This window comes from the organism of the source record quoted next, unplaced genomic scaffold (genome assembly GCF_019419815.1).
Source record: "Pyrus x bretschneideri cultivar Hongxiangsu unplaced genomic scaffold, Pyrus_bretschneideri_v1 Contig37, whole genome shotgun sequence".
Lineage (NCBI taxonomy): Eukaryota > Viridiplantae > Streptophyta > Magnoliopsida > Rosales > Rosaceae > Pyrus > Pyrus x bretschneideri.
Window position 1 is genome coordinate 4,408,826 of NW_025999690.1, and position 71,253 is coordinate 4,480,078.

The window sequence follows — 71,253 nt, forward strand, 5'->3', positions numbered from 1 at the left end:
ATTGTTAAGTTTCTTCGGAAAATTTTGAAAATTGGCAACTAAATTCATCACCATATATTAAAAACAGCCACCTTCCAAATCAAAGTATTCAAGAGCTTTGGTCTTGGTGGAGTATCTTCTGGTCGTTTCTCCGACATCAAACCCGAAAAATTGGGAGAGGGAGAGAGAGAGAGAGAGAGAGAGAGAGAGGAGTGACGGCGGTGGGGAACGGTGCCTCTATCGTCGGCGCTGACTAGGGAGTGAACTGTTTGAGGTGAGGATGGTGGGTCTATTATGTTGGGAAAACCAAGAAGGTTTAATATTGAATATAGTTGTCACTCATTACTATAGTCTGAAATATTCTTCTTCAATTAGAAGTGAGAGGTCTTACGTTCGAATCTCGTGGATGATGAATTCAATACCAAATTAGGCTGTCCATTGTGTAATTTTGTTGAACTCCCTCTCCCCTCATGTAAAAATATCAATGTACTCAAAATATATAAAAAAATATTGAAAATAGTTTTCAAGTTAAAATCCAAGCAAGATTTTAAGTTTTATAAAGTGTTCTTAAAAGAAGTTAATTAGAGTTATTTTTAAGAATGATCATAATTTTTGGATAGAATACCAAACAGGCCCCAAGTATTTTGATGCTTTAGGTTTTTTGGAAAATTTTGATCGGCTTTAGGGCGTGTTTGGTTGATCGGAAAAGTTTGGGGAACGTATAAACGTGGAAATGGAATGAAAGGGAATGAATTTTATGCCTTGGTTCAAAAGAAAAATTTACCATGTCACCCTTGGATCATAAGTTTTTACTGTTTTTGACTCTTGAGGTCACACCCTTCGAGGACGGGAATGTCGTGGCATTCCAGACCAACGATACATTGTGATTTGAGGAAGTCAACATTACATGAAATGGATTTCCGAAGTCCATCATACACATAAGTATTGTATTACGATATGGATTTCCGAAGGTTGCACACAAGAGTCCCTGAAACGAGAGTGTCAAAGGAGCAGTGTGTCAAACTAGTTATACAATGTCATCAGCTACTTTGAATCCCCGTTTCATGTACTTTTGTGTGCGACCTTAGAAAATCCGTATGACGATGCCTGTGTGTATGACGGAATTTCCTTTCTCATTGGATGCAGCTCAACAAAGAAATTAGAAACAATGGGGAGGGGAAAAGAGAGAGGAACAAATTACTAAACAAAATTTTCATTCAAACCGAGAGGTATAACATGGAAAATATTTCCTTACCTTTATAAACTGGATGTCGCTGTTTTGGTACCATAAGCAATAAAATTTACACTGACATCATCAGATAGAGACCATCTTCCTGTCAAAGGATTGTACTCGATCCCAGCCATCTCTTGGACCTGCACAAAACCAACCAAACAGAAAACAAGCTTTAGCGACAAGTGCATGGATAAAAATAGCTGACATTCCTAGGGTGATAAAAGTTTTTCCGGCTTACTGAAATAGAAGCAAGCTCCAGGATCAGGGCTAGTTCTTCGGGAGTGAGAAAACTGGACCATTGATGTGTACCTTTAGGAAGCTGTAAAACAATCGATTTGGTTCAAGTCAAAATGTTATCAACAGTTGAATAGACTTGAGTAAATATGACTAGATCAAACTATTTTCAAAGCAAAACACTGAAGAATACGGTAGGTGTTCCACATCCATAGCGAATATCTAGAGGTACAACTGAATTGAATAAGAGTTAATTCCCTTTCAATGGTCACAATTGTATTCACAATGATATAATATGAAATATTAGTATCGCTTCAGGATGCGTTTCGGGACATATTAATGCACTTAAAATTTGAAATCTGACATCATTTTGTGAGTCACATTTTCTGAAGTCTTCTATGAGAAATATCGGTTGGATAGTTCTAATAAAACAGGAATCATATTATTCACATATATGAGAATCAGGTTTGTTAGAATGTCTTAAGAGTATGACTTCCACGCCAAAGAGTCAAAACCTATTATTCAACTTGATCTTGTAAATAAAATAAATCTAGAGGCATTCTTCAATTCCCTTAATCATTTTAAATAGACATTGCTATACGATTAATCACATGTCAGTCGCAATTGGCTAACTGTGAGGGTCACCAACTACTCAAACAAAACTGATCTAAATTTATGGGCAACGTTTTAAACGTCTCTTGGGTGTATATTTTATGTAGAAAATAATGCGATGATTATACCGTCATGAAAGACGAGGTAGTAAAAAAGAATTAGAGATAATGAAGCCCTAAAATTTCAAACAAGAATGCAACAAAAATTAGAAAAGATAGCAAAATTTGCAGCAAAACAACAGATGTTGCATGGTAAATCAAAAACACATAATCAACTGCAGGAGGTAATAATGAATTATACCCAGCGGAGGATGTACTCTGCTGCAACAATGGCAGTAGCATATGCTCTCATAGAACGGTTAATAGTTGAAACAACAGTAGCTCCACCGGGGATAGTTAAGGCTGATAGAGATTTGCAGAACTCAGTAGGGTCTGCAACATGCTCAATTACCTTGAGTAAAATCATTAATTTACAACCAAATTAGAATAAACCATAGCAGTTTGTAAACACTGAAGCGAGAGAATCATATAGGCAGTTTGTAGATTCTTAAGACCATACCTCCAAAGCAAACACAGCATCAAAATTCTTCTGTTCCTCAACTAGCTTTTCTGTGTACAAATGGAAGAACACAAGCCTCAAGTTAAAAGAAAACTATATGAGATAAAAGAAATATACAAAAGATATTCAACAATGAATTTATATCACTTACAGAATAAATAAAAAAGTTACAAAACTCATAACAACACAATTGCTACTTCAGGTCGAACAAGCTTTTCAAGATCAACAACATTTACTGATACCAACACAAAATGTAAATTGCACAGAACAGATTTCAAATAGGATTTTTATTACAAGAAGGATACTGAAAAGAATCACAATACAAATTATATCATGAAAGAATGTCTCAGAACGAAAACGGTTTTTAAGTGATTATAATATCAGTTGGGTATTCTTCATCGTATTTGCCAGGTTTTGATTGTAGCGGATGCAATCAAGATCCTAACTTTATACACCATCAATGTTCAAAGTAAGTCATTCAATGTGTTCATTAAGAGTGGAAAGCCACGCATTCTAGAAAGATGCAAGAAAGATTAAATATTAATTGAATGCATTTCCAAAAACTTTACAACACAGAATAGGAAAAAATTTAGCACATACCAGCTGTTGTGCATTGATAGTCAATTCTCGAAGTCACTGGATCTAAATCCTGTGTGAATGAATAAAGTTTAGAAGTATGTCAACACACTTTACAAAACAAAGTACTTGCACATGGACAAATACTCGATCAAATAAAATTTCAAGCCATACAGCGTGAACACGAGCTATGTTGATATTTTTCTCCACTGCATCAACTCCCGTCACAGTAGCTCCCATTCGAGCTAAAGGCTGAAAAAGGCTAAAGATTAGCATGAATCCTTAACCAAAAACAATTGCTAGGTAAAGCTATCAGCCTATTGCTTATATTAAACATATCCGAAAAAAAACGATTCAAAATGCTGTACAAGTAAAATGCAGAACATATTAATAGGGAATCAGCACACCACAGGGAGGAGGTACAGTTATATAAACACGACGGTTCACGTGCAGTGAAGAGGAGTAAATGCTCCTGGGAAGGTGCACGATAACATACCTCAGAAAGAATTCCACCACCGCAGCCAACATCAATAAATTTGAGACCTTCAAATGGCTTAGGGGACAACGGATCCCTCCTGAAGATCAGAAACACGAAAGATGATAAACAGAATCATCATTTAGCTTTCCAAGTCTTGAAAAATGTTAGCAAAGTATCATTCCTTTTACGAATTTCACTTCCGCAGACAATGCCAGGCACCAAAGCAATCTACTTTCTTAATTACTTGGCAGCTACCAATTTGGAGATATTACTAAACACTAAATTCACACCAAGAAAACCTTTAATTTACCCGAAATGTCGGCAAAGCGTGGAGCGAATGAAAGCAAGTCTTGTAGGATTCAGCATATGCAATGGTTTGAACGGCCCTTCAGAATCCCACCTGAAAATTACGATAGCTTTAATCTCATACGTAAATTTCCTTCTCATTGGTCAATAAATCACAATCATACCACAGCTAAATCAAATTCAAGTGCAGAAATTGAGACTTGTGTGCTAAAAAGGGAGAAGCTCTCACCAGGTTTCGGCAACGGCGGCGAACTTGGCGAGCTCGTACTGGTTCAGAGACGACGGGGAAGGAGAACGTGGGTTTAGCGGCGGTGGAGCCGGAAGAGGCTCGGTTTGAGGAGGAGCGTCTGAGAAGAGTCTGGTTGCGCTGTGAATGCTCGAAAGCCGTGGGCTGAGATTGCGGTGGAGGATTGTGGAGGTGGTGTGCGGTGCTCGGAGTTGCTTCAGGAGCTTCAAAGCCACAGCCATGGCGATTTTGCTGAGAGAGAGTGAAATTGAACGAAGAAGAAAGGAAGGGGATCGGTGGATTCCTTTTCAGTTTTTGTACGGGATCCGGGTCTGGTCTGCAAATTGAGTCCGGCAAAGGCATTCTTTGGGTTGGGTTTATGGGTGGGATGGTGAAGGCCCAAAATATGGCCCATCCTCTTTATTGGTAAAAATATTTTGGGATTCTAAAACACTTGAAATGCATTGTGAAAAAAACACCAGTTATCTGTTTTGTCCAAGAAATACTTCAAGTATTTTTTTCAGACATTATTTGTATTTTTACTAAGAATTTAGTTCAAAAGCTCTTTCAAATGCGTAAAAATGACATGTCAAATTATTTTTCAAGAAGCACTTTCAAGTGTTTGTTCATAAAGCAAGCACTTAGAAATTTAATAAAAAATTTAACATGTTTCTAATGAAAGCACTTCTGCTTATAAATGTTTATGAACAAAAGTGTTTCTTAGTATTGGTTTGGTACTGAGGTGCTTTTATAAAAAGTGGGTATAAAAAAGTGCTAAGCTCAAAAAGGTGTTTGGTAAACACTTAAAAACAACTTATTTTCAAAATTTTTGGATAAAAAAAAGCTAGAAATGTGAAACAGCAAAAATGAACTTATTCTCACAGCACAGCAGAAGCAGTTTTTTTTCAAAGTACAACAATACCAAACCAGCCCTTATAGAAGCAATTTCAAACGAGTCATTCTTCTTATGTTTTTCTTCCTTGAGTTTGAATGGGATTATGTGTTTGAAAAGAAAAGTAGAAAACCCTACTTTAAGAATGCCATTCCACTAAGAAAGGACAATTGAATCCTTTCCTAATTTCCCCTTTGTAGATAAAACCAAATCATATACAATAATCTCTTCAATAATCTGATTCTGACCAAAACAAATCAAAGAACAATTGAGTAATTAGTTGAGATATGCATTCGAAATATAACCAAGAAATAATGCTCCTAATTTAACTTGGCAAGTATCATAAAAAAAATAAAAAAAAAGTTAGCCTCGCGACAAACATGTTTCGCTTCAGTTTCAACTATTTTTTTTTTTTTTACTTCAAATCAAAAAGCTGTGCATGACTTGGGGTCAAAATCAAGCGAGGGAAAACCTCTAGTCAGTTACAAAGCAAGTTACCATGCACTTGCTAAAAAATCTTTCAAAAAATAGGACAATGAAACATATCAGTTATGTCTGTAGTCGTACAATCTTGTAGTCGATCAGATTCTGGAATTAAAATATCTTTGTCATGATAAAAGAAGAGAAGAGACGAGAGTCGAAATCAACTTTTCAAGAGGAGAGAGAGAAAGCTTGGATAATCCTTCTTAGCTTGTGCCCCACTTAGTAAGAACTTAATTATAAAATTTATATTATACTAATTACCGTACTTTCTCTTCTATTTAAAAGTCTTCGATTATCGCGAATTTTTCCGAGGTTTTTGGCCAAATTTTCTGCTCGATCTAAATGTTAACAATTTGTAGCATAATGGCAAATAATACCACTTGGACATATACAGCTGATATATTTCAACAGACCAGAGATTAAAATGGCCCCTTTGAGATGATGTGTGCAGAAACTGCATGCCTTGCACGTCAAAGCTCAACTAACACACACAGAGATTCTCATTTTTTTCAAAAAATGAGAATTAGTTGCAGGACCAATAACATATTGAACTTTAACAAAGCGAACTGTCTATTTTTCAAGTTGCACTTCATAAATCGTCTTTGCAAAATATTTGTCAAATAAAAAATATAGATAATTCGAATCGTTGAAGTTTGGATCTCTATATACACATATATCTAGGGACCCAAATTGTGTGTGTGTGTATATATATGTATGTATGTATGTAAAGGGTCACATATATATCAGATGAACGTACATGATTGAATATGACATCTTGAATTTTACCTAAAGGCAATAAGCATCCCGATGTGTTCACAAAATATATAGGTGAAAACTGAAAAGGAAAAAAGATGAGGCTTGAGAAACAATGATACTGTGGTGTAAAAATTGGTACTTGCTCAAAGGACTCCTTTTCCCACGTGAGGTTCTCTGCAACTATTTTCTCCTTATATGAACTTTGGTTAACAAAGAAAGTGACAGACAGCTAGTTCCTGCCCGAGTCCCCCACTACTCTCCTGGCTACATTCACCATCCCCCCTCCTTCTGTATTAATTGTAGTGAAATGTCTTGTATCGGAAGTTTACCAAATTTCAAATCTGCTTTTAAGAAGTATATTTGTTTTTATATGGTCAATTGGTTTTATGCTAAAACCTTAACTTCTTTTACGGTATTAGATCTGGTTGTTATGAGTGTTCGACGTCACTCTTGTGCAGCCCACATGTAAGGTTTAAAAACTCGTCATAGGCAAGGAAAGTGTATGAGGATGTGAAGAAATGTCACACATCGAAAATTAATTTACCAAACTCTACATGTTCTTATAAGATATTGCGTTACTCACTACATTGTTAATTCGGTTGAGGGTGAAAGTATCAACGTCCTTCTTATATTTATTTCTCCTTTATTGCGTTTGGGTCCGGGATGGGCGTGTGATAGTTTGGACTCTACCTGTTCGAACTGTTTCCTAGAACCTGGAAATTGGATTTGATAATAAGGGCTGCATGAGGGCTTTGGTACAACGATATTCACTCTACGATCTAAGGTCCCTCGTACAAATAACATACATGTTATGTCATCAGACTAAATTATAGATGATGGTACGTTTACTTCATTATAATTATTTGATTTGGGTGTATTTTGTAATGTCTTAGCCAAGTATTAATGAGATATATCAACTTTGATCAACATTTTGCTTAGCGCAAAGTCATTGATGAAATTGAACTAGTTAAAATTAGGGTTTTGATATACGCGCATGGGTGTTTGTCAACAATTATTCTTGGCAGAGGGTATTTCAAATTGGAGAAGAGGAGTTTTGCTGCTTAAAACATAATTGAACATCTTCACTCGAAGCTTATTGATTTTGTGTTGCATGATCATATTCTAGTAAATATGCATGCCTTAGAATTACTCACATGCATAGACGTCTGATTGAGCATTTCCCCTCGGATTATCAAGTAAAATACATATAAAAAAAATTATGTGAGGTCCTAATCCATACTGAGGGATTTTCATCATTTTCTGGTATGCTATACACTAGATAATAGTAAAATTTTCGCTTACACGAATTCAAGCTTGTAAATACGAAGCAAGTAAGAACTACTATATGGGATTTAAAATTGATTAGAGTGATTCTCAAGCCAATAAGGCTTTATGCTTTGCAATGAACAGAATGAACATTTACCATACGTAATCTTACTTTTACTTTACAAAATGAATGTTTTCACGACTCGAACGGAGAGGTAGGTAAATCTATAGCTAGGGCACTTTACTAGAACGAAACAATTGAGCATGCGGTAAATGCTGTGCCAAAACACTATATCTTAAAATTGATGGGGTTTTGTTAAATCATTAGACCCGTTGATGTGATTTATTTTTTAAAATTGATTGGTTTTTTTTTTTTTTGGTGATAAAACTAAAATTAATTGTTCTGATAGGATATGACGTACCAAAACACTATTTATAGTGAAGTGATTGATTTTTTTTTTTTTATTATTTTTTTTTTTTTTGCAAATGTCTATGAAGGTGTAATGGGATCCAGCTATTAAGAGGTTCATGTGTCCTTTGCAATTCAGTCCTCCTCTGCACGCAGGTGGTCTTGTTTCATCAACCCGTCCCTCCACAGGGGCAAATGTCCTGCAAAATAATACCCCACCCCACCATTGTCGCTTCTTTTTCCCCTTCATTATTTGACCAAGTTTACAAATTTACCCAAGTTTTGTTCTTTTCTTTTCTTACTGAGCAAACAAACACGTTGAATTGTTGTACATTTGGTTTGGGTGGCTAGCAATATAGAAATTCTGGTTTAAATTGATTTCTACTCTTCAAAGACAAATCTATCTGGTTATGGTCCCCAGCAATTAAACCTTCAATCGAACCAACATGTATACGTATATATTGAAAAAAGTTGGGGTTTCATCATATGGGAGTAGCTCAACTTACTTATAAACTTATGCAAGTCTCTTCTCCTATTAATGTAGGATTTATTCTCAACACATCCCCACGTGTGACGAATTTTTAAATCTAACACGTAAACAACACAACGGGATGATGTAGAGCGCGTGTGGCCATTTGGCTTCACATATGGGACAATCTAGCTATGATACCATGAAAAAAGTTGAGGTTTCACCATAAAACCAATTGACATATGAGGAGTAGTCCAACTTACTTAGCCCATGCAAAGTCTCTCCTCCTATCAACGTGAGACTCATTCTTAATATATACACACACACATATTGTCAGTTGATGCTATCGCCTGCTTGCTAATGGTAATCTCCCCAAAAGTAGGTGTCAAAATCAGGAGCTGCATATTTCCATGGAATTATTGTTTTTGTTTATAGATGATATTGTGTTCGCATATTTGATATGAGCTGGTTAGATAAGTAATTGTCTTCAATTTCAGTGAAATTTTGTAGGCATGATCTTTAGGTGATAACATATCAAATGCTCTGTTTTGATTATGCAAAATATTGTGGAGCAATCCTAGACGACTGACTAATACCATATTAAATTACTAATTGATTAGTACTTCTGCTTATACTTTTCTCTTCTGCTTATACACCGCTTAAAGATAGAGTTTAGCTAAGTATTACAATTATGCACTACGTGACTATAACAAGTTAATGCACCTGTTATAAGTGGCTTATAACTCAGTTGGTTAAGAGTATGTCCTTACACTTGATGTTTATGTTCAAATTCTCTCTCAGTAAATTAATGTAGATTACACTATCATTTGTCAAAAAAAAAAAATTAATACATCCGTCAAGAATTTTGCTTCACAATAAACATCACGGAAGGAAGGCGATGGATTTGAAATCATTTTTTTTTTTTTTAAATTTGGATAATTTGATGTAATATCTTATCATATGTTCAGAAGAAAATCCCCTAAATACACATCAAATCTTGCAAACTCCCATAAAATTCTTACATCCATTAAATAATATTTTACACAATAATCATCAACAAATCAGACTAAATTAAGCACAAATATATTTTGTCACACTAAAAACATCTGATGATGTAATCCCAAAACACACAAAACAGCATACAGAAAAAATGGTTTTATGGAGAGCAGAGATGGAGAAGGAGCTTGAGAATTCTTCAATGGCAGTGCAGGTGAAGCAATCTTATCACTGCTTCCGCAGACATTAACTCCAACTTTCAAACTGTGAGCTTCTGAGGAACTCACACAGAGACCTGGGTTTCCACTGAGGTCCAAGTTCCTCCCCAACCTCTTGAGGAAACTTGCATTGAAAGGCACAACACCCCCCAACATGTTCCTGCTCAGATTCATGTGGTAAATGTGCGAGAGGCTCCCAAACCCGACCGGGATTTCGCCCGTTAGTCGGTTATTCTGCAGCGACAGAGTGCTCAAATTCTTGAGCTGGGAGAAGGATTCCGGGATGGTGCCCGAGTAGCCGGAATTAGCCAGCCTGAGTTCTTGGAGCTTCACCAATTTACCAAACTCCAATGGCAGAGGGATGTGCATTGGATTGCCGTCTAAAATGAAATACTGCAAGCTCTGCAACTTTTCCAACCCTTTCGGAAATTTCCCACTTAATTTGTTGTTGCTTAACGCCATGAAAACCAATAAACCGAGCTTTTCGACGCCATTGGGGATGGAGCCTGTGAGTTGATTGGAGCTGAAGTCAACTTTTTGAAGCAAACCCAGTTGACCAACTGTGTCTGGGATGGAGCCTGTGAGAGAATTGTAGCTTAAATCAAGGCCTTGGAGGTTTCTGAGACTGCCCAGCTGCATAGGGATGGTGCCTGTGAGCACATTGTAACTCAAATCAAGGTGGATTAGTCTCCGGAGGGTGAAAATCTCCGAGGGGATCGGACCGGAGAGGCGGTTTTGTGACAATGTGAGGATCTCAAGGGACTTGAGGTCGGAAATTTGTGGTGGGATTGGGCCGGAGAGTGCCGGGTTGGACCGGAGGCTGAGCTGCTGGAGGGAGGCAGGGGAGGACTGCTCTGTTTTGAGAAACAGAGAGGGTGGTTTTAGTGTGAGTGAAGCAGTTGAAGAAGAAAGCAGATTGGAGAAACGGGAGGGAGAAGATTAGGGAAGGGAATGTGGCTGTTTTTTTGCAGGAGGGGTTTGGTGGGGTGCCAAAATCTAGCCGGGAGACATGGGGGCGGTTGTCTTTTCCGATTTTGCACTCGATTCCTGGCCAGGAGGGGGAGGGCTGGCAAGGGGTAGGATGGGAAATCCTCCAGGGTTGATCAGAGGACATGGATTCCATGATCTTGAACAGGGTTTCTGATTCAGATGGAAGCATGGTTTTGGTGGCGGTGGTGGTGGAAGGAGGGAGAGATAGGAGGAGGAGGAGGAGGAGTGGAGGGAGAGAGAGTGGGAAGGGAAGGCACATTGTCTCAAGGTATAGGGGAGGTTTCGAGAGTAGCAGCATTTTGTTGTCTGGTTTTATAGATGGGGGCTTTCAAGTTTTCACCTCACGTGAGTGCTAGAGAGAGAGAGAGAGAGAGAGAGAGAGAGAGAGAGAGAGAGAGAGAGAAGAGAGGAGAAGTAATTGAAGCTTTGTAGTGATAGGAGTGATAATAAGTGGGAGGGGGAAGCCATGAGTCATGACATTTGAGCGAGAATTTGATAATTTGAAAGCAAAGGTAGGGTCAAGAGACTGAGGGAACTTATAACATTAGGCAGAAAGTTGAGTGTTGTGGAAAATAAGGGCATGTTTCACTTTTCCCAAGCATTGGATTTGGAATTCTATTATTTCATTGGGATTTAAAGACTATTTGTTTGATTTTCTATTATTAACACTCTGTGTGGCTGGAACATGAAATGATACATCATGTATTTCTATACAAATAGTGTGATATGTGTGTCAAAAAGTTAATAACTTAAAAAAATATAATTTCCAACCACTTATAAAAAAACACATGGTGTGCCACCCGTGTTCCGGTCATAGTGAAAATTTTCTCCTAAGATTGTTTGATAATTATTTCGTTTTTATTTTTTTTAAATATAAATCTTATTTGATAACTACCTTTAGTCTTTTATTTTTAATTTTTAATTTTTTGAAAATTGAAAGTAATTATGAAACAATACTTTAGTTTTGAGATTTCAAAAAACTGAAAATGAAATGTTTATCAAACATCTTCTACATTATTTCTCTTAATAATACAGTGAGAAGCTTATCTTTGTAGTAGTGTTGATAACAACACAATTTATTAATATTTTGGGTAAACTGCCATTTGACATCTTGAACTATTACTCCAGTTGAAATTGATTGCATGAACTATTTTTTTGGTAAATTAACCTCCTGAACTATTTGAAATAAGTCAATTGACCCATTGTCGGTAGATTCCATCCACCTATTTCATCAAATTCAATGGAAAATTAGTTTTTCCTTCATCAATTCTTACTTATTAACTATAACCAACAATGTAATTATGACATGCGAAAACAAAATAATGTGTAATGACAATATAAGATGGTCCGTTATGTAAACGTTTGGTTTTTTATGTTTTCTCATTATGCTATATATTTTTGAATTATTTTGTGTCCATGTGTCAATTTTATTAGTATTTATAACTGACAAATAACAATTGCTGATTACATGACTAATTTGCCTTTGAATTTGACGGAATTGATTCTGCAATCTAACGGCAAGGGGTTAATTGACTGATTTTAAATAGTTCAGGGGTTATTTACTAAAAAATAGTTTAGGGGGTCAATTTCAACTGGGATGATAGTTCAGGGGGTAAACCACAATTTACCCTAATATTTTTTACAAAACATTACAAAGGGATGCATGTTCAATTACTCTTTGATTTGATACAAATGATAAAAATAAATAAATAAATAAATAATTTTAGTATTTTAATCTCTACTATTGATATCAAGTTATCAACAAATCTAATGATAAGTGACCATAAACTTTTGGTCACCTGATGATCAAGAGAACATAACTCGCACTACTAGAGCGGCTCCAAAGTGGGCACTTGTGTCAACAAGAGGAAACTAATTGCTACTCTTGCACTCTCCCAACATGAAATTCGGGTGTAAACTATTGAGTTTAATAAACAAAACCCTTCAACTCAAACGGATGAGAATCCTCTTTGAATTCTCTTTGTGAGAATCTTGAGGATCACTTCATCGTGACTATTTATCGTGCATCGTATGGCTAATTTCCATTTAATGTCTAGAACTGTTTGAGACTGTTTTTTGGAACAACTTCAGCCTTTTCAAAAAAGTAATTAGTAACTCATAAATTTAGAAAAGGGTTTGGCCAGTACAAACACAAAAGGGTTGATCCAAAAAAAAATACAAAAGGGTTGATCCAACCAACCAGTTTCTCAGTGTTTTGAATGAATATGCATCTTATTAGAAAAACTAAAATTGAATGCGAGTTGCAAAGTTGTTGTCTTCATCTTATGTAAATTCTAGTGAAAGAAATAGTTGTGCCTCAAAAATCATTTATTACCCTAAGTTAAAACATGATTTACCCTTAACCTAGACAAATACAAGGAAGGATTCAGACTTATGGGCCCATTTGTCCCTTGCATTTTCTTCCAGAATTATAAATATCCAACGGTATGCAAAAAACTTATAGCTCAGTTACTTAGAAGCATTCACCCTTCACCCAGATCCCGAGTTTAATTTCCCCCTTCCCCAGTACACTTGTACACAAAGTAACAAAAATAACGGCAAGAAATGAAACATCAAAATTTTCAAAGGGATCAAACTATACACGAAATTATACTAGTGCGTGGAACATTATCTCCTGTACCTAAACAAATACAAGTTCCGGTAATTTTAACATTTGGAAACAAAAATGAGTAATCGATAAACTAAAGACGTAGTAAATTGTTGCACAGCACAAAAGAGTACAATAATCAACATGAATCCAAGCATAGTCAACTAGCCATATATATGTGGAGCTGTTACTTTTCCAAGACTGCTAATCTAGCTGCATATTCGTAATTCTGTATAGTTAGGATCGCGCTGCCTGTCAAACAATAATAAGGAATTATAGATTCATCTGGTATAGGAGGAATGCAAGCGGAAAACAGTAGAAATAAGACTTAACACTTAATTATCGGACTGAGAGTGAACGTCTTTACTCATGTGTGAAAGGATTACCTCAGAAAATTGCATGATAGTGCCTTTACTTTATACTACAACACTACATTTACTCTGCTGCGCAATATCTTGAGGAGGTTCAAGAGAAGGCTCTGGAACAACCTCTGCTTCAACTTTAGATGGGTGTGGATCACTCTCACTCGAAGCAAGAGGAAGCTCTGAGTCATCAACCTCGTTATGTGCACCATGGAGCTGTGAGTCAATGACCTTAGTTGCATTGCAAATCTGTGGATTGACTACCTTAGTTGAATCAGACCGTTGTGAGTCCTTGACTTCATTTATTGCATCACAAAGCTGTGAGTCGATCTCTTCGGTTGCTTCAAAAAGCTCTGTGTCATCGACCTTCACAACTGCACAGATTAGCTCAGAATTACCTTCCACAGCAGCCGCATGGCTTAGCTGTGAATGATCAAACCCCATGTCGGCACTGCATAGCTGCATATTCTCATGCTCACCATCTCCGCTGATCATATGCAAAGCAGTGACCTCACTGCCAACAGGATATAGTTGTGAATGATCTGCACTATGTGCATCCTGAAAATGTAACTGCTCAACCCTGCCAGCGGCACCACAAAACTGGGATTGATCATCCTCACTAGCAGTAATATATTGTGCTGGATCATCCTTCCGCAAACGTTTTCCCATACCTTTTCTTCTTACCCTCTCCTTTCCTCTTATCCTTTTCCCAAATTCGCTTTGTGGGGTAGGTGATGGTATGTCCGGACCACCTACCTGGTCCCTCAAACATTGATGCGCAATATTCCTGATTTCTACTATTGAATCAGCTTGTTGTTGGTTCAACCCATCTGTTATGAATGTATCTGCTATGCGTGCAATATCCCTCAACCCAGCATTCTGCAAAAGTTAATAAAGTTATCATTTAAAATAATACACCATTTTCTTATCCTTGCATTTGACAATAACCAATTAATTATTTAATTAACAAGCTTACCGTTCTTTGAAACTCAGACGAGAGAGATATAGGCCTCCCTATAAATTTCCGTGTAATTTTCAAGTACCACAGCATATAATCACTTTCATCTGCACCATCATCACCATCCACAATATGATATCGACGTTCCAGCCATTCATTAAGCTCTGACTCCATTTTCCCTGACAAGTCAACCCCACCATCAACTCCGCGACTTTTTCTCTCCCATCGCTGTACATCCTCTGGGATTGACTGAAACTTGCCGTATTGCCGTAAGCAACGATTTGGGAGATGCCTTTCTGCCTTGTCAAAGCATATTAGCATTGTTTTGGACCTCCCTATAATCAGATTGCTCTTGATATCGTCTGGAATCACTGTACTGTCCATATTTCTATACGGAAGCCACTCCACCTATAAGCCAACACCATGTCAAATGTATTCTGAATCCACATTAAAATTAGATATAAACTGAATTAGTTATCAACGGAAAGAGGAAGAGAAACCTTACATCACATGGTTTCAAGGAATCCAGAGCTTTACGGTAAAACACTACATCACGGTTTGTTGTTGGCCCACTTTGCTTTCCCTTCCAGCTAAGCACAAAAGGAAAACGATCATGCATTGAACCAGTATATGAGCTTTGGTCGTCCAATATTTAGGTGAAAGTAACTCCAGCACTGCAAAAATATGATATGATATAAAATATGAGATATCGACAAGAAGCAATTGCAAATAAGATCCAAAGGAACTGCTGAACAAAATAGAAAATAGAAAAGAAGACATGTAGATAACCTGTAGTAGCGTTAAACAGCCACTAATTGTACTTTGAGATCTCAGGGACGCATTGCCCAGTGCCCTGTACAAGAATGCCAATGCTGCTGCCCCCCAAGCATATCTCCCACAATCGTCAAAATTCTCGAACAGTGGAAGGTACATGACAGGGACTTTATTCCCAGTAGTTGTGGAAAATATTGTACTTCCAACAAGGTATAAGAGGTACGCACGGGTATGACATTCAATCACTTCAAGTGGTGCATCTTTGGGACAATGGGAAAAGAACTCCTTCAACCAGCTTAGCTTCACCATTCCACCGCTAGTATAACTAGGCTCTGGTACTTTTCTAAGATACCTGTCACAAACTGAGTTGCAGGTGGTATGTGTTATACCAATTACAGGTTCTCCATCAATTGCTAGTCCGAGCAATAGTGTGACATCCTGAAGAGTTACCGTCATTTCTCCAACATTAAGGTGAAAAGTGTTTGTTTCTCTCCTCCACCTTTCAACTAGTGCAGAAATCAGCGGGTTATCTAGACTAATTGCCGGAATCCATCTTAAATAACCAAATCCAGCCTTCTCTACCAACTCAACCTGTTTTCCGTGAGTGTCCATTGATCAAGCTTTGAAGTGTGTTCGTGGCATCTGAGTGCACCACGCTCCTGTAGGCAAGTTAAAAGTATGTATGTTTATCATCCAGATCAGAAAAAAAATTGGTTCATTAAAAAAGACGGAAGGAAATGGTAAAAAAGCCTTATACGGGTCATTAAATGGTCCACTGCACCTGTCCATCCCAAACTGCTGAAGACACATGCTTGTCCTGATCATAAAGCACTGAGCCATCAATTGGTCCAGGATTCGTCCCATAAGGGTCCACCGGTATCATTTCCATTACTGCCAACTACAGAAAATATCCCCCAGTGTATTAGCTCCATCAAATTTCACAAGGAATCGATTACACTCTATTTTTGCCTCTAACTTCTATACTATAAACGTTGAATTTCAGCTCCAGGAAGCATCACATACATATGTGAATGAGGTCAATTGGAAACTGTGGCAGTAAGAAAGAACCAGCAATAAAAAAACTTCATTTACATTAGAATTGAAACCTTTTCATGCACTCTTAACCCACTCAGATCAAATTAAGAGATCTGTAATTAAGCTCTTAATCCCAGCATTTTCCAATATGTCCAATACTAGAATTTAGAGATCATTACAGAAAGAGCCTCACACCCCGCAGTTTGTTTTCACTCGAGAGATTCTAAGAAAGACGTATCTGTGGAATTTGTCCGCTGTTTCAAATTACAATTCTTCCCATGAACTGTCATTCTTAATTCATGACAAATGAAGGACTCTAATCAAGAAAATATGTTAATCTAAAGGTTATATGAAAGAACAACGAAATATAGGTTTTCGTTGAAAGAACACTTTCGAGCATTTTCCTCTCGCTATCCTAAAACCAAATTGCGAGACTCAACAGAAAACCATCAATGCACCGAAAATTTTCCCAGAGGAACATCACCATGCATCACAATGCATTTCAATTCCTCTTGTACTTTTCGAGGAACCGAGCAAATGGAGCAAGATCCATTTCTCTCAGCTAATACACAAACACTAAGACTTAAAGCTCCACTTATCATCTTCATTTACCTTCACAACACAATTACTACCTGAAGTTGGAGCAACTAAGAAACAGCACCCAAAGCCAAAACCCTAATTAAAACCCCAATTAAGATAATTAATCCAATTCACGGCTAAACCGCCACAGAAACCCTTTATACATTCAAAAGTTCATATTCACAACGCTATAATCTTTGCAAACCATAGCTTACTATTTCATCTTAACACAGAGCTAATCCTCAATCATATAACACAACCAAAATAACAAACCCCTGTTTGGCTTCTGAGAAAATACAAGAAAAGAAAAGGAGATTCTGTGTCAGTTATGTTATAAGCTGGTTTTACTTTCAATTTCTCAGAAATTGAAGTGCCCAAAACGGTGGTGGTGTAATTTGAGAAGAAAATTTCATGAGAAAGTTTGTAAATTAAATTTTCTCAGAAACCAAACAGGGAGCTGATAAGAAAAAGGTGAGAGAGACAAGGGGGAAAGGATTTTATGGGGGGAGAATAGGTGAGGAAATAAACAAACCTGAAATGCAAATCAAGCCAAAACGACGCCGGAGAGCTGCGTCGACGAATGCAAGCAATTGAAACCTCGAAACGACGATGGAAGCTAAGCCAAAACACAAACTAGTGATTTTTCTATTTACTTTTCCTCCTAGGGCTTGATTTTGGGCGGGTTTCACTGCCCTAACCCGGGCCCAATCTTAAAATTGGTCAATTTAAAAATGTGAATTTGATTGGGCCTGTTATTGGGCCCCATAATTTTGATGCCCTGTAATAATGTCATATTATTTTTGCGTAAAACTTTTTCAAATGAGATTTGGAGATAGGAATTTAAATTGCTTCTTTAGTTGCATGGGCGAATGTTTTTCACCAAGTTACAAGTACCTTGCATAGTTCTATTGCAATTTGATTTGATGAAAATTTTACATTACATTACTTTCATCTAAAATGGTTAAATCTAGCCGTTGATTTGAGCAAGGTATTGCATACCAACATTTATACATAGTAGAAAAACTCGACTTTGATACCCTTATTTAATCAAAATTTGCATGTAACGTGTTTCATAACATCTTCAATTTGCATCTCTCATCAATTATTTTTTCCAAAATTAAGAAAAGCACCTACATGAGCCAGTTATAGTATGTCATAAAAATGGTTTGTTTAAACACTCAAAACGATGTCCTAAGCTAAGAAAGAATTTGTTGAACATGGACTCCACATGAAACTTCGTATAATAGCTTGAAAAGTTCAATTGTCTTTGACCTCTCTACTAGTTGACAATTGGTTATGAGTTTGATGTTGACATTCCAGCATGATATTTGTGAAGTCTAGTTTTATTATTTGGATTCCCTTGTCAAATGTTGTAAATTGTACCACACATACTCTAGTTAGTTTTAGAATTTAATTGCTTCTTTGGGATCATGCTACTGGAAACATAACTTTAAGAGCTTAAATTCTCTCATCAAAGGTTTGTTCATACATATGCATTTCATGCCATTATTTCCAGTTCATTTTGTCTAGCCAAAACTTCTCGCTGCTTTCACGCAAGCTAGGCACACACTTTAAGACAATCCACATGGGCTTTCTAACAACTTTTTCACCGAGAGTGTTTTTCAACCTTAGATCTTTTCCGATCGTTTTTGCACATGACATGCGGCCTTTACATCTCATCTCTTTGTCTGAAACAAAGCCCACTATAAAAGCGTCATCTAGGATTTCATTTTCACTCGGCTAGTGGATTTATTTTTAGAGGGATTTTTTCACTCTGAAACAAAGGTAAAGCTGCTCTGTGGATAGGGATCTAGGAATTGAGCTTCTGTGGTCTTTGTAAGAACCTTTTTTTTTTTTTTTTTTTTCACTAGTGGATTTGACTTAGTGGAGAGTCCCCGACTATTTTTTACCCAAATGTGGGTTTTTCTTGCCAAAAACATCCCATGCAATTTATTGCTTTATTAGTTTACTTATCTTCGTTTTGCTTGTGATATATGCTTATCATAATCCACAAATAGATAAGTCATTGCAACTAAGCCTATCAAAGTTAAAATGTGCACTAAACTGGATCTTAGTTAACTAGAAACTTTTGAGTAAACTAAACTTTAATTTAACTTCTTCTGCTATAAGTAAACTAACATATCTGAGCTTAGTTGTTGAGTGTTGCTGACTAGTCAGACAAGCATGTATATAGATTTTAATTGCAGGTCATTCCACTTGGTACCAATTTTTGTATCGAAAATGAGTTATCTACGTGATGTGCTCAACGGCCGCATGACTCCTACGTCACTCAATACTTGCATAATTGCTTAAATGAGGGCCAATCCATTTTGAGTTCATGTTGTTTCAAAAGTCTAGTAGCTATTTCAACCTCTAAGCAGTTGTAAAACAACGGGCAAATGCTTGGTACAATTTGTTTCAACTCTTTTCTCTCTCTTTGCATGGACTATTTGTGACATAACTGGAAATATCATTGGATATCAAAGATGTACCAATTAATCTTATTAAAGATTATTCCAGTTTTTTTTTTTTGGTTAATTATACCACTGTCTTGTTGAGAAGAAGAAATTACTGGTATATACACGTCAAATTCGCATCTAAATCTCACAGAGGAAGTTATGTGACGAAAGAGATGGAGAAACAGGGAGAGGCAAGTATATTTGCTCGGGCCGGATGACTATATTGCCTTTCTAGGCTGTGGGATGACAACTTTATTGCAGGCACTTAAGATATATTTCTAGGTCAAAATCAGGTTGTATACATGTAAATTTCGGTGAAATAAATACACACAAATAAATTAAAATTTCGACATGTTAGGGTATATGTGGCACGAACCGTGAGTCTCATAAGTTGCACACATATCTTGTGACTCGTCAAAACTAGACGAGTTATAAAGAGTGCCACGAGTCAACGTTTGGCAAAAACATAGTTATTAAAGAATTATCTTTAAATCAAACAAATTAATTGATTTAATTTGTTTGATTTAAATTAAAGGAAATAATCAACAAATGAAATGAATGTCAAATCATAGAGATTGGCCAAATTAAGAATAGCCAAAATAAAGATGAACGGTGATTGATTTATTTGATTGAATGAAAGATTATTTGATTCCTCAAGATTATTTGATGAAGCAAATTATAAACGAAGTTTAAATCAAATTTTGTTCTTTTGTCAATTAAACAAGTCCAAAATCAAGGCAAAATCAAACTTTAATCAAGACATGCAGAGCCTTATAAATATGAAGCTCCAAGACAAAGAAAGGGTCCTCTTACACACTCAGACATCCACACCTTTCTCAGGCACTCAAACACTCAAACACTCTATAAACTCAGAAGATTCAGAAAACTCACATCATTCTTCTCCACACTTGTTAAGAACCATTAAGTACCACTACATACATGCTGGTTCCTCCATCGCAACAAGCCAAACTCTTGCGACGTTCATGGATTCGAGATCAAGTCACTCTGACCCTTAGATCAACCCCACCACACACACTTTGCATCCCAGAGATCGAATCAAAAGATCAGATTTTTGTATCGGATATTGTAACCCTAATTTCTCATTTAATACAAATTATTATTTTGTACGCACTTTCTTGTTTCATTTGTTGCAGGAATTTTGTGTTTATAAATTTGGTATGTCTGGTAGGACTATCTCTCCCTTTCATCTCTGTCTCCGTTCAAAATCCATCCACCATCGAATTCCATGGCTCTGAAGAAGAGTCAAGCTACTCTCGCGATCAAGGGAAAAAAGCGTAAGCACTTCAGTTGCAAGCAGATATTCTAGTGGTGCCACAACTTGGAGCAAGGTAAAGACATTGACCACGATTCAACACGGGTAAGGGCATTGACCACGATTCAACATGCCACCTCAAAGTTGGTGATGCAACATGAGTAATGAGAGTGTCAGAAGTGTGAGTCTGTCATCAGCCTAGCCTTGCTAGGGGCAACGAAGCATGCTTTTGCGGCATGCGAGATCAAAGCAGAAAACTGAAGATAAAATGGTTATCAAACAGCAACTAAGAAAGTCATTTTGCATATTTTCTCGTAATAATATGGGTGAAGTTTATTCATGGAAGAGTAAAAAGCATATTTTTGAAGTGCCGATAACAATCCAAAGGAGTAATGTTAGGTAGACCAAATTTGTAAACCAATGATGTATCAATAATAGAAAATAAGCACGTTGATCAATACTTAAAGAGTAATCCAATCATCAATTACGACATTATTTGATTTACAAAATTTGGTTTAAAAAGTTAATCTCCCTAGTATTACCCTTACAAAAGATGAACGTGAGGATTTATTTGGGAAAGAGGGCACCGCCAACTTCCTCAGTGGGGCTATGATGAAATCATGCAACCATGGGAGGTGTGTTGTAAATTCGTTTGAAAATTAAATGTAATAAATGTAATTTTACTAGTTATGCTAATTATGAAGGGTGTTGAAGGTATGCTAGAGAAGATAATTCGAATGGATAATTGGGTAAATTACCTACTGAGGAAAATTTTAGTTGTTAATTAGAGTTTTAGGGTTATGATGGGGGGTTTGTGCCTTTGCTGCTTTAAGCTTTGGTTTCTTGTACGACTCTTCCTTGGTTGGGATTGGACTGGTTTGATGTGGAAGGGTCTTAAATTATTGGGGCTAGGGTTTTGGGTAAGTAGAATCTGTGAGTGTAAGTCTTGTGCGCTTAGGATATCTTCTATTGAGTTTTTAGATGCTTGGCTTTCTGACATTTTGATTGGCTGGTTCTCCACCTTGCTTTGTGTGAGTAGGGTTTCATGTTGTGATAATTATTGCTTTTGCCATGCTTTCATGGTCTTTGTGCCTTTAATTTTGTTCTTGGTTTTGTTTTTATGGCTTTGAGCTTCTGTTTGGCTTTGGTGTGTGCTACTAGCTTTATGAGGTTTGGATTTTTCCACTCTTACTTATTAACTTGGTTTGTGCTGCCTATTACAACCAATTATTTGCTAAGTTTTTTTCATCATGAGGTTGCTCTTATGTCATGAGGGGGAGTGCCCTATGTTGCATTGGGAGTGCATCATTTTTTTTGACGGTTGGATTGCCCTAGGTGTTAGGTATTTAAGTGAGGGTTGGGCATGGAGGAGATCACATTTTCTGCTCTACCTTTTCTCTCACTTTGGTTGCTTAATCTGGCTTCTATGGCCAACTCTCAGTTTTTGCATTTTCTTCCTCTAACCCTAGAAGACCTAGGATTTGTTCTGACCAGTATATGCCAAGGTGGGCGAACCCTTTTCCTTTCCCACAACCTGGAGAAGAACCTATGGTGGTGGAGAAAGCCTTTGGAACCTTTATCATGAAGCGTGGGGTTACTAGGTTTAGCACAACTCTCTGCTCTAACCTCAATGTGGAGTACATGAAATCTCGTGTTCTTATAGGTAGGATGTTCGGCCAACACCTGGAGGCTCGGTTAATCAAATGCAAGCTAGGGTTACTTTGGAAGAATGGTGTAAAGAATAAATTTTATCTCGATCACTGGAGTTCTCGGATGGGATGACCTGGACTTCGTATTCAGCAATGAGCCTTGGTAAGTTCGAGGACAGGTGTTCCATTTGGAGAGATGGACGACTCAATTCAGTGATATGGATGCTATCAGCAAGCTTGTTCTCTAGGTTAGGCTGCCAAGACTCCATGTGCAGTGCAAGAAGTACAAGATTATCAAAACCATTGCACAACCTTTTGGAGACATTTTAAGGGTGGATGAGGTTACTCTTAATCTCAATGGTTTATTTGTCAAGGTTTTAGTTGAAGTGGATTTACGGTTAATTTGGACGCAATAGATGATGAAGTTCGTAAAAATGAAGGTGATGGTTTTGATGAAGAAGGGTGGACTATGGTGACCATAAGATGGCGTCGAAGGGTTGATAACCAACGAGCTCTTGAGAAGGTTTGGGAAGACATTGTCCCCAAGGAAAGTAGTAAGGGTCCCAATTACAAATGGGTGGCTAGTGCAGATCAAGTGTAGGATTGGAGGAAAACTGATAAGGGTGTGGAGCAGCCAAATGAGGTAATTATAAGAATTAAATATCTACTTTGGGATAAGTTAATTAACGCTGATTGTTTAACTAATAGTATACTTATTAAAAATATTTGTTGGAGTGCTAGTTTGGTTGAGAACCATTGGTTCAATTTGATTGAAATTCAGTTGGGCTAGCGTTCGCCTTTTGTTAAGCTTATGGGCATGTTTTACCCGGATGATGTTTATAGTTTGGTAGTGGTTGATTGTTGTGTGTGTGTTTTATGGTTTTTGTGGAAAGTAGTAGGAGTGTTGGAGATGTTGTGGTGGCTAGCATGGCTGCGGAGGCCACCCAGGCTCCAGCTAGACCAAATGTAGGCCTAATAAGTCCAAAGAAGAGAATTTGCAAGGAGTTTGCAGAAGCAGAGGCAAGTTACAAGAGCCTGCTTAAAGAAATCGACCAATGAAGTGTATGATTGGAACTGTAGGGGCTTAGAGAGGCCGGACTTTAAAAGTAGTTTTAGTTTTTTGTGTACTAGTTTTAGAATGGACATTTTTTGTTTAATGAATACTAAAATGAATGTGGATAAGGTCTAATGGAACTTTTATGGTGGTTATTTTGATCAGCTTGTTAGCTGTGATCCCACTAGCAGGGCTGGGGGTTTAGTTCTGTTTTGGAGCTCTTCCAAAGTTGTTGTTAATGTGATTTCTAGTTCTTCTCGTTTTATTCATTGTCTTGTGACAGATGATGCCTCAAACTTTGAATCTCTTGTCACTTTTGTCTATGTCTTTCCTCACAAGAAGCTTTAACCTAAGCTTTGGGAAGATTTACTTCAGCTTGATTCGGGGGATAAACCTTGGTGCTTAATGGGAGATTTCAACAATATTTTGGATCTTTCTGAGAAAAAGGGAAGTTGTCAAGTAACTGTTAGACAAACAAAGTTAGGTTGGAATCCTTGTGTAAAAATGCATGAAATAAACATGTTGGAATAATGGTAGGCTAGTCAATTTTCTTGTTCAAAGTTAGGCAAGTTAGGTTAGTCAAGTTAGGCAAGTTAGGCAAGTTAGGCAAAATTAGGTTTATGTTCTTTTTCTTTCCTATATATATGTTTCATCTTGTAATTGTTCAATCAAGCAAATATACATCAAAATTCTACATGGTATACAGAGCAGGTTTATAACCCTAGCCCTAATTTTTTTTTTTTTTTCGGCAGCTTTCTCTGCCGTTCCCATGGCTGTTCGTGGCCCGTCCCGTCCCTCCTCTGCTCGTCCTCCCCTCCACTGCACCTACTGCAATTTTGATTATCATACCCGAGACACCTGCCATAAACTTCATGGCTATCCCGTTGGCCATCCCCTCCATGGCCAACCGTGGCGACCACCGCGCCGTGCCACTACTTCCAGTTCTTCCCGCAGCCATGCACCTTCCAGTCCTCCCCAGCAGCCACGGTTTTCTGCTTCCCGGCCCCATAATTTCACCCAGGCCCATCACGTGCAAGGCACCCAGGCCCCCGCCTCCTCTTCTACTCCAGCGACCCACCAAGTGCACGGGACCCAGCCCACTTTACATGACTTGCAGCTTGCCATGCCTGACCTCTCTGCCGAGCAGCACTCCCGTGTTCTAGCTGCTCTACGTGACACCACCACCCCTCCTCAGGCCAATGCCGTGCTCACTACTGATTTTGCCCAGGGTTTGTTACCTGTCACCTCTCGTCATGGTCAATGGATTCTTGACAGTGGTGCTACGGATCATATTACTTCTTCCGCTTCATGTTTGGTTAATCGTTCTCCTTCACATTTGCCGCCTGTTTCTTTGCCTAGTGGTGCTTCCGCTCCCATTACTTTTACCGGCACTCTTCCTTTAAATTCCTCAGTTACTTTGAAGGATGTTTTATGTGTCCCTAATTTCCGAGTGGACCTTTTATCGGTTGGTAAACTTACAGATGGATTATCGTGTTCCATAACCTTCTTTCCTTCTTGGTGTGTTTTGCAGGACTTGGTTTCGAAGGCGATGATTGGTGTGGGTAAGCGACGTGGCGATCTGTATTACCTTGTGGCCCTTACCTCTTCTCTCCCCACCCGTCAACCTCTCTGCAACATCATTACCATCCCCTCCTCCCTCTGGCATAGGCGTCTAGGTCACCCCTCCTCCACTCGTTTGCAAGCTTTAGCATCTAGCTCTCTTAATTGCACTTTTGATTCTAGTCATATTTGTGATGTTTGTCCGTTGGCAAAACAAACTCGTCAACCTTTTCCTTTGAGTTCAATTTCATCAACTTTCCCTTTTGCTTTAATTCATTGTGATATTTGGGGCCCGAATCGTCAATCTTCTCTTTCTGGTGCTAATTATTTCTTATCCATTGTGGATGATTTTTCTCGCTTTACGTGGGTCTTCCTCATGAAACATAAATCCGACACTCAACAATTAATTAAGGATTTTTTTGCTTATGTCACTACCCAATTCCGCACTACCATCCAATGCATTCGTACTGACAATGGTGGTGAATTTTTATCTCTTCGTAGTTTTTTCTCTGATCATGGGGTGCTTTTACAAACTTCTTGTGTTTATACCCCCCAACAAAATGGCGTTGTTGAAAGAAAACATCGTCATCTTCTTGAAACCGCTCGCGCCCTTCGTTTTCAATCCCATCTTCCTATCAAGTTTTGGGGGGAATGTGTTCTTACCGCTACTTATCTCATCAATCGTCTCCCTACCCGTCTTCTCCATCATAAATCCCCATTTGAGGTTCTCTTTTCGAAAACCCCATCTTATGACCACTTCCGCGTCTTTGGTTGTCTGGCATATGCCACCTCTGTCACTCCCACCACCAAATTTTCCCCTCGGGCTCATCGTTGCATTTTTCTCGGTTATCCTCATGGACAAAAGGCCTATACCCTTTACGATCTCGACAATCACCGCATTTTCACTAGTCGAGACGTCATCTTTCACGAAAGTACTTTCCCTTATGCCGTTTCTCACCCTCCTATCCCATCCTCTTCGCCTACCCTACCCATCCCACCCCCTCTGGACTTTACATATAACCCACCCCTTCCTGCCCCGACGCCTCACCCTCCTCCACCTTCCTCCCCTTCCACGCCTCCCATAGATTCCCTTGCTGCCCCATTACTCGTTCCTCCCCATGCCCCTGCCCTCTCGGCATCCCCTCCTTCCCCCTCCGCTACTTCCTTACCTTTCACCCTTTCACCCACGGACATCCCTACCCCCCCACTACCTACCAATCCTCCCCTTCCCCGCACCTCTTCCCGTGCCCATAAACCTCCATCCTATTTAAAAGACTACGTTTGCTCGCAGGTGATTCTGCCATCCCACCCATCTTCGACTTCGCAACCCGGTTCTACACAAGGTACGCGATATCCACTTTGTAATTTTCTCTCTTATCACCGTTACTCTCCCAGATATTTTTCTTACATTAACTCTGTCAGTCGGACTGTGGAGCCTTCCTCCTTTGCCGAGGCTGCCACTGACCCCAATTGGCAACGTGCTATGACTGAGGAGCTTCAAGCTTTACATGCTAATGGTACTTGGACTTTAACTTCCTTGCCCCCTGGCAAAATTCCCATTGGTTGTAAGTGGGTGTACAAACTCAAGCACAAATCCGACGGCTCTATTGACCGCTACAAAGCTCGTTTGGTTGCTAAAGGCTTCACTCAGGCTGAAGGTATTGATTATCATGACACTTTTTCTCCTACTGCTAAGATGATTACGGTGCGTTGTCTTCTTGCTCTTGCTGCTAGTCAGTCTTGGTCTCTTCATCAGCTTGATGTTAATAATGCTTTCTTACATGGTGACTTACATGAAGAAATCTATATGTCTCCTCCTCCTGGTCTTCGGCGACAGGGGGAGAATCTTGTGTGTCGCCTTCACAAGTCACTTTATGGTCTTAAGCAGGCTTCTCGCCAATGGTTTGCCAAATTCACTAGTGCCATCATTTCTGCCGGTTTTCAACAATCCAAAGCTGACTATTCATTGTTCACTAAAAAGTCTGGTATTTCTTTCACAGCTTTGCTCATTTATGTGGATGATATTGTGATTACAGGCAATGATGCTAGTGCCATTAATTCTCTGAAGTCTTTTCTCCGTGATCATTTTCGGATAAAAGACCTTGGTGATTTAAAATATTTTTTGGGTATTGAGGTTTCTCGTTCCAAACAAGGGATTTATATTTCTCAACGCAAGTATGCATTAGAGATTCTCAAGGACTATGGTTTTTTGGGAGCACGACCCATTGCTTTTCCTATGGATGACACAAAATTATCTGATAAAGGAGAACTTCTCAAGGATCCTGAAAAGTATCGACGATTAGTAGGTCGGTTAATATATCTCACTATCACTCGGCCGGATATCACTTATTCTGTGCATGTTCTAAGCCGTTTTATGCACGAGCCAAGGATATCTCATATGGATGCTGCGCTTCGTATTGTTCGTTATTTGAAGGCTACTCCAGGTCAAGGTTTATTATTTCGTTCTGACAACCAGACCAAGTTAACTGCGTTTTGTGATTCTGATTGGGCAGGTTGCCCTATCACTCGCCGTTCGACTACTGGGTATTGTGTATTCTTGGGCGGTTCTTTGATTTCTTGGCGGACGAAACGACAGAAAACCGTTTCGCTCTCTTCAGCAGAGGCGGAATATAGGGCCATGGCAGGTGCTTGTTGTGAGATAGTTTGGCTTCGTTTTTTGTTGAAGGATTTGAACATTCCTTTGGATGGTCCTTCCATTTTATTTTGTGATAATCAAGCAGCGTTACATATAGCTGCCAATCCTGTTTTTCATGAACGAACTCGTCACATTGAGATGGATTGTCATTTTATACGAGATAAGATTGTAGATGGCACAATAGAGACCAAGCATGTGGGTACGGCACAACAGTTGGCAGACTTGTTTACCAAACCTCTTGGGAAAGAAAAGTTTTCGGGTATGTTACGCAAGTTGGGAGTTCTTGACATCCACTCTCCAACTTGAGGGGGAGTGTTAGACAAACAAAGTTAGGTTGGAATCCTTGTGTAAAAATGCATGAAATAAACATGTTGGAATAATGGTAGGCTAGTCAATTTTCTTGTTCAAAGTTAGGCAAGTTAGGTTAGTCAAGTTAGGCAAGTTAGGCAAGTTAGGCAAAATTAGGTTTATGTTCTTTTTCTTTCCTATATATATGTTTCATCTTGTAATTGTTCAATCAAGCAAATATACATCAAAATTCTACAGTAACCACGGTGTTCATTAATAGATTTGTGGACTTCCTTAATAAAGGGAGCCTCATTTCACTTAATGCTTCAAGGGTTCCTTACACTTGGTGTAATAATCAGGATGGCAATATAATGGTCTATGAAAGACTTGACCGAGCCATAGTAAATGAGTGTTGGTTATCTGAAAATCCCAACTTTAATCTTCATAACTACCCTATCTTTGGCTCGAACCATGAACCTAACATACTGACCTTAAATTGTAATATTAGCATAAGGAAAAATTATCCCTTTAGATTTGAGGCTATGTGGTTGCTCCATCGCAAGAATTTTGTGGAAGTTTCTCAGTGATGTGGTATGATCTTGGGCCTGGTCATAATTTTCATGTTTGTGCTAACACTTTCAAGTATTTAGTTAGGGATTGGAATCTAAGTACTTTTGGTAATGTTAAAGCCCATAAGGACAAGTTACTGCATGACTTCTTTGATGTTCAAATGAAAATAATGAATAATCCTCATGTAATTAACGAGTTAGAACTGGAGGAGAAAATCAGGGACAAGCTCAATCTAGTTTTAAGACAAGCGGAATTCATGTGGGCCCAAAAAGCTAAAGCTAACTGGTTGAAGCTTGGGGATAGAAATACAAATTTTTTTCAAACTGTTGCCACCATAAGGAGAAAAAGAAATGAAATAAAGAAGGTCAAGGATCGCAATGGATTATGGTGGAATGCTAGTGAGGGTTTAGAACAGGTTTTTGTGCAGGATTTTATGCTGCGTTTATCTACGGGACCCTCGCCCTCTTCCTCAAACTTAAATAGTTACTTGGACGTCATTCACCCTTGCATTAATGGTTCTGACAATGCTGCTTTGCTTCAGCCGGCGAGGGACATTGAAATCTGGGAGGCTGTTAGTAGTATTAGAGCACTCAAAGCTCTCGAACCTAATGGGATTGGTGTAGATTTTTACCATGAATGCTGGGACATTGTTAAAGACTCGGTAAGTCCAATGATAAAAGACTTCTTTCTCAATAATTTGAGTTTAAGGCTAATTAACCATACAAATATTGCTTTTATTCCTAAAGTGGAATTCCTGGAAACGGTTGGTAATTACAAAACCATTAGTCTATGTAATGTAAGTTACAAAATTATTACGAAAATTATTATCGAGAGGCTAAGACCGTTATTGAATCGTTGTGTTTCTAAGTCTTAAGGGGCTTTTGTTCTGGGTCGCTCGATACATGATAATATTCTAATTGCCCACAAAATGTTCTCTGGTTTTAAAAGTAAGAAAGGAAGGATGGGGTACATGGGCATAAAGGTTGACCTTGAAAAGGCTTATGACTTGCTAAACTGGGACTATATCAGGTATGTGCTTCTAAAATTTGGCTTTGATGAAAGGTGGGTTAGGTTAGTCATTGAATGTTTAACATCCACTTCGGTTTCAATTCTAATTAATGGTGTTTCTCATGGTTATTTCTACCCCTCTAGGGGTATTAGACAAGGTGATCCTTTGTCACCCTATATTTTTATTCTTTGCATGGAGCCTCTTATCAGACATCTTAACTTGTTAGCTATAAACTCAAAAAACAATGTGGGTATTCTATCCTCCCTGAGAGGATTTCGTGTTTCTAATTTAGTATTTGCTGATGACTATTTTTTGTTTGCTAAAGCGACCACAACGGGTGCTAGAAATATCCTCTAAGCATTAAATTTATTCGCGAAAGCTTTTGGTCAACAAATTAATTTCCATAAATCTTCTTTGTTCTTTTCGGATAATACTTCGTCTCAGTTGAGAAATTCAATTGTAAATATCGTGCAAATCCAACATAAAACTACTATTGGCAAATATTTGGGGATACATAATATTATGTTTTGGAAGGACCCGATAAATGAGCAGGAGCTTATCAAACGAGTTAAGCAGAAGTTAGCAGGTTGGAAAGCGAATCTTTATCTAAAGCTGGCAGGCTCACTCTTATCAAATTAAACTTATTGGGTATGTCAAATCATCTCATGTCCTGCTTTAAATGCCCATCTAGGGTGACTAAACGCTTAAACAAATAATGTAGAAATTTCTTCTGGGGTAGTGAAAGAAATTTTGTTCCGTTAGCCTGGAATAAAATTTGTAGGCCTAAGGACCAGAGTGGTCTTGGGATTCATCGAGTGGATCATTTTAATACTGCTTGCTAGGCCAAATTGGGTTGGAAAGTGCTTACAAATGATACTAACTGGTGGGTGCAAATAGTCAGAAGAAAATACTTGAAAAGAAGTGGCTTCTTCAATTGCAAAGTTAAGCAAAATCACTCCCTGGCAAGGGCATTCTTCAAAGTCAATACGTGATTGAGATGGGGTTGAGATGGGTGGTGGGTAATGACAAGGAGATTCTCTTCTGGACTCACTGTTGGATTTTTTCCTACCCATTGTTCCACCTTGTGCCTGAATCTCAAAGGCAGAATCTTGACTGGAATCTAAAGGTAAGTGACTTTATTCAAGATAAATGTTGGGATACCAATAAATTATTATGCTTACTGGATGCTGATATTGTTAAAAAAATTTGTCGTGTGAGCATCCCATTGAGGGATACCAAGGATTACTTTATTTGGAATTATTCTTCTATCGGTGAATTCTCAATTAAATCGGCTACATGGGTTAAAGGTAATACTAATCAAGAGGTTAATTGGAAAAATTTGCTTACGCAAATGTGGAAGCTTGGAAAAGCCCTTCTGACTTGCTGGCAAATTTGGAACGAAAGGAATAATAAGGTGTTTCGAAGTGTGGTGCCATTCCCGCTTTAGCTTTAGAAGTTTTTGACCTTGACGGTATTGGATTAGGTTGTACCAGAAGCTTTTCGCTTTAAAAAAAGGAAAAAAAAAAAAAAGATGAACGTAAAAAATCCATTATAACCTTCAATCATGATAGGTTCTTGAGTGTTACCGACTATATAAATGTTTGAAACTAAAACCAAGTATACACACAACCGGTAATAGGACATATCCTCTCATCAACTATACCGATATACGAACTTAAAAGTTCATCATACCCTTGCTGCCAATCCACTATTTCACATTGGCAATTGAAATTGCTTTTAGCTTTGATTTTTCTAAATTCTGGATGTGTTGTATAAATGTTCTCTTAATTCACAGAAAATCATGACACGAAAGTGCAAACCAGGGCAGTGTCGCATAGTAGCACAAAACATTAAACTTATGCTACTGAACGCCTAAAAGCTAAGCACACAACCATTTTACCTCACAGCTTGCAGTTTCTGAGTTTCAACCTTGTTCGAAGAGGTTCAGAGTTTGTATCTCAACAACAAGTGTGTGCACATACGGTTGCATTTGTCCCTTGCATTCTCTTCAAGAAATATAAACATCCAACAGTACGCAAAAGAATTGTAGCTCAATTAGTTAAAAACATTCACCCTTCACCTAAGAACCCGAGTTCAAGTTCCCCCTCCCCCAGTATCACTTGTACAAAAAATAACAAAAATAACGGCAAGAAATGAAACATCAAAATTTTCATAGGGATAAAAATATACATGAAATTATACTAGAGTGTGGAACATTATTCCCCGTACCTAAACATAAACAAGTTCCAGTAATTTTTACATTTCGAAACGAAAATGAATAATCGATAAACGAAAGACAACGACGACACAAAAATAGATTAGACGTAATAAATTGTTACAGAACACAAAACAGTACAATAATTAACATGAATCCAAGCATCGTATTGCTAACTAGCCATATATACGAAGAGCTGTTACCTTTCCAAGACTGCTAATCTACCTGCATATTCGTAATACTGTATAGTGAGGCTCGCGCTGCCTGTCAAACAATAATAAGGAATTATAGATTCATTATTCATCTGGTATAGAAGGAAATGCAAGCGGAAAATGGTAGAAATAAGACCGAACACTTAATTATCGGATCAGAGTGAACATCTTTACTTGTGTGAAAGGATTACCTCAGAAAAATTGCATGATAGTGCCTTTACTCTATACTGCAACACTACATTTACTCTGCTGCGCAATATCTTGAGGAGTCTCAAGAGAAGCCTCTGGAACAACCTCTGCTTCAACTTTATATGTGTGTGGATCACTCTCACTTGTAAAATGAGGAAGCTCTAACTCATCAACCTTGTTATGTGCACAATGAAGCTGTGAGTCAATGACCTTAGTTGCATGGCAAATCTGTGGATCAACTACCTCAGTTGAATCAGACAGTTGTGAGTCATTGACTTCATTTATTGCATCACGAAGCTGTGAGTCGATCTCTTCGGTTGCTTCAAAAAGCTCTGTGTCATCGACCTTCACAACTGCACATATTAGCTCAGAATTACCCTCCACAGCAGCCGCATGGCTTGGCTCTGAATGGTCGAACCCCATGTCGGCACTACATAGCTGCATATTCTCATCCTCACCATCTCCGTTCATCATATGCAAAGCAGTGACCTCACTGTCAACAGGATATAGCTGCGAATGATCCTCACCATCTACATCCTGAAAATGTAACTGCTCAACCATGACAGTGGTACCACAAAACTGGGATTGATCATCCTCACTAGCAGTAATGTATTGTGCTGGATCATCCTTCCGCAAACGTTTTCCCATACCTTTTCTTCTTACCCTTTCCTTTCCTCTTATCCTTTTCCCAAAATCACTTTGTGGGGTGGGTGACGGTGTGTCCGGACCACCAACCTGGTCCCCCAAACATTGATGCGCAATACTCCTGATTTCTTCAATTGAATCAGCTTGATTTGGGTCCAACCCATCTGTTATGAATGTATCTGCTATGCGTGCAATATCCCTCAACCCAGCGTTCTGCAAAAGTAAATAATTTTTTTTTTTTTTTTGAACAAACGATATTATTTACACTAAGGGGTGGGGAGTGGGCTAGCAATAATGTGGTTCAAATTCGCCTTTGGCGAGAATCGAACCTATAAAGTTATCATTTAAAAATAATCCACCATTTTCTTATCCTCGCATATGACAATAACCAATAAATTTATAATTAAATATTTAATTAACACAATCTTACCTTTCTTTTTTTTTTGCTGAAGCTTACTGTTCTTTGAAACTCAGACGAGAGAGATATAGGCCTCCCTATAAATTTACGTGTAATTTTCAAGTACCACAGCATATAATCACTTTCAGCTGCACCATCATCACCATCCACAATATGATATCGACGTTCCAGCCATTCATTAAGCTCTGACTCCATTTTCCCTGACAAGTCAACCCCACCAACTCGACGACTTTTTCTCTCCCATCGCTGTACATCCTCTGGGACCGACTGAAGCATGCTGTATTGCCTTAGGCAACGATTTGGGAGATGCCTTTCTGCCTTGTCAAAGCATATAAGCATTGTTTTTGACCTCTCTATAATCAGATTGCTCTTGATATCTTCTGGAATCACCGTACATTCCATATTTCTATACGGATGCCACTCCACCTATAAGCCAATACCATGTCAAATATATTCTGAATCCACATTAAAATTATAATATACTGAATAAGTTATCAATGTAAAAAGGAAGAGAAACCTTACATCACATGCTTTTAAGGAATCAAGAGCTTTACGGTAAAACACTACATCACGGTATGCTGTTGGCCTACTTTGCTTTCCTTTCCAGCTAAGAACAAAAGGAAAACGATCATGCATTGAATCAGTATTGAGCTTTGGTCGTCCAATATTTAGGTGAAAGTAACTCCAGCACTGCAACAATATGATATGAAATAAACTATATAAGATATCGACAAGAAGCAACTGCAAATAAGAGCCAAAAGAATTTCTGAAAAAATAGAAAATAGAAAAGAAATAAAGTAAAGAGACATGTAGATAACCTGTAGTAGCGTTAAACAGCCACTAATTGTACTTTGAGATCTCAGAGAAGCATTGCCCAGTGACCTGTACAAGAATGCCAATGCTGCTGCCCCCCAGGCATATCTCCCACACTCATCAAAATTCTCAAACAGTGGAAGGTACATGACAGGGACTTTATTCCCAGTAGTTGTCGAAAATATTGTACTTCCAACAAGGTATAAGAGGTAAGCACGGGTATGACATTCAACCACTTCGAGTGGTGCATCTTTAGGGCAATGGGAAAAGAACTCTTTCAACCAGCTTAGCTTCACCATTCCACCACTAGTATAACTAGGCTCTGGTACTTTTCCGAGATACCTGTCACAAACTGAGTTGCAGGTGGTATGTGTTATACCAATTACAGGTTCTCCATCAATTGCTAGACCGAGCAATAGTGCGACATCCCTAAGAGTTACCGTCATTTCTCCAACATTAAGGTGAAAAGTGTTTGTTTCTCTCCTCCACCTTTCAACTAGTGCAGAAATGAGTGCATTATCTAGACTAATTGCAGGAATCAATCTTAAATAACCAAATCCAGCCTTCTCTACCAACTCAACCTGTTTTTCCGTAAGTGTCCATTGATCAAGCATTGAAGTGTGTTCATGGCATCTGAGTCCACCACGCTCCTGCAGGTAGTTAAAAGTATGTATTATCATCCAGATCAGAAAAAATAGTTCATAAAAAAGACTGAAGGAAATGGTAAAAAGCCTTATACGGGTCAGTAAATAGCACACGCACCTGGCCATCCCAAACTGCTGAAGACACATGCTTGTCCTGATCATAAAGCACTGAACCATCAATTGGTCCGGGATTAGTCCCATAAGGGTCCCCTAGTATCATTTCCATTACTGCCAACTACAGAAAATATCCCCCAGTGTATTAGCTCCAACAAATAACTAGAAAGCAGCATCTTAATCCATAATCATATTTAGTAAATCCGTTAAACTCAGAAACAACAAAATTACAGAAGGAATCGTTTACACACTATTTTTGCCTCTAACTTGTATACCATAAACGAAGAGTTTCAGCTCCAGGAAGCTTCACATACATACGTGAATGAGGTCAAATGAAGCACAAGTTAGAATAAATACGAAAGCTGTCGCAGTCAGAAAGAACCAGGAATAAAAAACTTCATTTACATTAGAATTGAAACCTTTTTTTGTGCATTCTGAACCTACTCCGATCAAATTAAGAGACCTGTATTTAAGGTCTTAATCTCTGCATTTTCCAATATGTCCAATACTAGAATTTACAGATCATTACAGAAAGAGCCTCAAACTGCAGTTTGTTTTCACACAAGAGATTCTAAGTACGCTTCTTTGGAATATGTCCTCCTTTTCAAATTACAATTCTTCCCATGAACTGTCATTCTTAATTCATGACAAATGAACGACTCTAATCAAGAAATTCCACTCATCTACATGTTATATGAAAGAACAACACTTTGAAGCATTTTCCTTTTTTTTTCCTCTCGCTATCCAAAAACCAAATTGCAAGACTCAGACAGAAAACCATCAATGCACCGAAAATTTTCTGAGGAATAAATGAACATATCAAAAAGTTCTTACATTGTTTTTGTTGTTGATAATGATCGGTATCATTAATTCAGAAAAAAAATCATCCTTCTTGACAATTGCGAAGTTATAAAAAAATAAAAAAAAAAAAAAAAAAACTATGTATGTTGCGCGTAGCGCGCTGTGATTAAAAAAACAAAAAAAAGTCTTTCGTGCATCATGCATCACAATGCATTTAAATTCCTCTTGTACTTTTCGAGGAACCAAGCAAATGGAGCAAGACCCATTTCTCTCAGCCAATACACAAACACTAAGACCTAAAGCTCCACTTATCATCTTCATTTACCTTCACAACACAATTACTACCTGAAAGTTGCAGCAACCAATATACAGCACCCAAAGCCAAAACTCTAATTAAAACCCCTTAAAAATAATTAATCCAATTCAGGTCTTAATCGCCACAGAAATCCATTATACATTCAAAAGTTCACATCCACAACGCTATAATCTCTGCTTTAATCCAAACACAGACCTAATCCTCAATCAAAATCACACCCAAGATTTATAAAAATAAAAAAAAAATAAAAAAAATAAAAAAAAAAAACCCTGTTTGGCTTCCGAGAAATACAAGGAAAGAAAAAAAAGAGATTCTGTGTCAGTTATGTCATTAGCTGGTTCTACTTCCAAAATTCTCAAAAATTTAAGTGAGCCGAAAACGGTGGCGGTGTAATTTGAAAAGGAAAATTTCATGAGAAAGCTTGTAAATTAAATTTTCTCGGAAGCCAAACAGGGAGCTGAGAAGAAAAAGGTGGGAGAGATAAAAGGGGAAAGGATTTTATGGGGGGAAGGTGAGGAGGAAATAAACAAACCTGAAAGGCGAATCAAGCAAAAACGACGCCAGGAGAGCTGCGTCGACGAACGCAAGCAATTGTAGCCTCGAAACGACGATGGATGCTAAAGCGAAAACACAAACTCGTGATTTTTCAGTTTAATTTTTTTATTTTCTCACTTGGGCTTGATTTTAGGCGGGTTTCACTGCCCTAACCCGAGCCCAATATTAAAATTGGGCAACTTAAAAAGTGATTTGATTGGGCCTGGTATTGGGCCCCAAAATTTTGACGCCCCCATGATAATATTACATACTTTTTTCAAACGGTATTTGGAGATGGGAAACTTATATTGGTACCTTAGTTTCATAGGTGAATGCTTTTAATCAATTAAGTTACGAGTATCTTGCGTAGTTCTATTATAGTTTGATTTGATGCAAATTCTGCAATACATTAGTTTCATCTAAAGCGTTTAAATCTAGCCTTTGATTTGAGCAAGGTATTGCATACCAATGTTTATTAGGAAACTCGACTTTGATACCCTTATTTAATCAGAATCTGTATGTAACGGGTCCCATCACATCTTCAAGTCGCATCTCTCATCAAGTATTATAACATGTCCTCAGATAAGGAAGAATTTGTTGCGTGAATTTCACGTGGAAGAATTGAAACTTTACGAAATAGCTTGACAAGGTTAATCGTCTTGGACCTCTTTACTGGTTGACAATTGATTATGAGTTTGATGCTGACATATGGGTAGAGGTATCTGAAATGGGTTATCTACGTGATGTGCTCAACGGCCGCATGTGCTCCAATATCACTCAATACGTGCACGATTGCTTAGAAGAGGGCCAATCGATTTTGAGTCCACGTTTCAAAAGTCTAGTTGCTATTTCAACCTCTAAGCAGCAATAAAACAAGAGGGCAAATGCTCGCTACAATTTGTTTCAACTCCTCTCTTTGCATGGACTATTTGTGAATTTCAACACAACTGGAAGTATCATTTGATGTCAAAGAAATTACTGGTATATACAAGTCACATTCGCATCTAAATCTCATACGAGAGAGGAAGTTATGTGACGAGAGAGATAGACAAATAAGGATAGGCAAGTATTTCCGCTCGGGCAGGATGACGCTATGAACTTCAGCTGGCAGTCATTCTTCATACGGCGAAAACACCATGAACTTTAGCCGGCAGTCATTCTTCATACGGTTATGAATTTCGTCCCTAAACCTGGCTTCCGAGAGCAAGCACAAGAACACAAACGATTTCAAAGAAAATGGATGAAATATTCTCGCCCTAGCGGTGACAAGCACAAGAATGACAGGTAAAATGGAAGAAACCATGTCTACGGAAAGTAATCACAACAAGATACTGCATTCGGGAACATGCACCAACCCCTTCTCCAGTAGAGCCTTCTGAGGCAAAGTTGTATTCAACCGGAGAGTTGTCAGATAGCAAAAGACACACCGTGTTGGCACTTCCACTTGGACATAATTACTGAAACATTCGGAGGAAGTTGTTTGCATATGCCATTGGCTTGACGTCAGGATGTGCCTGCAATATTATACAACGGAATTTTTTTAGTGCAACTAGGCACGTCATTATTGTACAGTATGTGCGAGCGCACGCGTTAAAAAATATGAAGCAGTTAAATTGACCGGAGTCACTGACCACTGCTGAGAAAGTAACAATGTTAGGCTTCAAATCTGGTGATTCGAAACGGATAAAGGCACCCTTGTTACCCATCTGCAACGTGCAAACCATAAACCAAAATTACCAGATGTGCAAAAATAATCTTCAATAAGGTTTCATACAGAACAAGTTTTACAAGACGAATTTATTAATGATAGAAGAGTAGCCGACTAGCAATCATTCAGTTACCTGATCACAGTAATTTGGAGCAGAAAAAACAGTGATGAGTTTGCCATCATGCTCAATCTCATAACCCTCGTCCTTTACTTCATGAGATCGCACAACTAAATCTGTATATTAACAGCCAGGTAAATCCTCCCGTACATCTTTTGGTAAGTAGCACCACTAACTTCAGTAAAATGACTTGTTAACACTAGTAAATTTACCTAAATTGTTTTCCTGCAAAAATCTTTTTGTCACATCACCACCAAAAGAAAGACCTACGCCTCGTTTGCTTGGCCCCCTTCCAGGTGCAGGTTGTGGATCACTCCACAGCAATTCACACATTAACCCTGATGAAACCCAGGAAAACAAATAAAAAATCTGCTGGCTAATTAACTTACAGAAGGTTTGTGAAATTGTGATGACATTTTTTCAAGCTTTGAATTCACCTGGTTAAGGCCAATAACAGAGGCTAACCGAAAAGCAGAATAAAGGGAAGGAATGTAATAAATTACCTTCCTCAGGAGGTTCACAAAACCGATTAATTGCTCTAATGTCACTGAGTTTCACTCCATCAACACTGAAAAGACCCCCATGGACTACAAAAACCTTCCCATTGATCACATGAGCCAGCGGTAGACAACAAAACACTTCAGCAAACAGCTCCACAAACTTTTCACTTAATTTGGACTGGACTTCGCCCTCAAAACCATATATCCTATTCATGCTCTTGCTCTCATGGTTTCCTCTTGCGAGATATATAGCTGAAAATCATACAACAGGTTACCAATTCAGAACAATATTTCTTTCCAATAAAAAAAAAAAGTTCCAACATGGTCAGATTAATGAGCAAAAGAAATGTGTTGAAAATAATATTGAAATTGGAAGGAGGAGCAACACAGTAATATCTCATGACAAAGTAATTGAAAAGTGGCTTGAACTTGACTTCAGAAAAGATATGGAAGGCCTAAAAGAATTTCTAACTATACTAACAAAAAAAAATTATAAACAGATCAAGAAAACTAAAGGATTCACCTGATGGAGACATGCACTTAAATGCAAACAACGTTAGGATCACCTCCAAAGAAAAAGATCCCCTGTCCACAAAGTCTCCATTGAATAGATATGGATTCTCATCTGAAGGAAGCCCGTTAAGCTCAAAAATATTTAGAAGATCATAGAACTGCAGGCAATACAAACAAACAAATGAGAGAGTGCCTAGAACATTAATAGATACATATCATGTAGACAACCACCAAAACTACCAAAACTAGAAGCTATAATACTTTGGTCGGACTAGGCTGACTTCAGAAAAAACCATAAGACAATGTGAAATTGAAATATTTATGGTTTCACCTAGTATTTGACATTTTACGGGTCCACACCCCTTTATTTCTCTATCAATTAACTTTCTAAGATGTTGTATGTTGTTCAAAGTCAAATCAAGCACTCGATCCAGTATCTTACGGATATGGAAGAGATGTATTACCTGACCATGTACGTCACCACAAACAGTAAAATGTTTGCCCTCAGGAATGTTTATATCGACCAGAGAAGGCATGGCTTGCAACATTTCTTTCGTCTGTAAAACAATTTGGAACGCATATCTGCAAAATTGATACCAGGTGAAGTGAAAAAAGTGTCCAACAATATTTTGCTGCCAAGGTCCATGACAGTGAGTATTGTAATTTCCCATACATACCGTTGGTGTAAATTCTTCTGATTCTTGAAATCCTCCATCATTTTCTTCACAAAATCCAAAGTAACAACGTCCCCTTCTATCCTTGCACCACCATATTGTGGCTCCACATCTGAAGTTGAAACAGATATCACTTTCATTAGCTCTCAAGTGCTAAAGCACGTAAATAAGCCTTACCCAATGTAAACGTAAATAGGACCTTATTATATCATTAATTTGAGAGTGAGGGTTTGGCCATAAGAGAGTCCCTCCAGTTATATAATCTATAAAATTCAAGGGCACCACTTTTATGTGGGTACATACATGACCTTCACCAAGGCATCAAATATTAAAAAATATGGAACATACTATTTTCTACCCGATTGTACATGTCAAAAGGATGGATGCTCAATCAGTCATCAATATCCAAAAAAGAAATTAGCAACTCCATTGCATTGCAATAAGTGATAACTTTTACGACATGTCTGGCTGTACCAAATAATATGCCACATTTGAAATGAGTCCAGAAAATCAAAGTTGCTTACCAAATGAAGCTAGATAATGCAGGCACACAAATAAACACAAACAAAAGAAAGATATATCCGCTCATGAGAATTCTTATTCGCATTAAGATGAATACTTTAAGCTTCCTGGTTTGATTATTTTCTTAGTGTTGCAAACTGGGTTTTTTTGTTCCAATTTTCTGTGACCAACTTTAGATCCAGAGCAACATAGACTTTAGAACAAGCAAACAAAGTTCAATCCCGACTCAAGAAAGTTGATCTAGAAAAAAAAAATATATATAAAATATATATAAGGCCTAGATCTACCCACTTGGGTTAGCTAGAGTAAATATCATCCATGTTCAATTCTTTTTAACTCCATTAAGACCATATCCATTCTCGAGAAAGTATGCCATCTAAATGGTAGGATCAAGAATGCATTAGCAGTGAGTGAATGAATATATTAGTTTGTAATACATCTCCTAGAACCTAACAGAACCTTTCCAACTATTAGAAGTTATGAGATTGACTTTGACTATTATCTTATGCTTCATTGATTGTGAACTCAAACCTAGGTTATTTACTCGACTTCCACGAAAGCCACGCCACCAACGTGCCCCTAGGGCCACCATGATCACCACCACTATTGTGGCCACAACTGCAGTCACTTCTGCTCTGAACATAACCAATGCTGCCACAACTCCTAGTCCAATTGCTGCTATGTAGTAGTCTGGTGACATACTGGGGGCCATTCCTATAATGATACAATATATAAGAATACTATAATTAATGCTGTTAACAGACACTATTTAGTATAGTGCACATTAATAGAATTTTGAAATGAAATGATAATCAGTTACTTAATGCTGATCAAGCTTATTTGGTGCTAACAAAACTGAGGATTACATGTTTCAGGAACTGATTCCTTACTAACGAGCAACCGAGACAAGAAAAAAGATCCTACACCGATGCCAACAGAAACAGAAGCAACTAATGCATATATTATACAGCATTAACTTTTGTGTACAGTTCATCCATCTGTAAAAACAATTTGGACAACTATGTAGTCCCAAATAATCCATGAAGTGTAACCAACATGAGAGACAGGAAAGAACCCGATATGAGAGGATCCTTCCATATCAAACTCAACCCAATGAAAACTGATTCATCCAAAATATCCCTAATAAACGCCCCATTTAATGAAATTTGAATGTGCAAATGATCACTTGTTCAATAAAAATGAAAAATAAAAAAAGAGGAACTTCTAGGTAATAACGGACCCTCTGAACTATAGCACTGACAAAATCGCCAGTACAAATACTACCCAAGTTCCATCCCTACTGCCATGATTATAGTTTTGGTACATTACATGGTCAACATGCTCACTTCTGCAGCTCCCGTATCTAACCTATAGCATCCACTACCAATGCAACCAACACTAACGAATCTTAGAAATACACTCAAACTTATCAAACATGGAAGCTGCTTTAAGAGCTCTAAACCTGCTTAATTCAGAATCAATAAATGACAAATCTAAAAACTATCTTTCATAATTACAAGTGTTCGTGAAAATTCAAGCCTTGAAATTCTTAAATATCCCTTGCGAGTTCAGACAAATAATCAGTATTATGGTAATAGCACACTATATAATGGCTCAAGTAAAACTGATACAAAGAGGGATTGGTAACAAAGTTCAGGATTTTACAAAGAATTGAAACTGAATCGGGGTAAATAGTAACAGAACCATGAAATAAATCAGGCGCCATCATACATTTCCAACAAAAGAAAACAGACACCCGTGTTGGCGAGAGCAAATCTTGCAGTTAACAAAACTTCAAACCTAAAAGAGAGAATTTTTTAAATCGAACTGCTATATTTTCTTTAATAACAAACTAATTCCACTAAAAAAAAATAGAACAAAACAGGGGATGCATCGGCCTGTTATCGCATTCACTCTTTTTGCAGTAGCATGCACTTGAGCACATTTCAAAGAATAAGATCCACACAATGCCTTGAACATACATATCAACATTCAGAAGTATATACAAGCAACTCTAACAATAATAAAACCATTGCTTGAAAGTTGAAACATACGATGATGAAATTCTGCAAAAAATTGAAACGTAAAAAGAAAAATACAGAAATAAAATCTATATAAGATAAGCAGAAGAAGGTGGAAAAACTCGGACAAACATAACAATAAATAGATCAGCATAAAAGCAACAACACTAATACCTATAGAATGATAATTAATAGAATCAGCTACAGGACGCCTTTCAGCCTCCGGTACAGATATTGCTTCAGCAAATTTAAGTTTCATCACTGCTTTCTCACATTCCTTCAATTTCTTGGTAGCATCAGGATCATTTGGACAGATTCTTTTGACCTATTTTAGATCAAGGAAAAAATTCAAACAATGCAGTCTCTTAGAGAATGTTACCAAAAGAAAATTTGGTACACTTTTTCAAAGGCATCCTTCTTCTCAAAGGAAAGACGATGGCATTACATAAAAATCTTTGCACACTTTGATTTTTCTTTTCTTACACTATACCTAAGCTTGTCTTATCACATTGAAAATTCTGATTAAAGAGCTTATGAAATTTGATTGTCTACCCCAGCCGCTCCATGTTCAGATATGGGGGGCGTACCATGTTTCAGTAAGGTTTCCAATTGCACAAACCATAACCATCTACAGTTTAGCATTGCTCCAGTAAATGTGCATATAAGAGATGTGAGCCACAATGAATAAGGACAAAGATTGTGTTCTAAAACTTTCAGAGACAGTTTAAAATGCAACTTTATAGTGATAAAGTGACGAAGAATTACGACCTTCAGACTGTGCAGCTTTGACTCTCCAGAAACTTAGATTTATCTTTAACGAAAACACTATCAGATGTATATGGTAAAAAACAACTAGGCAGATAACCATTTTCACATGATGAATAGATTGTTTAAAATCCTCCCTCAATATAGATAATTCAACTTCTTGCAGTTTAATATGATAGTAGGTATTGAAATTTAATTTTTGTCAGAATTTTCAAGAAGAAAAGTGCTGGAGAAAGCACCTGCTGAAAATCCTTTAACGCTTCTTTAAATTTCCCCATAGCAAGATAAGCTGCACCTCGCCTATAGTATCCCTGCAACAACAGAAAACCATCAGAACACAATCACACATGTCTAAATGCACAAAACCTAGGGGATAAAACATGCCTTTGAATATTTGGGATCAACTTCAATAGCCTTGGAAGCATCTTGTATGGCGCTACCATATTCCTCCAGTTTAAGGTGGGCAATTGAACGATTGGCCCAGTATACAGCATTCTGACTGTTTAATTCAATCGCTTGTGTATACAGATCAATAGCTTGAGCAAACTTATGAGCTGATATCATAGAGAAAATATGAGCACACTGATCATACCCCAAAATAAACACACTACAAGTACAAACAAATCAAAATTAATCTCTATGCGAGGACTGAGGCATTCTCACCAATTGTGAGGAAACAAATAGATAAAGTCAATGTCTCACATGAATTCATTCAATTCAGTGCACTTGTGTGAGATCAAGATTCTAAAAGATGTTAGGCGCTAATCGGGCAGCGGGTTGGGGCTTAGCGCCTAGGCAACTAGGTGGGGCTAGGTGGATTTAAGTAAATTTATTATGTATCGTATAAATAAGTGTGTGCTTACACTTAAAAATACATAATTGCACTGGGATAAATAAATTGAAAATGAGAATGGCATATAGATTATAAAAGTATTAGAACATAACAATGTATTAAAAGCTCGAGGCGTGAGCAAGGCGTCCAAGGGATAGCCCGCCTAGGCGTGAGGCAAAGCCTCATGGGACCTAACTTTTTTAATATATACGCTGAGCGTACACATATATTATAAATATACACATACACACACACACACACACACACACACACATATATTATATATATATATATATAATAGAGGATGAAAATCACAATGAGCACACATATAACAATGCACTGCAGACAGCACACACATCCATTATATAAAAAAATAAAAATCAGAAAAAAAAAAAGCAGAGAGACGATAGTGCAAGGAAGAGGTATGAGGCAGTTAAAACCTATTCCCCCCCCTATTCCTTCGTTCTCCTTCCCCCACTCCCTTAAAACAGAGGCAGCAACCCACCCAGGCCTTAAAGGATGCCTAGGCGCTCCCTAAGGCGAGCCTTTAAAACATTGGAACATAATAAAAACATGGGGAACAAGCATATCATATGTGTTCATCTAAGTATCCGACAAGTCTCTTACAATTTATTGAAGAAAATAAAATGCAAAATGAAAGTTATCTATTTTCTGTCTAAGTGAGAGTCTCGACTTAGGCAGGTCTGGGCGGGTTGGACGGGTTAGGCAAGCGCCTATGCAGGTCTGGAAGCTCTTTCTTAATTTTCAAAGGCCTAGGGGTTAATCGAAGCAGTGGCCAACTGCTCAACAGCTACATGGGATTTCTAGAATAGTGTGTTCGGTATATGTATAATGTCGGCCACTTGTTAGGATTTACTATATAGCAACACCGAAAGTAAATCTCACTCATATCAAATCTATTTTGATTATTTAAATTTTGATTTGTAAATACACATACACAAAATCCAAGAAATTTAAAGGATAGTTTATTTCATAACCATACATATTAAATTAAATTAATAGGAAAAAAAGGGTAATGACAGAATGTAGAAGCACGGATTATTACCTTTATATGCTTCATTGGCAAGGAGTTTAGCATCTTCAGCTTGCTTAACATTAGCATTATCAGTTTCCATGATGGGCATAAACTTTGTCGTCTACAATAAGTAAAGTGGAATGTTAGCAAATTACAGATTCCATGATTAATTTCTCATCCTCAGTTTACAATCAATATCAGCTCTCAAGTAAGGTTGAGATGACATATCAGGCAATAACAGTTATCTTTCGAACAGACAAAAAAGTTTTAAATTGCAATTCAAGAAAATATCAATGACTCGTCAATATGAAAACTAATATGCTAGTCATACTCAATGCCCATTAATACTTTTCTAATTCAACTCAGCACTGAATCAGAATTAATTATACATGTACCTCAGACGACTAAATTCTATGTTGCCATACATCAAATGATTATGATTATTTTCTACCAATCGGAAGCTATATCCTTCCCCAATTGTGTAAAAATCTCATTCTCCATCGGAATACCATAATCAACATTCAGGCAATTGTCTTTTAGCGTCGGACGTGGCAACAACAGATTCCTCCGTTACTGCATTTACTAGTTACGGACAAAAGTTAGCTCCTTTAGAGCGATTAACAGCTTCATAACTGTGACACGCAGCTTTAGAAGTTCTAAAACTTCAGCGTATGCTAACGCTATCGACACCTTACAAGACTGTCACAAAAGACACAGACCCATTAACCTTAGAAATCGAAAATGTCCTATTCTATCATGTTTTCTTAATTATTAATTAGTAATTCCCACAACCCATGTGAAGCAAAAAAATTCAGAATCACCAACAACACAAACTGAATGAAATCCTAAGTTGTCCAAAAATGATACGTACAGCTTCAAATTCTAAGATTTTCAATCTCCAAAATTTCGACAAAAATTGGGACCCGAAAAGCAGACAAACCGACCCTTGAAACAACAACTTTGCTCGGCCAATGAGAATTCTAATTAAACAGAAACCAAACATATGATCCACTCATTCGTAAAATTGAAAATTTAATAGCTTTTTCCTTGTCTTCATTGGCAGCAACCGTACGGAACAGAGATTTAAACAGTGTATCAGTTAAAAGAAACAGTTCGGGAAAAATTTACAAAAGATTAATCCTTTATTTTTCTCAGAAACCAAACAGGGAGCTAACCCAATAGAAGAAAGTATATACCTATTGCATCAGCAGACAGTATCAGATCTCGGCAGAGAGAGAAGAGATACCAGAGAGAGACAGTTGGAGGGAAAGAGAAACCCTAATTTTATAGGACCTTGGATTTAGATAGATATACCAGCAGCTGTTGTTGAGGAGTAAAAGGGGGTCTTGGTCTAGTTCATTGTACAAGGGTTTAGACTTCAGAGGCAAAACTATAGATGTGTGGGTCTAGAGAGGGGAGAGTGAGAGAGGGAGATTTTAGGAAGCTTATTTTCTATGTGATTTAAAAAAAATAAATAAATAAAATTGTCTTGTTGGGCTTTTGTTCATGTGATTCAACATAAAAGACAAAGTTTACCGATTAGAAATGCAATTTCAGGATTTACACAATTTAAATGAACGTGAACAACGCTCACAAGAGAAAAAAAAAAAAGAAAAAGGAAATTACACTTCCATAAGTATATGATTTCTATCAATCATTTATAGTTGGAGCTAATGATGCTTCCTTAATTTAAAAAACAATAAAAAGCAAAACATTTCAATAAATTGAACAGATCTATCAATCACTTATGCTCGTAGCACGTTCACCTTACTTGTATTTTTACACACCTAAATTGTAACATTGGTCCAAAGTTTTTACTCAATTAGAGTTTTAGTTTTCGAATAATCAATTTGTGGATATTGGTTTATGAATTTTTCACATAGTGAAATAATAATCATGTTATGTAATTATGTAATTTGTCACAGTTGATGATTTTCGAGCCGTTCTTTTGATTATTCCCTCGACTGACATAGAGCTCATGTTTGAATGTTATAACTCACAAACCCTTAGATTGCACAAATTTTTTGGAGGCTGATGACACGCTAAAAGCTTCCGGATCAGGAGATCACGTACCTACGTACATATTTCGCCTATCATAACTGCGCTTAACATGACTAAAGCCTCCTAAGTTGCTAACCGAAACACCATGGAATGGGTTATAGAAGACTCCTCTAACACTACAACCTCGAGTATTTTAGACTATGGCATCGCTTGCATAGTTACAAAGGTAGTGCGATATTTGGAAAATTGAGGTGGTTCCCTATACCAATAAGAATGGTGTAAGAAAGACCAAACAAAGTCACGGGAGGATCTAAAAAGGTCATTCCCAGCTTTGGGGTTTCTAACCTGCATATGTAGTTCCCAACGTTGGTTCGTGCTAGGTGCTTGAGTCATTGCATAAGACGCTATTTCTTTAACCAAGCTCGCTTGCTTGTGGCTGATTGATGGAATCAGACTGGAACCAGTCAGAAGCTTATAAGGTAATAGCTGCACATGATTGAGGCTAACTCAAATCGAAGTTTAGCTCATGCGCATAGTTCATTATGATTCCATGCCACAATATTGCTTAATAATCTTTAAAGCACATATCCTCCTACATTTAATTATAGATACAACTAAATAATCAAAAATACTTACCTCTTGGAGCGCTATCATGGCTTGTACCAAAGTTGTTCACCTGATGGATGGGCCTTTGAATTGTTTTCCTCATCGGAGTTCAAACCTAAAAAGGTGAACTATGCAAATCCAAAAAAAAAAATTGCTGCTTACATTGTCTATAGTAAAACGTCGATATTTTCGTCGTTAAGGACTGGAATTATAAGCCTGTAAAGTGTTGTGGAAAGATGACATCAATAGCTTTCCAATGATATAAGCCTCACTGTTCAATTATATATGAGCAATTCCAGTTTAGTCCACAAAGTGGAATGATATGCATAGACAAATTGTTGTTTGCATCTTTATTTGTTTCAGAGTTGCTTCATGTTTCGCGTTGGAACTACGCTTGGGTGAGTATGGAGTTACAAACATACTTTTCATGTCCTCTGAATTAACTTATTCTTGTACTTTAGTTCATAAATGATTGACATGTTGTCTAAACTTAGTCACCTCACTCATTCATTCTAGATGAAGCATTCGGGATTTTGCAGGATCGACTTGAATATTAAGATCACTTTGCAGCGCTCGTTAATCCCAGATTGTAGGAATCTACAAGAATATAGGAAACCCGTCTGATCCTCAATCGAGTTAAGTTTTCGTGTCCTGTGGAATAAACATATCTTGTTTGGTGCCCAACAAAATGTGGGGCATCATGGGTCTGTTTATTCACCTGGTTACGATTGGAGTTCTTTAGTCCATGATCGGACTTCGAAGGTGCACTTACTCCGATATGCCTTACTCCAGATAATTTCAGAGTAAATTAGACTATTAGAGTAACAATGTCGTTCGAATTTCTTCGTGTGTGGGAATCTGAATCCATAATCGCCATGTGATTGAGAAATCATTCAGAATTCATAAATTTTTTCTTCTTACTCCATATAGTATATCCCCTGTTCTTTTCCATTTTAGTAGTGGATGAGGACAATAGTAGAATCACACAGTGCTTTGTGAGTGACCTTGTTTTTAGCTTGTCAGAGCGGACTAACATTAGTTGGAATCTTTAGGTTAACTATTAACTTAGTCATTATTGTGTGTATCCTGGATTTATGGATTGTTCTGGCACGTCGGGTGTCAATTATATGACTTCGGAGGAAGAACTTGCGGAATTCCAGCTTACGCTACAAGTGGTAAACAACGATAATGTTTTCCATGTAGCATAGAATTGCATTCCCAAAAAAATTGCATAAAGCTGGCATCCATATCTTCACGATGGTTTATAATACGGAGCCAATTCTTTTAGAGCATGTACAATTTAATCTATCAATTTGACAGTGTTGCTGTGATGTACTGTTTGGGTTAACTTGTTGTTCAACTACTTTGCAAGCCAAATTTGAGGTCGTTATGTCCTCTAGAAAATTATATAAAATAATAACATTGTAGATACAATCTACTTCTTAGCTTCCTAGGCGTACATGGCACGTCACATGGAAAAATCGAAGAGGTTCTGAACTCTTAGTTTTCCTTCATTTGTGCAGCTCTAACACGAATACAGCTTCAGATGTCCTTGTTTGAGGAACTGGATGGGTTGGCTGCGTAGAAAATTCTGAAAACTTGACACAACAATCTTCAACAACATAATTTTCGTTTCCAACTTGGCTTGTGTTAAAATTTATTCGGGAAATCAATCTTTCATTCAAAATCTTCGAAGTGCGCATAATTAGCTTTAAGGCACGATTGCATTGCCCCTAGAGCTTTATAGCACTTGCCGCAGTTGGAATGCTAATGGATTTGGATTTAGTTGTATGAAAAGCTGATTGTAGACCTTAGACGAGAGGTCTACAAGTTGAATTTGCAATGAGGCGTTAGTCAGGGCGAAGCCAAACCTGTCCTTACTTCCTTCTTGCAAGCTTTTGTGAATCAAGTTCATTCTAGGTTAATTTGTTTGGATATGATTTTCCCTAAATAATCAAACTAGTCCTAGTTCATACCCAAAAAAGCTAAGTAACACCATTTGAAAATTAAATAATAATGCCGCCTTGTCCACATAGCACATCACATTAGCCTCCACCATTGCGAACGCATTGCATTATATATATTCACTCTCTCTAGCTTTCTTTCTCTACAATGAAAAGCAGAAGCCTTTTGAGAAAAGTGTAAAGTGGTTTTTTCTACGGCGGAGCTTTGAGAGAAAGGTACGTAGAAATGAAGTGAACACTCATAGCTCAGGTTTAAAAGCATCTCCAATGCTGTAGGCATGGCAAGTTGTCTATTAAATTTGTCTCATGAAAAAAATGTGTTACTCAAATTGAATAAGCGAATCAAGTAGGCAAAATTCTATTTTATTATTTCTTTCACCTTTGATATTTACAGATCTACTATTTGACTATCATACACTATGGCAATGTGGAATCTCAACACGCATCCTTTTGGTGAGTAGCTCGTGCCATGTATGCGCGCTCGACGATAGGCACAGGATAACAGTTTAGTGATTAGATTTTCCTCATGCTCTTGTGATTCTTTTTTATGGTCTTACTCCAAGACATGATTATAATATACCCATTAAACATAAATAATAGCAATGGTCCCTCAACTTTAACTCAATTGGAGCAATGGTCCCTCAACTAAAAATCCATTACCATTGGTCCTTCAACTTTAATCCAACTAGAGAAATGGTCCTTTAACTTTAACCTAATTTGAGCAATGGTCCCTCAACTTTAACCCAATTGTAGCAATGGTCCTTTCAACATAATTCGTTTTGATAAAATTCTGACGAAGTTGATAAAAAGGACCATAGTTACACATTTTGATGAGTTAAGGGACCTCAATCGTAGCAATGGTCCTTCTAACATAACTAATTTTGATGAAGTTGATGAAAAAAACCATATTTACGTATTTTGATGAGCTAAGGGACTAATGGTAATGAATTTTTTAGTTGAAGGACCATTTCTCTAATTTGATTAAAGTTAAGAGATCATTGCGACAATGTACTCCAACATATATTGTAATCAGTCTTCTTATTTGGTTTGAACTGTAAGTGTAACACATGAAATCAATCAACGAATTCAAGTTTTGAAAAGATGAGTTTTCATGCCAAGCTCATGATGTTCGAGTTGACATTGACAGTTAAAAACAATATACTATAGAGGACTTTATGTTATGTTATTAACTGTCATGTTTAAACAGGAGGAAAATACTGCTAAATAGTAGTTTTACTGATAAATATCAACTCCCCTCTCTATTTTCATTTTGTGTTTTATTTATTTATAAAAGTATGAGTTGACATTTTAGACCCGATACTATAATGTGGCCCGATGAAACAAATGAATATGAGTTGGCTATAATCATACCCGTTTCATAATTATGTAAACCTATTTAACATAGTTAATAAACAGTTTGTGTTTCAAGCCAACTCCCTAAACTCAAAAAATGACATGTTTGACAATCATATTATCTGCTAAATCATATACAGCTCATAAAACAATATTACATGTTTTTTTTATTTATTATTTATTTTATTTTTTTAATGGAGTATAACACATTATAAACCATTTAAATTTAGGGAAATTTTGAAATAGGTCAAATGACACGTTTAATCCTTTTATTTTATAATTTTTATGTAAACATTATATTCTACATGTGATTTTGTACCTGTGAATATTAGTAAATTCGAATATACTAATATACACGTCCGAAAGTATTTTTAAAAATAAAAATATTTCCACACTCGTATCAATCATTCATTAAACTACACATATTTTAAAAATCCAAAATGATATGTACATATATAACTTTTTAAGTTTAAAATGCATTGTATTTCCCACATTTGTCAATAGTATACATAAAATTACAAGTATACTGCATATATTTTGACATATTATTGAAGAAATAATAAAATAAAATAAAATAAAAATTTTAAAGAGATAAACATTAAATTTTAAAAATACTTTTTTTAACCAATTTACCGAATTTATATTTTTCAAGTCAGTATTATACCTATTTTGTATTTTACTAACCTATACCTATAAATATTAAATGAAATAAATGCATCATTACTATGTAAAATGTTTAAATATGTTTGATATTCAATTCAACTCAAAGTCAAAGTTTAGCAAGTGGCCTTATACCACAATAGTGGAAATGTGAAATTGGTACCAAGAGAAATATCGTACAAATAAAAATCTAATTTTGCACAGTAGACTAGTCAAATGAGCTAGTCAACTAGTTACAAGTTAGTCAGTGATATAAAGAGCAATTGCAAAAACAAATCCTAATTGACCAATACGTCCAACTAATCAAGGTTTGCCCAAATTAGTTTAGCAACAATAATTCCTAAACTTGAACACATTTACATTTCAGTTCATTATGCAAACAGTAGTGACAAAACAATTATGAAACAAAGTACGTTGGATTGACTAGTCAATCTCATCAGTCAACTAAGTACAGATTCGTCAGTTAATCAAACGCAAATCCATGAATCAAACTTAGTTCACTACAAGTTATCCTGGTCAATGACAATTCAATTCATTGCTCATAATATACAGTGTAAACTTAATCGTAAACACATATCAAATAACAACTTATAGGATGCATGAAACATGTGCTAGTAAATAAGATATGTGAATAAGTTTAAGAGACAAAGAACACAAGAAGTTTTTGGCCAAAAAAAACTCATCTCTGGATTAAAAAATCAGGGACTCTCCATTGAGTCCAATCCACTAATGTAAACAAGGTTCATACAATGACCACACAAACTCAATTCTTAGATCCCTATCTACGAAACGATTTTACATTTGTGCAACCTTGCCTTACACGAGATGAACTCCTTCGATCTTCATGAAGTGGCAACTCATCCTGAACTTTTCACCTTGTGGCACCGATATAAAGTCAAATCACGAAATGATATGATGTTATGATATATGCATATAAAATCTGGATTCAACAACCAATCAGTTTCTCTGATCAAACAGTTGAAAGAAGAAACTGATGAGAATCCAAAACGGGTAAGTTTAAAGATTTGAAACTTGGAGAACTTGACCACAAAAATAAAACAAAACCAAGAAGAACAATGTAACCCTATTCTACAATGAGTGGGTGTTTAATGCATGAACATGGTTTTGTAGCTAAGGTTTCTAATGAAGAACACAAGAGGCAATCTAAGGTTTTAAAACACTCTTTGAAAATGTAAAATTTCCCAGCCAAAACAAATGAGCAAACAAGAAAATTTTAAATAAGCATTTACAGAGAAGGATTTATAAATATTCAAAGAAGGATATTACCCAGAAAAATGTTTGATGCTCCTAGGGAGATTTGAGATGAAGAGGAAAAACAAACCCTCTCAAAATTATAAACTATCTCTCTAAAGAGGAAATGAAATCCTCCAACCCTATTAAAACAAAAACCTTTGATTGTTGCAAACAAAGTACAAAGAGACACTTGTCAAATGTACAAGCAATCTGAGCAAATCAATGGTGAAAAAACTCAATCACGTCTAAAAAGTGCCAGTCAGCTTATGTGGGATGTCTTAAATTGCATGCCTAGCTAACTAGATAGCAGCGAGAGATTCTGCTAGTCAAAATGCATCAATAAGTTAAACATGAAATGCATATGCATGAACAAACTTCTTATGTTGATGATTGTCTCTCAGTCAATGCCATTGAACGCATGGTCCAGTAAAATAAACCCACAATAGAGTTGCAAGAACAAAAAGAATCTAGGAGCAGGTGTGGTATCATTTACAACTGTTGACAAGGAAAGCCAAACAAATAACTCTAGACTTCACAATCTCCCCATTTAGCTTTCCTTGACAAAATATCCCAAAACCTATGACTAAATTTACAAATATCCTCACTCAAGGTAACATCAATTAACAGAAGAAGACCAAGTAATTATAACAACTCTCACAAAAAAAAAAAAAAAAAAAAATCTTGGCAAGAAACAAGTGAAATTTATCATAGGTTAGGTAGGTAGTAAAATAACACACATAATTTATCATATGAAACATCATTAACATAATTTGTCTCCCCCATTTTGTCACGATAGACAAAGACAAGGCGGATATCACACGTAATGTCCAAATTAGCAGCAAAATAACACAACGCAATGATAGCAAAAGCACAACGGATAACAAAAAATAATAGATCATATGAGCATGCCCAAGCCAAATAAATCAATAATTAGACTAGCAACAAGTAAGCACATGTCATAAAAATATTCCAAATAAAGCACAAGTGATGCAACTAATAACGCAAAGTCCTAAAAGGAAAACTACTCCTCAAAAATTAGGTCTCACCTAAACAACTCACTCCCCCATAAGAAATACTCCAATGACTTTCAAGCTAGAACAAAGGAGATGAACATAGCATCATAACTTCTTAAAATGGAACTCACCCTCAAAGGCATAGTCATCCAACCAAACTAACTGAAGATATCTTTTTCCAAATTATGGACAGAAGCAGCAATAGTACTAAAGGCGCAAAATTCAAAGCATACAACCTCTAGGGTTTTGATGAAGGGACAAAAACCATAGATAACTAAAGGGAATGTTGGAGATATAATAAAGAATTACAACTTGACATGAAAGAAGCACACAAGATTAGAGTTAGGAAATGAACTTAGTACACATAGAAAAAGAAAAATAAAATCTTACTCTCCCATAACATGAACTCTCAACAAAATACTATACTCCCCTAAAATGAGTGCTCTCATAAGGCAACATGACTCTCCCGTAATACCCAGATGTGAAGATGGAGAACAAGGCATAATATCAACACCAAGTGATAGAATGATACATATGTGCACTTAGGATATACTTAGGCTTAGTGGTGTTAGCATAAGTGATGACAAGATAATCATATGGTTTCACCTGAGAGATGTGATTGAGATGACTCCATATAAAAAAAAAAACAAATAAGAGTATTACTTGCAAATTGACAATCCTAAATGACCTAAGTAACCTTAAAATTGTTCACTCTTCTGACGAAAACCAATTACTCAATAGAAAAGAAAAACATACCCATTTAAAAATGGTTTTGTGCAAGAGCACATAACAATGTACCCAAACAATTTGGACAACACAAAACAAAAAATTGAGATCAAAGAAGATATGCATAATCTCAGCATCAATAAACTACAGCAAACGAGACAATCCATAAGGGAATTGAAACACAGAGTAGTTTGAATGTCTATGCTTCCAAGGTGTGATTAGCAATTCAAGAACTTGAGAAATAGACATGTAGTGCAACTCTAAAATGACAAATCTTCAAAGGCATACATGGACAGTAAAGCACAGATTAACACAAGTTCATAATGCAATAATAATGTGTCAAGGTAGAGGAAGAAGGACATGTGATAACCTTCTTGAAATCATAGTTTCATGCCACTAGGCCCAAAGTTAATTCAAAGACTAACCAAACTTTTAATAGTCTATTAAGCTTAAGAAACAACACTTCCTTCATAATATGAACAAAGGACAAGACTCACAAAGAGCAAGACACAAGCCTTAAAAGAAAGTGAACTTTAGCGTGGAATTTTGAGTGAGGCACCAATTTGAAATATGCCAAGGCCAATTGAATGAAGGTGAATATTTATGAGACACCATTTGATTTTTAGAAATTCAAATCCATGACCTGTAGAAGGAATCTTGAAGCACAACTTCATGTCATTGCACGGAAGGCCAAATTGATGGAAATTTTGCATTTTTTATGATATATGATTTCTTTTTTTAAGACACTCCTCTCATACAACACTCTCCCATTTTAATTTTTGTTTCGATTTGGGAAGAGGGCAAACAAGAAGAAGAGAAATGACACATGGTTTGAATTAAAGAGTAAGTAAAGTCACTGCAACTTAATTAAGACCAAAGTTAACTTAACCCTCAATCAACCCAAGCTTTTGTGAGGTAAGAAAATTGATTTTTCAAAGGCTATCTGAATTAATAGGGAGAACCTTTGACATCACAATGGAAAAATTATCCAAGGTTAATCCACAAAATACTAACAATGTATGATAGTTAAGAGATGCATACAGAAAAAAATACAATTATCTGATAGTCAACTGACAAAGCAGAAACATGCACAGAAACTGGACGTACTAGAAAAACTCGAAAGCTTCACTATTCAACCCATTTCATTTAGAATAAAGACAGCTAGCTGTTTTTCAGTTGGCACAAAGATTAACGTAAAATTTTTACCTTTGTGATATCTCTAATAGAGTGATGTCGCATGTTAATATGTTTGGTTCTTAAGTGTTGGATAGGGTTCTTCGAAATGTCTCCAAATGGTATGCATTGGCAGATTTAAGTCAAGAAACTTGAGTGAAGATATCATCAATGTTAACGCCTTCAAGTTGAGAGTAACCTTAAGTAATAAGTCTAGCCATATTTCTGATTGCATTTCCTGACCCAACATGCTTGTTCATGTATATCCATTTAGTACCAGTAATGTTGATGATTGATGGACGAATGCCAATGGACCAGACAACATTTCTTTCAAGATGATTTGGTTTTTCCTGAATAGTGGAAATCCATTTGTCATCAGTCAACGTATCTTTGATGTATTTTAGCTCGGATTCAAAAACAAACCATACATGATCAGTCCTGATTCTAACCAGAGCAGGAGAACCATATATAGATTCATTCAGTGTGACATATATTCAGTGAGGAATTGACGTGAAGTGTTAGATTTTTCTCTCAAGAAGCACATTCAGGTGAACATAAAGTATTCATCCATAATTAGTAGACATAAATTGTTTCCCTTCACAGATGGAGGTAGAATTGGACCAACGAGATTCATGTGTATTACCTAAAGAGGCATGGATGTTCCAATGCTTGACAATTCCTTGATGGACACCTTAGTTTGTTTCCCCAAAAACCATGATCCACAAACACAAGAGTTAGAGATAAAATGATGTGGCAACCCCCTAACAACCTTTTTCTTGGATAATTTGTGTAGATCCTTGATGTTCACATGACCAAATTGTCTATGAAACAACACACTTGTTTCATCAATTGCTTGGTTAAATAATGAAGATTTACCAATTTTAGAAGCATTAAGGATGTAACATTTGTCTTTGGACTTTAGGATGATAAGCATATTCTTTCCAATTTTATCGACAATCTGACAATCTCTTTTGGATGAATACAATTCATCAGCCATTTTGTCACATAACTGACTAATATTGATGAGGCTTGACTTCAACGCATCCACATATCCGACATTCTTTAGCTGAGGAAAATCAATAATATTGACAGCACCCTGTTTAGTTAATTGAGACTTGTCCCCCACAACTAAACACAACGTCACCACCATTACAGGGAGCAAAAGACAAAAAGGCATCTTTTTATCTGGTTATATGATGAGAAATGACAGTACATTCAGTTTGGTAATTGAAAGTGCGTTGAGTATCACAAGACATTTATCAGAAACTTTCTTAATCCATTTAGAGCTTGGCTTCAGATGATTCAAACTAGATGACTGAACAAGTTGTGAAATTCTGTTAGCTTTAACAACTAGTCCATCAACCTGACCATCTAAGGTGTCATTCTTTCCAGTTTGAAGTAGACAATACCTTGGTCGAATGTGACCCACTTCATCACAGTGATGACATGTAGGAAAGAATCTTCCCATCGGACTAGGATTGACTTCAGTTGCCACAAGCTTTGATTCATTTACACACTTTGTCTCGGTAACCACAGAGCTTAAATACTTTCAACATAACCAAGACCACTTTTATCACCATATGGCTTCCCAGCACTTGAACATTTTTTCAACCTTTTCAGCTCCAATAATTAGTTGAATGACCATGTTGTTAGCTTTTTTCAATTTGGTTAATTGCGTTAAGTTTATCTCATGGTACATTACATTATTGGCCTTCAATACATGAACTTGATTTAGCATGTTTTATTAAGATTTCTTTATGTCCTAAACTTAAGCGTCAAGGGCAGCAACAACTTGAGCGTAGAGCCTCTTTCATTTAGAAACTTGACTTGAGCCCCAAGAGAAATAATTTTTTTTCACCCAATTTCATTCCGACAAGGTGGAGTGACTCATTTTCTTTCTGCAGCTTACAAACTTTTCTAGACAACTTAACATTATCCACTTTAGCAACACAAGTCTCATAAAAAAAGAGTCATGATTGATACACAAAACATCATAAGTCACCTCCAAATGATCATCCAACACACGTTCATCAACACTGAGTTGGTATTCTTCCACTTAAGAAACAAAAGCAACAATTGTATTTCATTATCAGATGACTGGTTAGATTGTTAAGAGTGCTTACTCTTACAATCACTTGAAGGTTCCGTCTTAACTTTATCTCCTCTGTACATTAGCTTTTTTTAAAGTTATTGGCACATACATCAGCACAATGACCAGCTCTACCATAAGTGAAGCATGATCCAGGCTCACTCAAAGATGTTGTATCTCTAAGATTGAAAAGTTTTGCTTGTTTTTTGTCAAAAGACTTATTTTCTTATGAATGAAAATTTGAATCTTTCGAAGAGTCTCCAGTTCTTTTGATATCTCTTCCTTTGTTCTTGAGAGTCATTCTAAATTGTTTGTACAAATAAAGCCAAATCATCTTCATGAGATAGATCTTTTGATCTCACATTAGCTTTAGCTTATTAAACCCCTTGGAAAGCAACATCCTTCATTTTTTTCCAGTTTGCATCTTTTATATCAAGAGTAAAAGAATCAAGGGCAATCAAACCATGGGCATCGAAGAATATTTGAAACTTCTCACTCCAAACAGCGTAATTTGTTACATCGAATAAGGAAGGAAAATTAGATGAATCAACAATTCAGTCACGATCCATAATGAGATTCCACCTAATACCAATAACTCCCAGAGATCACTCTATGTATATTTAGATCAAGGCACTGATACCAATTGAAATTGGTATCAGGCAGAATATATTGGTACGATGCAAAATATCCTGCAAATAAAAATTGCACAATATACTAGTCAGATGAACTAGTCAACTAGTTGCAAGTTAGTCATTAATTTAAAAAGCAGTTGCAATAACAAATCCTAACTAACCAATACGTCCAACTAATCAGAGTTTACCTAGATTAGTTTAGCAACAATAATTCCTAAACTTGAAACACATTTTGATATCAGTTCATTATGCAAACAGTAATGACAAAGCAATTATGAAACAAAGTATGCTGGATTGATTAGTCAAACTCATCAGTCAACTAAGTACAAATTCGTCAGTTAATCAAACACAAATCTATGAATCAAACTTAGTTCACTGCAAGTTATCTTAGTCAATGACAATTCAATTCATTGCTCATAATATGCAGTGTAAACTTAGTTGTAAACACATATCAAATAACAACCTGTAGGATGCATGAAACATATGTTAGTAAATAAGATATGTGAACAAGTTTAAGAGATAAAGAACATAAGAAGTTTTTGGCTAGAAAAAAACACATCTGGGTTAAAAAAAAAGGGGACTCTCCACTAAATCCAATCCACTAGTGTAAACAAGGTTCATACAATGACCACACTAGCTCAATTCTTAGATTCCTATATACAGAACAGCTTTACCTTCGTGCAACCTTGCCTTACATGAGATGAACTTCTTCAGTCTTCATGAAGTGGCAGCTCCTCTTGAGCTCTTCACCTTGTGGCACCGATATAAACTCAAATCACGAAATGATATGATGTTATGATATGCATATAAAATCTGGATTCAACAACCAGCCATTTTCTTCAGGTCAAACCATTGAAAGAATAAACCAACAAGAATCCAAAACGGGTAAGTTTAAAGATTTGAAACTTGAAGAACTTGGTTTTGTAGATAGGGTTTCTAATGAAGAACATAAGAGGCAACCCAAGGTTTTAAAACGTTCTTTGAAAATGTAAAATTTCCTAGCCAAAACAAATGAGCAAATAATAAGATTTTAAATAAGCATTTGCAGAGAATGACTTATAAATATTCAAAGAAGAAGATTGCCCAGAAAAAAATGCTTGATGCTCCTAGAGAGATCTGAGATGAAGAGGAAAAACAAACCCTCTCAAAATTATAAATTTTTTCTCCAAAGAGGAAATGAAATCCTTTAACCCTATTGTAACAAAAACCTTTGATTGCTGCAAACAAAGTACAAAGAGACACTTGTCAAGAGTACAAGCAATCCAAGCAGATCAATGGTGAAAAGCTCAATCTCGTCTAAAAGGTAGCAGTCAATCTACGTGAGGTGTCTTAAATTGCATGCCCAGTTAGCTGGACAACAACGAGAGATTCTAACGAGACAAGGTCACTAGTCGAAATGCATTAGTAAGTTAAACATGAAATCCATGTGCATGAACAAACCTTTAGTGCTGATGATTGTCTTTCAATTAATGCCATTGAATGCATGATCTAGCAAAAGAAACCCATAACAAAGTTGTAAGAACTAAAACAATGTACGAGCAAGTGTGGTATCATTTACAACTTTTGATAAGGAAAGCCAAACAAATAACTCCAGACTTCACAAAAGGAGTTGAGCCATTGCTTAACGATGTGGATTCAAACCCCGTCAGCGACTAATTTAACATTTAATCTTACAAAATTTATTGTTTGACAAAGAAAAAAAAAAGTCAATTTTTAAAAACTAAGGGATGTTATAAACATTGTATTTAAGTGTGATTGTGTAAATCCTAGATTAGATTTGATACTAGTTATTCTTCCCTATTAGAACTTGTATTCCTTAGAGGAGAATGATTCTTCCCTACTTTATTACTATAAACAAAGGCACTGCGTAAGGGGAATAACACATCCTCTACACAACCCTATAAACACATCTTTCTCCTGACTCTCTCTATGCCATGTACTTTCTCTCTCTTTGTTAGATAAAATAAGCCATAGCACGTTATTAGCACACTCATACCCCTGCGCTTAGGAATATGATGTGGAAGTTTTCTGCATCAAACCAGTTCCTCAATATCATCACGCAATCAGGTTCTTCCAAAACAATGGTTTTTATCTCAATATTTTTGCAGCCCTCATAGCATGAACATTCACCATAATGCATGACCTAACTTTATGTTTTCCAAATTTTAGATTCTATATAAATTGTGTACACATTATATCCAAAATTGGCAAATTAAGTAAATTGATATTGCCATGAATTACATCAAATATCTGTTCATGTCGTGAATTATATGTTGAATATGCATTGAATTATAATTTGGAAATTAAAAAAAAAAGTTTGAAAAAGATATTAGGCTCCCTGAGCTGAGCCGAGTGAACCAAGCCACGCAGCCAAAAGCTCCGAGCGTTGCAACCCAAAAAACGATATTAATGGCGTCTTTGTCCACGACCACCACGAGCATGGCCTGCAGCAATCGCCCCGAGCCTTTGGTCACTGTCACCGATGACTAGAAGTCATCCCCGACGAAAATTGGATCGAGATTCACTTGAATCTTATCGAAATTTGTTGAAATCTGATTTGAAATATCTAGGGTTTAGTTTTTAAACGTTGAGATTAACCTTCTCCGTTCACCACCATGGTCATCATTGACCCATGTGACTCGCCTCGAGTTCTCTAAACCTAGACACGGCCGCCAGAAGCGGCGACGCCAATTATCTCCTTTGATGCGTACACCTAGCATAGCGGGGGATTTGTGTTTGGTCTGACCCACAACTCTTTAGGCTTGGACTCATCTCGCCCTACAACAATAATTTGAAAAAAAGTTTTTTTCTTGGGTCTACAAAGCCAGGCCCATTGGTACTCACCCTAAGCCTATATGACACCAGCCCGTCGGGTTATGGTGTCCTTGTGCATAACGTCACACCAGATCTTATCCTGCAACTGGTGCATCAGTGCACCTGCACCGTGTCACACTGGATCCCAACCTCTAGTTGGTGCATCCGTGTAACCGCACACACACGCTCCCAACTTGGTACTAGAGAACCAGTGCACCGTATCATGTCAGACTTGATCCACACCTATATGGACCTCTGGTCTACTGGGCATGTAGCCCACACCTGTTTACCCTAGCCCCATTTATGTCTGAGCCACACGACCATTACTTGCTCAGCCCATTTGTGGGCTTTGGTCCATGTTTTTAGGCCCCAAGCTTAATTGTTTATTTTTTTAAAACAATTTGGTTTTATAATTTTTCACCCACACTTTGATTTTGGCCCGAAGTCTAAATAATTAATTTAAATATAATTCTAGACCTGAAGATCAATTTGCATATTTCTGTATAAATATATTTGTTTTTTTATAGGAACATATGACCCTAAAGTTCATAATTCTTTCAAAACCCGAATTTTCTAAAAACATGCTTTGTTTGAAAACATGAAGTTTTCATTAAAAACATCACCCATGAAAACCCGAAGTTTTTTCATGTAAATTTAAACCAATAAATGTCTATTAGAACTTGAATGTTCTACTCTTATGTGATGAATTGATTTTTTTCTCCATTACACTAACCACATTCTTGTCCATTTATTTTGTGATAGGGACATGTCGAATTTGAACAAACTCAATGTCACCGCTTTAGAGGTCTCTAGAAGAAACTACCTCAAGTGAGTCCAAGATGTGAACCTCCACCTCATCGCAAAGAATTTGTGTCTCGCCATTAAAGATGAGACGGACAACCCAGTTGGCAAAGCTGAGAAAGCCATTGCCATGATCTTCATTTGAAGACAAAATCATGATGCTCTGCAGACCAAGTACTTTGCTAAGGAAGATCCACAAACACTTTGGCTCACTTTGGCTGATAGTTTCGATCACCAAAATCACATATTCTTACCTGAAGCAAGACACGACTGACAGCATCTGTGCTTCTAAGACTTTAAGTCCATGAATGAATATAATTTCACTTCTTAAGTTCTGTAATGAGAACTTGACTGAAGAAGATCTCCTGAAGAAAACCTATTTGACCTTCTCTGCTACCAATAATGTTCTGCAACAACAATATAGGGCTCATAAATTCACTAAGTTTTCGGATTTGATCTTTGTTTTACTTCTTACTAAAAAGCGAAATCAGCTGTTGATGAAAAATCATCAAGCTCGACCTACTGGGGCGATTGATGCACCTGAAACACACTATAGCACAAACCAACACCCAAAACGCCAACATAGGTGTGGTAGGGGTGGCCTAAAGTCATTATGTTAAGGTCAACAGAGGCAAGGCCCATCTAAAGGAGGAAACTGAGCCCATAAACGCCCTAACCTTGTTCCCAAGGTCCCAAACTTCAAGAATAAGGGCAAAGCACTTGACATTATAGACGTAGACATGTGCTACCATCGTGGTTCAAATGATCATTGGTCCTGTGTTTGCCGTGTTCCTGGAAGGTTGTAGCTGAATATCATTCTAATCGTAAGAAGTTTAAATCAAACTTTATGCAAGTGGATGAATCGGAGAGTACCAAGATGGTGGTTTCTGACTTTTATTAGGCTATTACCCCTATGGAAGATTAAAATCTTAGACATGAACTATTTTTAGTTGAATTTTTGAACCCTGGTGGCCGAATTCCATCTAGTGGTTGAACCCTCCTATTTTTGGTTTAAGTTTGAACAATTTCCTTTATGTTTTGATTATTTGTTGGTGATTTGTTTTTGGATATTAAGTTTTTAATTACCGTCCTTGAATACTTAATTATTTTGAAGGATATTTGTTTTAGAACTTTTATGCATGTAACTGATTCAAATTAATTTTTATTTCTAGGTATGACTAGTGGGAAAGTTAGTTGTCTGCCAGATAGTGCAACCACGCACACTGTTTTACGTGAACGCATCTATTTCACTAACTTCATACCTAAGAATGCACCTTTGACAACCCTTTCAGGCCCATCCAACTTGATCGAAGGATACGGTAAGGCATATATAATGTTGTCATATAGTACAATCTTGACCATTGATGAGGCACTTTATTCTCCACGTTCCGGAAGAACATTGTTGAGTTTCAAAAACTTGGAGATAATAATTACCATGCTGAAATTTATGTCTAAAATGGAGTTGAATTTATGTGCATCACTTTCTACGAATATGGCCAGCAGCGTATTCTAGAGAAGATTGAGTGTATCCTGAATGGTTTGTATACTGCAACCATACACCCTATAGAGAGCCACTATGTGGCCGACCTTACCTCAGGGACCACGCACGAAATTACACTTTGGCATGATCATTTAGGATACCCTGGATGAAAAATAATGTGTTGTATCCTCAAATCTTCACACGAGCATCCACTAACTCGAAGTTTAGGTTCGATTCAAGGAATCATATGTCAAACCGACTCTATGGGAAAGCTTATTATTAAGCCTTCTTATGACAAATTTCGTTTGAATCCTCCTATTTTTTTACAAATGATTCATGAGGACATTTGTGGATTGATTCACCCTCCCTGCTGACCATTTAGATATTTTATGGTTTTAGTTGATGCTTCCACACGTTGGTCACACGTGTGCTTGTTGTCCATAAGAAACACTATATTCTCTAAACTATTGGTTCCTGTTATCAAGCTCAATGTTCACCACCCAGATTATCAAATCAAATATATTCGATTGGATAATATTGGAGAATTCACATCTAAAACTTTTGATGACTATTGCATGTAGGTTGAGGTTAAAGTTGAACATCCAGTACCCTATATTCACACCCACAATGGCTTGATAGAGGCATTCATTAAGCACTTACAAATGATTGCTCGATCGTTGGTCATACGTACCAAGTTCGAGATCGCTGCTTAGGGCCATGCAATATTGCATATAATCATGTTGGTCCGCCTGAGGCCTGTTGTGACCCAACCATATAGCACCCTTCAGTTGGCTACTAGATACGAACCCGACATATTGCATCTGTGTGTTTTTTGTTTTGCAGTCTATATGCAATTTCGCTGCCCTTACATACAAAAATAGGGCCTCAGCGAATGATAGGAATCTATGTCGGATAGGACTCTCCTTCAATTATTCATTACTTAGAACCTTTGACATGCGATCTTTTTACTGCTCGTTTCTCAAATTATCACTTCTATGAGACAGTCTTCCCGTCGTTAGAGAGAGATAAGAACATCACCGTTTTGGAAGAGCGATGCGAATTATTGTGGACGACTCCCATTTTGTCTCATTTAGATCCCACACAGCTCAGTTTGAAACTGAAGTGCAGCGCAAATTAGATATTCAGAACGTAGCTCAGAGCATGTCAGATGCTTTCACAGATCTAGCACGAGCGACAAGATCACATATTCTAGCTGCGAATGTGTCTGCAAAGATAGATGTACCAATGTATGACGGACTTCCCTCCTAGAGGCTTGGGACGTCAATTTGGCTGATCCACTTACATCAGTGTCTAGCCAATCCTCTACCCCTACATAAAAGCATGGCAGACCTCTTGGTTCAAAATGATTCATACCCCTGGAAAAGAAAACCCACATCACAGACTGTTGAGCTTACCGTGAATCTGACTATCACCTACTCATTCTATCCAACTCATGAGGAAAATCTATATTACGGAAATGTCCTTGAAGAGACGAATCCACCTCCAAGAATTGAGAAATTTTGGTCCATTATGCTAGCTTGAATGATATTTAGTGTAGAAATGAGATGATCATCGACGATGTATTAGCATATGCAGTAGCTATTGAGATCATGTTGAGCGATGACATTGAACCCCTTTCTGTTGATGAATGTTGACATAGAACTGATTGGTCAAACTGGAAACAAGTAATCCAAATCGAACTCAATTCGCTTGAGTGTTTGGAACCGTAGCTCCTACTCCTCCACATGTGAAGCCCGTTGGCTACAAGTGGATTTTTGTTTGGAAATGTAATGAAAAGAATGAAATTATGTGTTACAAAGATCGCCTTGTTGCGCAAGGCTTCTCACAACGCCCCGGGATTGATTATGATGAAACTTATTCACCCGTTATGGATGTGATTACTTTTCGCTACCTTATCAGTTTGGTAGTTTTCAAAAAACTGAGCATACAGCTGATGGACGTAATAACTGTGTATCTCTGTGGGGATCTTGATATGAAAATTTATATGAAAGTTCATGAAGGATTTACTTTAACTGGATCAAATAGTCCCAAACCCTGGAACACGTTCTCAATGCGTTGAGGCGTTCATTATATGGTTTGAAGCAATCCAGAAGAATGTAGTATAACTATCTGAGTAAGTATTTGATAGTTAAGGATAAGTGAACAACAAACTATGCTCTTGCGTGTTCATTAAGAAGTCACATTCTGATTTTGCGACTGTTGCAATTTATGTCGACGATATTAACCTCATCGAAACTCCTGAAAAGCTCGAGGGAACTGCCGTGCACTTGAAATCAAAATTTGAGATGAAAGATCTAGGAAAGACTCGATATTGTCTCGGTCTCAAGATAGAGCACCGTTCGAATGAAATCTTAGTACATCAATCGAACTACACCCATAAGGTGTTGTGCCGTTTTAACGAGGATAAAATGAAGTCTTTGAGTACTCCTATGGTCATTCAATCATTAGATGCAAAACGAGATCCCTTCCGTCCAAAAGAGGATGATGAAGAGATTTTGGAATCGGAAGTTCCTTATCTAAGTGCGATATGCACTTTATTGTACTTAGCTCAATGCACTAGACCCGACATCTCCTTCACTGTTAATCTTTTGGCAAGATAGAGTAATGTACCTACACCTAAACATTAGACTGGTGTTAAAGATATATTTCGTTACATTAAGGGTACTACGGATCTGGGCATGTTCTATCTATACGGATCCTCGAGTGATGTCGTATCCCTTTATCTAAAGTCGATTATCGCCATGTTGGTTATCCCGACGCATGATACTTATTTGATCTGCACAAGGCTTACTCTCAAACGGGTTATGTCTTTACCATTTGAGGCACTGCTCATAGAGGTCAACTATACAGACCTTAGTTGCCACTTTGTCTAGTCATGCTGAAATTCTCGCCCTGCACGAATCTACTTGGGAATGCTTTTGGCTGAGAGCAGTTGTGGGCCATATTTGAAGCTCCTGCAATCTTTACCTCGTCATTGACGTCTTGACGATGATCTATAAAGATAATGCAACATCCATCAAACAGCTCAAGAAGGGTTACATCAAATAAGACAACACCAAGCACATTGCGTCGAAGTTATTCTTCTCACATTAACAGCAAGAGTATCAGAAGATTGAAGTCACGCAAACCCGTTCACAAGACAATCTGGTCGATCTCTTTCCAAATCACTGCCAAATGCGACGTTCAGAAGCTTGTTCAAGGAATAGGTATACATAAACTTTCTGAGTTGTAACATTGTTAGTTATCTTTGGAATTATGTTGAACTCAAAGGGAATATCCTGGAGTATGCTTATTTGATCTTAATGTACTATTTTCCCTACGATTAAGAGCATTTTTCCCACTGGGTTTTTACTACCTAATGAGGTTTTGACAAGACACCCACTTTGGGTTGATCATATTCCTGGTGACGTCTCGTAGACATTTCATTTGACTTTACATTACTCATGCATTTTTTCTTAGACTATGGGTTTTGTTCCTACTTGGGTTTTACCATAGCTCGTTCCTAGAATTAGGGCTGGAAAAAAATCCCAAAAATCCCAAACCAAACCGAAAAAATCCCGATCCCAAACCAAAAAAATCCCAAACCAAAATTCCCGAAATTTTCGGTATGTAATCCCGAACCAAACCGAAATTTTCGGTATGGGATTCGGTATTCCATCTCCATTTTTTCGGTATTCCCATACCGAATTGAAATAAATATTATTAATCTTTTGTTTGTTTCTATATTCCAGTTGTCTCAACTAATGTGATTAATCTTTGGATATTAGTTTAAGTTCATCAGAAAAGTTTTATTATATATATCAGTATACATATATTATACTAGTACCTTAATATTGTGCATGCATATTGTTAATTGATAAACTAGTACATTAATAAAACTAATTAATATAACTGATGTGGTGTAATTCACTATAGGGAGGTTAATAAAGGGTATACTGATAGTTATAATTGATGCACCTTAATATTTGATGTAGTTTAAGTTCTAACTAGTACTAATAGTTAGTGATATGAAAAGTTTGTATTTGAATTATTCATTATTTATTAGTTGTAAACAATTTAATTTCCTTTTTTATTTTCTTAGTATTTATTATCTATTAGACTATAATTCAATGTAAATGATTTGTGGTTTATTGTTTTAGACACGGCTAATTTGGGAGGTGAGGAGAATACAACACAATTTTGGCTCATAACTAATTTTTTTGATTTTGGGTTTGTTACTTTATTTATAAACCTTGGCTTGTAACTACTATTTTTGCTTTTGAGTTTGTTACTTTATTTATTACTTTATAATATGTCAAATTTTAGCCCAAAAACATAATATGTCAAATTTTAGTCCAAAAGCCCAAAAGCATTTTGGGATTCCCGATTTGTCCCGAAATCCCGAAATTATTTCGGGATTCCCGAAAATTGGGATTCCCGAAAATTTGGTTTGGGATTGGGATTGAATTTGGGATTCCCAAAAATTTCGGTTTGGAAATCGGGACAATGGTTTCGGTATGGGATCCCATACCGAACCACCCCTACCTAGAATAAGTCTCGACGAGTCAACTTCCTTAACTCTACATGATGTCGAATCTACTTGAGTACTTACACACTCAATGGAGAGTGTTGTAAACATTGTATTTAAGTGTGATTATGTAAATCCTAATTAGATTTGATAATAGTTATTTTTTTCTATTAGAACTTGTATTCCTTGGACCGTCTCCAACCCTTGGGGATAAAGCTTCAAAATTTAAGCCATAACCCAGAAATTGCTTTTCTCCTCCAACCCTTATGGCTTAAAATTTTAGCTCGAGATTATTAAATAATTATTTTAGCCTAATTTTTTTTTCAGTAACTTTTTTGAAAATAAAATTTATGTAGATTATCCTAATTTATTTTTATGAACATTTTAATATAAAAATATTTAAATTCTAATAAGTAATTAAAAAACATACAAGTACATAGGTATTTATAAAGTTTTAAATTAAATTAAATTAAAATTATTTTCTTAAATTATTTTAGACATATTTAATTTTGGGCTGTTAGTTTTTTTTTTTTTTTTATTTTTTTTTTTTACTATTAAATTTGATCTCATTTCATCACAACTGTTAGATTATAAGTAAAAAAAAAAAGTTTAAAATATAACAATTTGGTGGGTCCAAAATATTTTAAGTCAGGCTTAAATCCTCTACACAACCCTACAAATACCTCCCTCCCTACTCTTTCTATCAGATAAAATAAGCCACAACAAGGACCCGTTTATTTTTATTATAACTTTTTAATTAAGAGGCAATTTGTTTTCTATTTAAAAAATAAATATTTAAATAATTATCAAAAGAAGTATATAAAATTACGAAACCCAACCCATTGCCAGCAGGATCATCTCCGAATCTTTTTGGTGAGAATCCGTAACTCGTGCAGTCAGTTTTTATCAAGTATTGTTTGTGTTTAATCTTAAATAAAAATATTTAAAATAATTTATGACCGAACACGATTCATTAATTTTCAGAATCCTCACAAAGAAGATCCGACCAGAATCTAGATTTGATCTATTGCGGCTAAGTAATGGGTTGGTGGGTGGTCGCCCCACTCATGCTTCTTCTAGTCAAGAAAGGAGAAATTTTTCTATGTGACTGGAACACACACCTCAGCATGACAGGTGTCAAAGTGGTGTTCCCCGTTAATAACCTATTAACATCTGTATTCTTGACATAACAATACTCTTTTTACAATTAATAAAAAAGAAAAAAAAACAATTAAAAGCAATGGTCGACTCCCTCCCGAATACTTGTACAGTCCACCCCCCACTCCTACCCATCCCTCCCTTCCCCACACGTCTCTCTCCCCTTCTCTTTCGTTTTCAATATTTCTTCCTCTTTTTGTGCTCCTCCTAAGAAGGACACAAAAAACGCTGGAAATTCATCAGATCATAAAATTGGAGGTCAAAGACGACAAATCTGGGTCGATAGAGGTGGGTGGTTTCTCATAGGGTAGAAGAAAGCGAGAGAGAAGAGGAGAAACAAAAAGAGGAAGAAAGGTGTCGCCAGTGGAATCACAGGGCAGCGATGTGGGTGAGTGATTTAGGGTGGGTGGTCGGTGTGGCAGAAGGAAGTCGAAGAATTCTCTGACATCTTTCTCTTTCAACTATTATGTTAAGGGTATATTAGGAATTTTGTTGACTAATTTATTTAATACCTATCATAAATAGCAAAATGTGACAAATTTTTTATTTTCAACAATAACATTGACACAATGTTTCATTAATTGGGAACCCACGTAAGCTAATATGCCATCACCTAGAAAAATTTCTCTCAAGAAAGAGAGATGAAAAACAAATTCCAGACTCCGCCTACGCCTAGTAAGCAGCTAGCTAGCGACCAAGTCCCTCCAGTCCTGCTCAAGTCCTCCCTACTTTATTCTTATCCCTATCCAATCCCACCTACTCTCTCTCTCTCTCTCTCTCTCCCCTCTAGTATCTTGTTCGTTTTCTGACTCTCTCACTCCTCTCATTCACAGCCAATTCCAATTCTCCTTCTCCACACATGGAACCCGTGCCACAGCAACAGCAGCAACCAGCAGGAGGGCCCCGCTTTACTCTGCTGAAGCAGTCCTCGCTGGCGCCGGACCGGGACGACTCGGTGACGCCCGAGCCGGTTGACCCGCGGGTGCGGCTCATGTACATGGCCAACGAGGGCGACTTGGACGCCATTCGAGAGCTCCTCGACTCCGGCACCAATGTCAATTTCAGTGACATCGACGGCCGCACCGCCCTCCACGTCGCCGCTTGCCAGGGCCAAACCGACGTCGTCAAGCTCTTGCTCCAAAGAGGCGCCGAGGTCGACCCGCGTGACTGTTGGGGCAGCACGGTAAGCAATTTCACTGCAAATTTTGTCACTTTTCTACGTTCGTCTGTATATATATCTGTTGTATGTATAGGTTTCTAGTAGTGTGTATGTATATGTGTGTGTATGTATATATATGTGTGTATGTATAGGTTACTAACACTGTAGTGACTCTGTGACTGATTTATTTGTTGAACAGCCTCTTGCAGATGCAATTTATTACAAAAACGATGATGTGATCAAACTTTTGGAGGATTACGGTGCTAAACCTCCGGTATTTACTGGAGTTTATGTCATTTATTATTGTTTGGGTGTGCAAAGTTTGCTTCTTTTGCTCTTTCTTTTCTAAAAATTAAATATTTTGTGGTTTTTGCAAAAATTAGATGGCTCCAATGCATGTCCAGAACTCACGGGAAGTCCCCGAATACGAGATTAATCCTGATGAGCTTGATTTCTCCAATAGTGTCGAGATAACCAAGGTAAGTCTCATTTGAAGAAAGGTCCTATTCCATGGGCATTCGTTTTTGTTTTGTTTTTTGAGGTCTAATTCAAGTTTACTATGACACAACGAATGAGCTTGGGATAACTTATTCAGTTGAGTATGGATTGGTATTGATGGAGGAGTTAAGTAGGACGGTTTAATGGTGATATTGATCTTTGATTGCAAATGAAATGTATGTCAGGGAACCTATCGTATTGCATCATGGCGTGGAATTCAGGTTGCAGTTAAAACGCT

General features: G+C 37.1%; 6 protein-coding genes and 1 long non-coding RNA gene across 11 annotated transcripts in view; 2 read left to right on the forward strand and 5 right to left on the reverse strand.

Moving 5' to 3' along the window:
• Positions 1-1,176: 1,176 nt before the first annotated feature.
• LOC103931749 (ubiquinone biosynthesis O-methyltransferase, mitochondrial) lies at positions 1,177-4,537 on the reverse strand. Its single transcript, XM_009341269.3, has 9 exons — positions 4,207-4,537; positions 3,982-4,071; positions 3,690-3,768; positions 3,368-3,445; positions 3,218-3,266; positions 2,618-2,667; positions 2,360-2,509; positions 1,452-1,532; positions 1,177-1,353 (listed from the first exon to the last, which is right to left on the reverse strand). Exons 1-9 carry the CDS (start codon positions 4,443-4,445, stop codon positions 1,237-1,239), a joined length of 933 nt encoding a protein of 310 aa, XP_009339544.2. The 5' UTR covers positions 4,446-4,537; the 3' UTR covers positions 1,177-1,236.
• Positions 4,538-9,475: 4,938 nt separating this feature from the next.
• On the reverse strand, positions 9,476-11,064 carry LOC103931750 (receptor like protein 29). The gene is given in 2 exon segments (XM_009341270.3): positions 9,476-10,536; positions 10,538-11,064. Coding segments are annotated over 2 exon segments (1,410 nt in total). The 5' UTR covers positions 10,981-11,064; the 3' UTR covers positions 9,476-9,569.
• Positions 11,065-13,235: 2,171 nt separating this feature from the next.
• On the reverse strand, positions 13,236-17,504 carry LOC125468352 (protein MAIN-LIKE 2-like). The gene is given in 8 exon segments (XM_048564006.1): positions 13,236-13,542; positions 13,677-14,531; positions 14,629-15,018; positions 15,116-15,232; positions 15,234-15,284; positions 15,400-15,980; positions 15,983-16,043; positions 16,166-17,504. Coding segments are annotated over 7 exon segments (2,133 nt in total). The 5' UTR covers positions 16,274-17,504; the 3' UTR covers positions 13,236-13,542; positions 13,677-13,706.
• A 6,396-nt stretch (positions 17,505-23,900) lies between these two features.
• On the forward strand, positions 23,901-28,194 carry LOC125468353. Its single transcript, XR_007250756.1, has 2 exons — positions 23,901-24,007; positions 28,087-28,194. It is a non-coding gene; the product is annotated as an uncharacterized LOC125468353 (long non-coding RNA).
• Positions 28,195-31,670: 3,476 nt separating this feature from the next.
• On the reverse strand, positions 31,671-36,543 carry LOC103931752 (protein MAIN-LIKE 2). Of its 3 annotated transcripts, none has more exons than XM_009341274.3 (7): positions 36,416-36,543; positions 34,771-34,887; positions 34,014-34,658; positions 33,718-33,885; positions 33,208-33,621; positions 32,135-32,990; positions 31,671-31,995 (listed from the first exon to the last, which is right to left on the reverse strand). In XM_009341274.3, exons 2-6 carry the CDS (start codon positions 34,876-34,878, stop codon positions 32,166-32,168), a joined length of 2,160 nt encoding a protein of 719 aa, XP_009339549.2. In that variant the 5' UTR covers positions 34,879-34,887; positions 36,416-36,543; the 3' UTR covers positions 31,671-31,995; positions 32,135-32,165. The 3 variants fall into 3 exon arrangements, with proteins under 3 accessions (XP_009339549.2, XP_009339550.2, XP_009339554.2); XM_009341275.3 differs by lacking the exon at positions 36,416-36,543 and adding an exon at positions 35,018-36,392; XM_009341279.2 differs by lacking the exon at positions 36,416-36,543 and having other exon boundaries at positions 34,014-34,504; positions 34,590-34,658.
• Positions 36,544-37,314: 771 nt separating this feature from the next.
• Positions 37,315-46,522, reverse strand: LOC103937340 (serine/threonine-protein phosphatase 5-like). Of its 2 annotated transcripts, XM_048563936.1 has the most exons (14): positions 46,303-46,522; positions 45,137-45,227; positions 43,623-43,792; positions 43,478-43,549; positions 42,648-42,798; positions 40,984-41,166; positions 39,934-40,042; positions 39,721-39,838; positions 39,267-39,414; positions 38,747-38,995; positions 38,456-38,581; positions 38,259-38,359; positions 38,049-38,123; positions 37,315-37,931 (listed from the first exon to the last, which is right to left on the reverse strand). In XM_048563936.1, the coding sequence occupies exons 2-14, from the start codon at positions 45,213-45,215 to the stop codon at positions 37,872-37,874; spliced, it is 1,641 nt and encodes a 546-aa protein (XP_048419893.1). In that variant the 5' UTR covers positions 45,216-45,227; positions 46,303-46,522; the 3' UTR covers positions 37,315-37,871. The 2 variants fall into 2 exon arrangements, with proteins under 2 accessions (XP_048419893.1, XP_048419894.1); XM_048563937.1 differs by lacking the exon at positions 40,984-41,166 and having other exon boundaries at positions 46,303-46,520.
• Positions 46,523-70,011: 23,489 nt separating this feature from the next.
• Positions 70,012-71,253, forward strand: part of LOC103966313 (integrin-linked protein kinase 1) — a 5,299-nt gene continuing 4,057 nt past the window's right edge. Inside the window, exons 1-4 of one of the 2 annotated variants that reach the window (XM_048563921.1) lie at positions 70,012-70,541; positions 70,717-70,791; positions 70,901-70,996; positions 71,201-71,253. The exon at positions 71,201-71,253 is cut by the window's right edge and continues 33 nt beyond it. In XM_048563921.1, coding sequence (XP_048419878.1) covers positions 70,218-70,541; positions 70,717-70,791; positions 70,901-70,996; positions 71,201-71,253 — 548 coding nt within the window. In that variant the 5' untranslated portion in view covers positions 70,012-70,217. The remainder of the gene's footprint in view (positions 70,542-70,716; positions 70,792-70,900; positions 70,997-71,200) is intronic. The other variant, XM_009379468.3, reaches the window with a different exon arrangement.

What these genes read in the sequence shown, in the direction of transcription:
- LOC103931749 (XM_009341269.3), bottom strand. Translation starts at nt 4,445, where the DNA reads ATGGCTGTGGCTTTGAAGCTCCTGAAGCAACTCCGAGCACCGCACACC. An exon ending in CTATCAATGCACAACAGCTG is followed by an intron (nt 2,668 to 3,217) that starts GTATGTGCTAAA and finishes ATTTGTACACAG; the next exon opens with AAAAGCTAGTTGAGGAACAG. An exon ending in CAGAGTACATCCTCCGCTGG is followed by an intron (nt 1,533 to 2,359) that starts GTATAATTCATT and finishes ATTGTTTTACAG; the next exon opens with CTTCCTAAAGGTACACATCA.
- LOC103931752 (XM_009341275.3), bottom strand. Translation starts at nt 35,044, where the DNA reads ATGGTATACAAGTTAGAGGCAAAAATA. An exon ending in ATTCCTTAAAAGCATGTGAT is followed by an intron (nt 33,622 to 33,717) that starts GTAAGGTTTCTC and finishes ATTGGCTTATAG; the next exon opens with GTGGAGTGGCATCCGTATAG. An exon ending in TCAGCAAAAAAAAAAGAAAG is followed by an intron (nt 32,991 to 33,207) that starts GTAAGATTGTGT and finishes TTACTTTTGCAG; the next exon opens with AACGCTGGGTTGAGGGATAT.
- LOC103937340 (XM_048563936.1), bottom strand. Translation starts at nt 45,215, where the DNA reads ATGCCCATCATGGAAACTGATAATGCTAATGTTAAGCAAGCTGAAGAT. An exon ending in TGCCAATGAAGCATATAAAG is followed by an intron (nt 43,793 to 45,136) that starts GTAATAATCCGT and finishes CTATGATATCAG; the next exon opens with CTCATAAGTTTGCTCAAGCT. An exon ending in CTCCAAATTACTGTGATCAG is followed by an intron (nt 38,124 to 38,258) that starts GTAACTGAATGA and finishes TGCACGTTGCAG; the next exon opens with ATGGGTAACAAGGGTGCCTT.